The 60,948-nt window shown below is 64.2% G+C and overlaps 4 protein-coding genes across 4 annotated transcripts; 3 read left to right on the plus strand and 1 right to left on the minus strand.

The window, feature by feature from the left end:
* Positions 1–3,814: 3,814 nt before the first annotated feature.
* Positions 3,815–24,119, plus strand: ADGRB2 (adhesion G protein-coupled receptor B2; the record flags this gene model as incomplete). The annotated part of the gene is made up of 31 exons (XM_080357654.1): positions 3,815–4,601; positions 8,311–8,394; positions 9,635–9,799; positions 10,976–11,140; positions 12,454–12,618; positions 13,347–13,511; positions 13,589–13,690; positions 13,809–13,915; positions 14,316–14,510; positions 14,604–14,672; positions 14,773–14,881; positions 14,956–15,102; positions 15,969–16,044; positions 16,119–16,221; positions 16,481–16,524; positions 17,470–17,596; positions 18,096–18,199; positions 18,442–18,544; positions 18,804–18,954; positions 19,209–19,278; positions 19,406–19,472; positions 19,591–19,676; positions 20,177–20,275; positions 21,178–21,349; positions 21,423–21,518; positions 21,702–21,741; positions 21,863–22,518; positions 23,122–23,157; positions 23,487–23,591; positions 23,722–23,775; positions 23,925–24,119. The coding sequence occupies exons 1-31, from the start codon at positions 3,824–3,826 to the stop codon at positions 24,117–24,119; spliced, it is 4,635 nt and encodes a 1,544-aa protein (XP_080213780.1). The 5' UTR covers positions 3,815–3,823.
* Positions 24,120–28,591: 4,472 nt separating this feature from the next.
* COL16A1 (collagen type XVI alpha 1 chain) lies at positions 28,592–48,072 on the plus strand (the record flags this gene model as incomplete). The annotated part of the gene is made up of 70 exons (XM_080357670.1): positions 28,592–28,667; positions 30,710–30,772; positions 30,904–31,021; positions 32,226–32,349; positions 32,438–32,713; positions 32,792–32,872; positions 33,217–33,348; positions 33,702–33,755; positions 34,340–34,372; positions 34,783–34,809; positions 34,990–35,052; positions 35,194–35,235; positions 35,316–35,360; positions 35,586–35,621; positions 35,769–35,831; positions 35,957–36,001; positions 36,071–36,166; positions 36,286–36,324; positions 36,583–36,627; positions 36,858–36,893; positions 37,053–37,169; positions 37,274–37,309; positions 37,429–37,464; positions 37,552–37,647; positions 37,751–37,795; positions 37,938–37,973; positions 38,053–38,106; positions 38,280–38,396; positions 38,472–38,507; positions 38,616–38,723; positions 38,821–38,943; positions 39,021–39,074; positions 39,145–39,186; positions 39,300–39,335; positions 39,560–39,613; positions 39,684–39,752; positions 39,861–39,914; positions 40,046–40,072; positions 40,152–40,217; positions 40,299–40,352; positions 40,451–40,504; positions 40,588–40,641; positions 41,014–41,058; positions 41,154–41,270; positions 41,589–41,624; positions 41,842–41,922; positions 42,093–42,137; positions 42,461–42,505; positions 43,672–43,725; positions 43,803–43,856; positions 44,193–44,246; positions 44,363–44,407; positions 44,520–44,573; positions 44,666–44,701; positions 45,049–45,111; positions 45,221–45,292; positions 45,486–45,539; positions 45,631–45,675; positions 45,885–45,929; positions 46,043–46,096; positions 46,179–46,232; positions 46,344–46,394; positions 46,499–46,588; positions 46,698–46,733; positions 46,857–46,901; positions 47,008–47,196; positions 47,270–47,336; positions 47,420–47,596; positions 47,711–47,788; positions 47,870–48,072. 70 exons carry the CDS (start codon positions 28,592–28,594, stop codon positions 48,070–48,072), a joined length of 4,851 nt encoding a protein of 1,616 aa, XP_080213796.1.
* A 574-nt stretch (positions 48,073–48,646) lies between these two features.
* PEF1 (penta-EF-hand domain containing 1) lies at positions 48,647–52,017 on the plus strand. Its single transcript, XM_080357690.1, has 5 exons — positions 48,647–48,688; positions 48,828–49,014; positions 49,829–49,984; positions 50,492–50,635; positions 51,197–52,017. The coding sequence occupies exons 1-5, from the start codon at positions 48,668–48,670 to the stop codon at positions 51,424–51,426; spliced, it is 738 nt and encodes a 245-aa protein (XP_080213816.1). The 5' UTR covers positions 48,647–48,667; the 3' UTR covers positions 51,427–52,017.
* A 1,468-nt stretch (positions 52,018–53,485) lies between these two features.
* TINAGL1 (tubulointerstitial nephritis antigen like 1) lies at positions 53,486–60,402 on the minus strand (the record flags this gene model as incomplete). Its single annotated transcript, XM_080357714.1, has 11 exons — positions 53,486–53,626; positions 53,781–53,826; positions 54,273–54,396; positions 54,839–54,884; positions 55,189–55,372; positions 55,654–55,804; positions 55,923–56,046; positions 57,183–57,297; positions 57,392–57,484; positions 59,258–59,321; positions 60,102–60,402. 11 exons carry the CDS (start codon positions 60,400–60,402, stop codon positions 53,486–53,488), a joined length of 1,389 nt encoding a protein of 462 aa, XP_080213840.1.
* Positions 60,403–60,948: the final 546 nt, after the last annotated feature.

Below are 60,948 nucleotides of genomic sequence, written 5' to 3' on the forward strand. Positions count from 1 at the left end.
GCGGCAGGAGCAGCCGCGGCTGCTGCAGCCCCTGCGGGTGCCCTGCTGTGGGGGGGGCTCGCCTCCAGGGACCCCCGTGGCCGTGGAGGGGGGAGGCAGCACACGCTGTTCCCTGGCAGAGCGTAATCCCTAATCCCGGTGGAGATTTCACTGCGCTGTCTCTCGGCCGTGCTTTTGGAGTGGAGTTTTACCAACAGCAGTTAAGTAAAATAAATAAAAAGGCCTGTGCTTGCCAGTGCGAGCGCGGCTCAGCCGCTGATTGGCAAAGCGGCACCATTAATTACCGCTCGGCGCTGCTGCCAGCCTGCCAGCTTCGGGAAAGGTGGTGGCAGCGCGCCGGGGACACCAGAGGGAGAGGGGGAGATGTGGGAGCGATGAGGGGGGAGAACGTGGTCCCGGGAGCCGGGGGGGTTGTGCCGCCATGGGTGAAGCGGCACTGATACCCGTCTTCCCAGCGAGTGTCCATGCGTGCACGGGAGCCCACGCGTGTGCACACACATGTGCATGCACACGCCTTTGCAGGAAGCCGTGTTTTCGGGAGCTGTGATCTCAGCGGTGATGCTCACAGCGTTAATCAGCTGGCAGGGAGGCTGCGTGGGTGCTGGGCTCGGTGCTGGGGGTCCCTGGCACGGGGAGGACGGGCGCAGGGCGGCGAGGGCTGAGCATGGAGGTGGCGGAGGCGGCTTTGAAGTTCCCGGATGCCTTTGAAGCGCTAGTGAAGACCCTGGAAATTGGAGGGTTCTGGACTCTCTCGGCAGGAAGAGCTCGTTACGGCACTTTGTTCGTCGGCATCGCCGCCGGGCAGGCAGGGATGTGGCCCCGTGGGATGGGAGCTGTGCCGTGGCCGTGCCGTGCTGTGCCACCGCCAGCCTGCTCCTCCCCGGATGCCGTTGCAGGGAACGAGGCCGTTCCTGCTGTGCTTCAACACCCAGGACTGCCCGGCCTTTCCTTACCCCGTGCCCTTGTCCCGAGCCATCCTCCCCTTAGGAATTCTCATGCATCGTATATTTTCTACAGCCTATTAAAAGAACAGTGTCGGGTTAAAAACCGTGTCTCTTAAAACCCAAATCTCCTTTACTTTGCTATTAATCGTTTCTCAGATTATTAATGCCAGCGGGGTTTAGTGTTGCCCGTTTATCACTTTTGGGGCTGGTTTGTTGTTTCTGGCTTTGCCTGGCTGGAGATGGGCAGCCGTGGCAGAGCAAAAGCGCGATGGTCAGGAACCGCCCCCCGTTGTGCTGGGAGGATGGAGCTGGACCAGATCCGCGCCAAAATCTCCATTCACGCGAAGCATCTTCAGGGAAACAACCTGTTTGTGCGGTGTGAGTGGGGCTGGCATGGAGTGGTGCCTCCTCCTGCTGTGCCGCGGCCGCCAGCGATGGGATGCCGAGCCCCGGCTGCGTCCTGCCGGTTACCAGCACCCAGCGGGATGCGATGGCAGCGATGGAGACGGGCTGCAGATGGGGAGCCTGGGATGTCGCTTCCGCTCAGTCACTTCCCAGCTCTGTGATGGCTCTTTAAAAGCTTTAATTAAAAACCCACCCCCTTCATCGCGCCCGAGCGGGGAACAAAGGCTGGAGGGTGGCCGAGGTGGGTGAGCTTGCCAGCCTGTGCCAACCGTGCACTGGGTGCCGTCCCCGGGGAGCAGCGGCCGCTCCAGCGAGGTGGTTGGATACGATGGGTCCCTGGGGGCAGCCAGCATCCCTCCATCGGCAGGCGGTGCCGGGATGCAGCTGCCGGGTGGTTTCTCCCGCATGGACCATTTTGGAGGGGCGACGGGCAGCGGGGCTGTGTCCGGGCACCCTGGCGAGGCTGGGCTCACCGGTGCACACCGGCGGCGATGCTGCAGGGTGCCACATCCTTGCTGTGGTGCCAGGTAAGGGGTGATGGTGGCCCCTCCTTGATCCGGGTGACTCGGTGCCCCAGATGTTAAATATCTTCTCAGGCCCAGCGTGCAGCTCAGTGAAATATTTTCACTGCAGCAGCAGCAGCAAGCGCTGCGGGGAGCGGGGCTGGTGCTGAACGAGCTGAATCAGATTTGATCTGCTCTTAACGAGCCCTGGCCTTCGGGAGCAGCCGTGGCGCGGTGCTGGGCTCTCGGGCAGCTGCAGCCGCAGCCCCGGCAGGTTTTCGGAGTGGAGGGAAGCACCCCGTGGTCTGGAGCACATGGGTCTTTCATGGCACGGTGTTATAAACGTGTGGAGCCTGGGCAAGCATTGGCAGTGGCTGTGCCCGTCCCCACTGAGCCTTTCAGCGGCCGGTTTGCCCCGGTGGCCGTGGCGCGGGCAGGCTGGGCACCAGCAGGAGCCGGGCAGGAGATGATGAGCGGCTGGCGGTGCCCGAGCATCCCTCCTCGCTGCTCTCAGGCAGCAAGCACCATCTTGTGTCCCTGCCAGGCTGCGGGAGCCCCGGGAGCTCGCTGCAGAGCAGCAGCATGTCCCTGCCTGACCTCCTCTTCCTCCTCCTCCTCCTCCTCCTCCCATCCCCGGCTCTCCTGGAGCAGTGGAGGGATGTGATTCTTTGCTGAGTGCTTGAGGAGCACCATTGGGGGACACCTGCTCCGGCTGCCCCTCGGCTCCCCGCCGCCGCTGCCATGGGTGAGGGGGTCTCCTGCCGAATCCCCCGGGATCTCCTGAGGGTGGAAGTGGCCACAGCCAAGCGGGGTTTTCTTTTGCCCCACATTTCCCTGCTTACATCGGGGTGTCCTCCCCGCATCCAGCCCCAAGCTGGCTGCTCCAGCCCCGTTCTCCCCGCGCTGCCGGGGCGGCAGGAGCCAGCGCCAGCCTGTTGCATGAGAGCTGGGTTATTTTTAGCTCCCTAATGTGCCCGTCGTGGCTTCAGCGCAGGCTTGGCCGAGGCTCAGGCTCCCTCCTCGATGAGCAGGGGGATGCCCCGGTACCACTGCCTGATTTGGGAGCTGGAGATGTTATTTGGGGATGGAGAGGAGCATCCTGGTGTTGCACTGAGCATTCGGCATCCCCATACGTGACTGGAATGGAGGGGAGCAGGGACCTTGGCGATTTTTGGAAATCAGTCTCTGGATGGCATCCATCCCCTGCGGCCACCTCTGAGCATCCCCCGCTGTCCCCAGGGCTGCCTCGGGCGCAGGGTCCCCGGCAGAGCGGTGCCGCCACACGCGCGGTGGCCTTTGCCACTGTACAGCCGTGCTCCGGTCCTGCTTAATAAGGCCACCGCGTGCATTATTTTATTAATGAGTTATTAAAAAGCTATCCACGGCGATGCTGCTGCGCACCCGGCGTGACGTCCAAGAAATATGTACTTTAACGCTTGCTCGCCCTGTGCCAGGCTCTCGTGGCAGGTCGGGGGACACACCACACTGTTGGGGTGCCCATGTGCCCCCAGCACATCACCCCGGGCTCCTCTGCTGAGCTGCCAGCCTGTCCCCACGGTGCTTGGGGTCACCAGCAATAGCTACAAGGATTTTTATAGCCCAGTCTGGACAGAAGCTGTTTGGTGGCTCCTTGCCCAGGCTGTGCTTGGCTGGCTCTGAGGGCAGGGGGGTCTCTGTGTTGGGGTCCATTGGATGTTGGGGGAGCCAGGTCTCTGCTCTGGGGGTTTTGGGGTGAATCCCCGGTCCGTGCTGCGTGGTCCCAGTCCTGGGGCCTGCCTTGGCACAGCCTGGGGGACAGCGCAGGGGTCACTGCTGGCTGTCCCCTGCCTGCAAGGTGGTGGCTGTGGCCGTGGACCAGCTGGGATGCTGCAGAGCACTCGCCCCCTCACCCCATACCGGCTCTGTGCCTCCCAGTAAGCATCTGTCTGTCTGTCTGTCCGTCTGTCTCTCCCGCAGGGCAAATGCCATAGGATGACCGCTGCTGGTCCCCTCTTACTGGCTGTGATATCGTCTGTCCTGTGGTTCACGTGGGGCTTCGACCCGGCTCCCAGCGCCTGCTCTGCTCTGGCCTCCGGCGTCCTCTACGGCTCCTTCTCTCTCAAGGACCTTTTCCCCACCATCTCCTCCGGCTGCTCCTGGACCCTGGAGAACCCCGACCCCACCAAGTATTCGCTCTACCTCCGCTTCAACCGGGAGGAGCAGGTCTGCACCCACTTCTCGCCCATGGTGCTGCCGCTCGACCATTACCTGGCCAACTACACCTGCGACCCCCGCGGCGAGGCCACCAGCCCCCCGCCTGCCCACCAGCGCCCCGAGGAGGAGGAGGAGGAAGCCGAGCTGGAGCTGTGCGAAGGCGCGGGGCCCTTCACCTTCCTCCATTTCGACAAGAACTTTGTGCAGCTGTGCCTGGCGGCCGAGCCCGAGGCGGCCCCCCGCCTCCTGGCCCCGCAAGCCCTGGAATTCCGCTTTGTGGAGGTGCTGCTCATCAACAACAACAACTCCAGCCAGTTCACCTGCAGCGTGCTCTGCCGCTGGCTGGAGGAGTGTCTGCAGGCGCCCGGCACCCGCCACTGCGGCTTCACCCACGCCGGCTGCAGCTGCCAGGCGGGGACCCCCCCGGCACCGCGGCGCAACGGCACCCGGCACAGCGCCCGCACGCCCGCCCCACCGCCTGCTGCCAGCGACTGCTGCCCCCCGGACCTGCATTCTGCGAATGCCAACGATATTGACCTGCCCGAGGTCCCACACGGTGAGTGGGGTGCAGGGAGAGCCGTGGGGACGAGCCTCTTGCTCCATGTGTGTTTCCCAGAGCATGGAGGGTGTGCGATGGGTGAATCCTGCCCGTGCATGCTCCCTGGGGAAGTAGGGTGCAAATTGGGTGATGCACATGGAGCATGGAGGCTGTGCAATGGATAAATCCTGTTTGTGCACACTCCCCAGGGCTGGAGGGTGCAAATTGGGCACTGCACAGAGCAAGGAAGCTGTGCAATGGATAAACCCTACCCATGCATGCGCCATGGGGCAGGAGAGTGCAAATTGGGCACTGTGCATAAAGCAAGGAAGTCATGCAAAGGGCAAACCTGCCTGTGCACAGTCCCCAGGGCAGGAGGTTGCAAACTGGGTGCTGTGCACGCAGCAGAGAAGCCATGCAATAGATAAATCCTCCCTGTACGTGCTCCATGCAAATTGGGTGTTGTGCGTGGAGCCGGGAAGCCATGCTATGGATAAATCCTACCTGTACCTGCTCCATGCATATTGGATGCTGTGCATGGAGCAGGGAAGCCATGCTATGGATAAATCCTACCTGTACATGCTTCCTGCAAGAGGAGTGTCCGAACTGAGTGCTGCGCCCAGCGCAGGGACGCCATGCGAAGTGCAAATCCTGAGCACGCTCACAGCTCCTGGTGCACCTCGCCTGAGCAATGGCCAAGCTCAGCTGAGCCGCAGCTCGCTCTGCCCTGGCCGGTTAGCGCGGCTCCCCGCCGGCCCCGGCTTTTTGCCGCGGCTGCTCTGGCACAGCCTGCGTGGCCCCGGGGCTGCTGCTCGCCCCACTGCGAGCCCGAAGCGGGAGCCCTGTCACTCTGCATTGCTGGAGACGTGGAAAACAATTTGCAGGTAAAATGACCCTTTCCCGTGGCAAATTACCCTTGACTGCTGCGGCTCGGGCGCTTGTTATTCCAGGGAGGATGTCACGGCACGGTGGCATGGCGCGGCCGGGCTATTAACCAGACGGAATGAAGCCATTTGCTCGTTACGGGATTGCAGGAGCCTCAAGTGAAGATAAAGCAGCCATGTTCACCCATACCTTGGGCACGGGGGTCAGGCTGTCCGAGCGTTCCCGTCACCCGCAGGGCATCTCTGCTGAGCCAAGCGAGGGGATGCAGGGCTTTTGGGTGCACATCTGGCCAGATGTTCACCCTGCGCCAGCCCTGCGAGATGCGTGGGGAGGAACAATCCCCAACTTAGCTGTTTAGGGTCTTTATCCAGCAGATTAGGTGGTGGTGATGGGCTGTGGGTATATATATAATTTCATTGGGCTTTAGCATTTATTTCTGGAGCTAAATGTCATTACGGGCAGATCCCCCGACTAAATCCCTGGTCCGTTACAGCTGCAGGGTTATAAATCGCCTCATCCCGAGGGGAGCTGCTTGAGCTGATTTTACTTTATTTCTTCTTTTTTTCCTTTTAAATGCAACTCCTCATGGGAGATTAAGAGCTCAGTGCCTGGTTCAGGTGCCATCCCTGAGCTTGACCTGGCTGGTTCTCTGCTCGGGGCACCCAGGGATGATGGAGGGTGGAGGAGGGCTGGAGGATGCCCCATCCCTTTGGTTCCCTGGGCTTTGGTGGGGGTTAGCGATGCCCATGGCTGGTTTGGTTGGGTTTAGTGATGCCGAGCATGGCTCAAAGAGGGGATGCTGGAGCGGGGAGTCCCCGCAGACCCGGCAAGTTTGGGCACGGAGCCACCTGCAGAGCGGCTGCACGAACTCCCGCTCCTTCCCCAAATTACATTTGACATTCAATTAAAACCTGGAGGCACCCGGAGGTACAATGTTATTGTGTTATTGCGGCACCGCTGCCTCGGCTGCCCCGTGCGCCGCTCGCTGCCAGCCCCTGCGCCACGTCCCCCCTGGGGGTCCCCAGCATCACCGGGCTGCACCGCAGGCCGGAGCACAGAGCACCCTTGATGGCAGCGAGGGGGGGTCCCAGGCACCCACCTGGCCTCCCCCTGGGTGAGAATGGCCGCCTTTCAGGGTGACGGTGACAGGCAGGGCCGGGGGGCTGAATGGCGCCTGTGAGCCCAGCCTTGGCGGGCGCCCAGCGCTGATCTCACCAGCTCCGCTCCGCTGAACGCCGCAGCCGCGCAGCGACGCGGGGGCTGGCACCCGCCCAGCCGCTCCCCGGGATCCCCACGGCCAGCGCCGTGTCCCCGGGGTGTCCGCGCTGTCCCCTCCGTGGCACAGCTCTCCCTTGGGGCCGGGGGGGATATGGTTGGAACTGGGGGATGCAGCCCTGGTGAAATGTGGTGCTGTGCCCACGCAGATGGAGTGGGGATGGGGTTGAAAATTTGTGGGGTGACATTGGGCACGTTGCAGCTATGCAATAGGGGGGGATCTTTGGGGGGCACAGAACCCACAGTGCCACAGCCAAGCAGTTCCAGCTCTAGGCTGCCCCGAACCCATCACCCTTCAGAAACCAACCCCTGGGGAGGTGACCCCATGGCTGCTGGCTTGTGGGGACACGACTGGCCTTGAGGGACATCCTGGGCTCCCCAAAAGAACCCCCCTGCCCTTGCAGCCCAGCAGCCATGCCATGGGGTGGGGAGGTGGGGGACGCCTGGGGCAGGACTGGGCGCAGGTACCAGGATGGAGGATGCAGGGGATGGAGGATGCAGGGGATGGAGGATCCACGGGATGGAGGATGCAGGGGATGGAGGATCCACGGGATGGCCGCAGCCGCCCTGTGCTGACAGCCGGGGATTTAGTGCTCTCAGAAGGAAATTGAATTTGGTGTCTCTGTCGAACACCGCCAGGGAGAGCGCCCTCGTATATCCTCAGGATTTATGGTTTTCCCCGGGCACTCACCATGACGGGTATAATTCTGCCATGCTGCTCGTGCAGGCAGGCGGCCCCGTAGGGAGCTCGGCCCCATGGCTGGACAGACCCCCCAGGGCAGCCCCTAGCCCCCCTGGGTCCCCCTGCACGCCCCGTGCCACAGAGCGGGATGTGTTGGGACAGGAGCCAAGGGTGGCCAGAGGTGACAGTGAGGACCCTGAGCAGGGGACAGGGCCAGCCAGGGGTTACGCTGGATTGAAAGGAAAAGTCCATCAATTTGGGTCTGGTTTAAGGCACTAAGAGCCCTGTCTGGGCCTCATACATCACCTGCAGGTGTTGCTGCCATACTGTCCATGGGAACTCACCAGCATCCTGCAACACGGGTTTGGGGACAAGGGACTCAGCTGCAGGATGTGGGGTGGCCTGGGGGGCGCGGGGGAGGCCGGGGAAGGCGTCACCCCCTGCGCCCACAGCCGCGCGTCCCGCCGAGCCCTCCGCATGCCAGTTAATTTCACGCCAAGTGCTCTTGATGGATCTCTTGTTATTTTTGGTGAGCCGAGCTATAAATTTGTGCCACCTCACTGCAGCAAGCTGTTAAGTGGGGACGCAGAGCACCTCTGCCCAGCACCATGGGGACACGGGCACCCCGACCGCCCTGGGGACATGGCACCCCTGGCCACGCTCCAACCACAGCCCCTCTGACAGAGGGCGATGTGTTTGGGGGGAGCTGTGACACATTTTGGGGGGCTGTGAGTGTGCTCAGCCATCTCAAGCCCTCAAAGATGCCGCACGGTGCTCAATGTGGAGTTGGGTATCAGTGTCCCCCCTGCAATGTCCCTTGACCCACAGTGGCCCATCCCCATCTCTGTCCCTGCCCACTCTCACCAGAGCCCTTTTTACTTCCAGGCAATGAGATTGAGGAGAACCTGAAGGTGAAAACCCAGTGGCCACGGTCAGCAGACGAGCCAGGTGTCTACATGGCCCAGACAGGTACTGGCACTGCCCCAGCGTGGGGACAGACACAGGACACCGGTGACGTGGGGCTTGGGGTGATGGAGATGGAGCAACTCCCTTTTGCTTCCTGCTCACGGACCAACTTAATTTGCTCCATTTATATATTTTTTTTCCTTTACACCTTCCTCCGAGGGTTGTAAAGCAAAAAAAAAAAATCCATTAACTGTTTAGTTCAAATGTATTTATTTGGCAAATCCATCTGGCTAATTTGAGTGCACTGCTTCCCCCTCCCCAGCCCCCCTTGATTTATGGTTGGAGGGCTCGGAGGCGAGTGGGAGATGGATGGGCTCTGTGTGCCTGGCATGCAGATCTGCTCCGTGCTGGGATGCTCGCGGGGGTCCCGTCCCCCTGGGAGCTGCTGGGCAGAGCCTGGGGTGACCCTACTGGTGGCCCTGGGGTCCCCATGTGACGCAGGGCATTGTCACCTCCACGGGAGCCCTGCTCTGCAGCCTGCGTCTTGCCTGTCTCCGGGACAAATCGTCCCCTTCGGAGCCCTCCTCCATATATTCCTTTTTAATTTAAACTGATGGCCTTTGCTTCTGGCCTGTCCAATAGCTTCAGCGACATCATCAAGCTTAATAAGAGCTGGGTTGTTGTAAATGTCAATGCTGTGCCTGGGCGGGGAGAGGGAACCGCGCCGGGCTGCCCGCGCTGCCTGTGCTGCCCAGTGGGTGCTGCCCCCGTGCCGGGTGCGATCCTGTGCCCCAGCCCTCTCTGGGATAGTTTTTGTGTGGTTTAAGAAGGTGGTTAAATATCTCCTTCTCTGGGGATATTCAAAACCCACCTGGATGCGATCCCGTGTGATCTGCTCTGGGTGACTCTGCGTTATAGAATCACAGAATCATTTTGGTTGGAAAAGCCTCTCAAGGTTGTCGAGTCCAACTGTTCCCCCACCCCTGACACTGACCCCTGTCCCTGAGAACCTCGTGTCCATCTGTCCAACCCTCCAGGGATGGTGACTCCAGCACTGCCCTGGGCAGCCTGTTCCAATGCCCCACAGCCCTTTGGGGAAGAAATTGTTCCCCAGATCCAACCTCAACCTCCTCTAAACCCCAGATCATGTCCCCATCACACTTGTGCTCCAGCCCCTTCCCCAGCTCTGGGGTTGGACTGGATGACTCCAAAGGTCCCTTCCAACCCCAGCCATGCTGTGATCTATGACCTTCCCCGTCCCCCTGGCGCGGTCACCATCTCTCAGGCTCCGTGTCACCCGCAGGGGACCCGGCGGCAGAGGAATGGTCCCAGTGGAGCGTGTGCTCGCTGACATGCGGACAGGGCTCCCAGGTGCGGACGCGCTCCTGCGTCTCCTCGCCCTATGGAACGCTGTGCAGCGGGCTGCTCCGCGAGACGCGCACCTGCAACAACACGGCCACCTGCCCAGGTACGGGGGACATGGGGACACCAGGGAGGTCGGAGCCAGCTGGGGTGCCCAGCGCTGATGAGGCTCAAAGGACTGGGTGGGTGGGTGGCTGTGGCATGTCTTTGTTGGGGCTTTCTGGGGGTGTGGGAGCTCTTGCAGGTGGGGGGATGCTGTACAAGGTCGGGGCTCTGTGTGGCAGTGCTGGCGTGGAAGCATCGTGTGCTGGGCTGCTCTGAGCCCCGTCCCCGCATCATCTCACCTTCCCAGTTGTACCAGCTCCTGGGAAATCACAGGGGGTGCAGCAAGTTGGGGGGTGTCTGGAATGGGTGCCCCAGTGCCCCATGTCGCTGGTGCTGCTGCTGGGGGTTTTGTCTTGGAAGCAGCTGGGCTGGTGACCCCTCTCCATGCCCCCTTGGGGCTTCCCCAGGGTGTCCCTGAGGTTTTGTGCTGGGGGAATGCGGTGCTGGCGTCTGTACTGGGGGATGTGAGGCCGGGCGGCTGTCAGGACAGTGTTATGGTGGGTCCCCACTCACATGGGACAGGATGGGGCTGAGCTGCTCAGGGCTTTGAAGCAGATTGTGGGCAGGAGCAGACAGGTGGGATGCCAGGGGTCTCCCTGGGCCCGTTGGTCCGTGGTGTGTCCGTCTGTCTCGTGTGGGACACTGGGGATCGGAGGGGCCTCAGGGTGCTGCAGTGGCAGCCAAGCCTGAGATGTTTCCGAGGCTTTGCACCCCCAAAACACACAGGTGCCTGCTTCCCTCCGTACCGGGAGCACAGCCTGGTGCTGCGGGGAGGTGGCAGCTCGCGGAGGAGCATCCTTTGGGATGCTCATGCACCGTATGGTACTCACTCCCTTCCTCGCGAGCTGAGCTCCATGGATGTGATGTGTAAACGGGGTGGCCGTGCCCGGTGTGTCCATGTGTGCTGGAGTGCGCTGGGCTGTGTGTTGGTGTGGGGGGACATGCGCCGCCGGTGCTGGGATCCCAAAGTTGGCGCCGGAGCAGAGCAGGGAGCGGCAGCGGCACCGCTGCCTGCTCAGAGCCCTCGGGGTTTGGGCTTGGGCGTGATGGTGGGACACAGAGAGGAGATGGGGACTGTCCCACACCTCTGTCCTGGGGCACGAGGGGTCTGCGGTGGGCAGGACCCCTGGGTGCAGGGAGGAGGAGGAGGAGGCGAGGGCGCTGTGCTGTGTTGCAGTTCGTGGTGCCTGGGAGGAGTGGTCCCCATGGAGCCTGTGCTCAGTGACCTGCGGGCGAGGGGCCAGGACCAGGACGCGGCACTGCGCGGCCCCGCGGCGCGGAGGGAAAGCCTGCGAGGGCCCCGAGCTGCAGGCCAAGCCCTGCAGTATTGCGACCTGCCTGGGTCAGTACCCCCGCTCCCCCTGCTCCTCCGTCACCCCCCGGAAGCCCAGGAGATGCCATCAGGGCCAGTGGTACTGTGAGGGATGGGTGGCATCACTGCGGGGACCCGGGACAGCTCGTGGGTGCTTGACATGGGTGCAATCTCCTGTCCCTGATGGAGAGCCGGCTCTGTCGGTGATGCTGGGAGAGCTCGAGCCCCACCATGGGCAGGGTGACCAGCCTGGGGACCGCAGAGGAGCTGGCTCCTTCCTTCTCCATCTGCTGACACAGACTGTCCCCGCAGCACGCACAGCGCTGGCACTGGGACATCATGGGGCACCGGGGAGGTGGCAAAGGGGGTAGGTCGCAAGGTCTGTCTGTGCGCAGGTGGCAGCGCCATCTCTGTCCCTCACTCCTGCTATGGTGGCAGCCGTGGGGTGTGTGCAGGGATGGCCAGGGATGGTGCCACATCAGGGCTGGCATCCCTGTGTGTGTCGTGGTGAGGCCGGGAGCAGGAGGGAGCTGAGGGTGAGCAGGGAGCAGCAGCTCTGGCAGGGATGTGTCACCCACGGCTCGTGGCTTTTCCTGTGGCTGCCCCACGGAGCTGCTGCTGGAGTGATGGGAGCTCAGAGTAAATCCTTCCCCAGCCACCCTGGTCCCCACAGGTGGGCTCACAGGTCTGGCAGTGAGCGATGGAATAATTTTGGTTGGAAAAGCCCCTCAAGATCATGGAGTCCAACTGTTACCCCACCTGGCGCTGCCCCATGTCCCTGAGAACCTCATGTCCGTCTGTCCAACCCTCCAGGGATGGTGACTCCAGCACTGCCCTGGGCAGCCTGTTCCAATGCCCCACAGCCCTTTGGGGAAGAAATTGTTCCCAAGATCCAATCTAAACCTCCTCTAAACCCCCCCAGGTCCCTCAGCCGCTCTCATCACACTTGTGCTCCAGCCCCTTCCCCAGCTCCGTTCCCTTCTCTGAACCCGCTCCAGCACCTCAAGGTCTTGTTTGGTGTGGAGCAATGCTGGGGCTGTTTGGTTTGTTGTGTCGTGGTGCCAGGGGCTCATATGGCCCCATGAGCATGACCATGTGTCAAGCTGGGTGTTGTAGTGCTATGGGGCTGTAGGAGCATCTGCTCAGGATGTGGGGACCAGTCCTGGTGACAGCCCCCCCGTCCGGGGCACGATTCGGTGCTGGCTGTTGCTGTTGGCACAGGAGGAGCCGCCACGTCCGTCGGTTGGACCCGTTGCGCAGGGGGTCGGGGAGAACCGGGGCTGCGCGGCCAAGGGGCCGCCGGCCGGGGAGGCTGACGCTGCTCCTCTCGCTTGTCCCCGCAGTGGAAGGGCAGTGGCTGGAGTGGGGCGCCTGGAGCCGCTGCTCCGTCACCTGCGCCAACGGCACGCAGCAGCGGACGCGCAAGTGCAGCGTCGCGGCCCACGGCTGGGCCGAGTGCCGGGGGGCCCACGCCGACGCCCGGGAGTGCTCCAACCCCAGCTGTCCCAGTAAGGCCCTGCGCGCTGGGGGGGAGCTGGGGGGAGGCCACGGGTGCTGCTGGCATGGTGCACAACCGTGCATCCACCTTGTGTCACCGCCGGTGACACCGGGATGCTGGCAGTCCCCTCTGCTGTGTGTAAGGAGCAGGAGGCAAAGGGTGATGCTGGGGATCAGCAGCCCCCCCATAGTGGTTGCTCCCTCCAGGCACATCCCAGCGGGAGGAGCTGGGGATTCACCCTGTGCCCTCACTCCTGTGTCACGCTTTGGGGACCCGTCGGTGCCTGGTGGCAGCAGGTCCTGGTGTGCTTTGGGTGCACAACACATGCGAGCTCTTGCAGGGCTGGGGGCAGCTCTGGGGATGGGGGGACACTGGTGGGGGCAGTCAGGCCAAAGGATGGACCCCGTCCTCATCCTGTCCTTCGACCCCATCCTTGTCTTGTCCTTCGACCCCTTGGTTTCGGTGGTGGGTGCGGAGGGAGGCGGTGGCTGCGCCGTGATGGGGCAGGGAGCAGCTCTGCCGTGTGCCGAGATGCCCTTGGGCTGGACGGGGCTGCTGGGCTCGTCTGAATGAGATTTAAATCCTTGATCCATGGATTTCCTATGCTGCAGGGCTTTCAACTCGTGGCATGGGGGGTGGGGGACCAACCGCCGCTGAGGCCCATCAGCCCATCCTCATTCCCCTGGGTGCCACTCGCTATGCTGATCCAAGTGTCCCACTGTGTCCCCATCCCTGCAGCTGACAGCAAATGGGGTCCCTGGAACCACTGGAGCCTCTGCTCCAAGACGTGTGACACCGGCTGGCAGCGCCGGTTCCGCATGTGCGAGGGCACGGGCGTGCAGGGCTACCCCTGCGAGGGCAGCGGCGAGGAGGTGAAGACCTGCAACGAGAAGAAGTGTCCAGGTAGGGGACACCCCTGTCACCCCAGTGCCCATCACCCCGTGTCCCGCCTGCACCTGAACCCCCGTCTTGTCCTCCAGCCTACCACGAGATGTGCAAGGATGAGTACGTGATGCTGATGAGCTGGAAGAAAACAGCTGCCGGGGAGATCATCTACAACAAGTGTCCCCCCAACGCTACAGGTAAGCACCCCCGAAACCCCACACCCTGGAGCAGGGTGGTATCAGAGTCCCCAGCAGTGCCACCTGTCCTTGGAGACACGGTTCCCGTGCTGGTGACAAACCCGGTTCTCCCGCGCAGGGTCTGCCAGCCGCCGGTGCCTGCTGAGCCCCCATGGCGTTGCCTACTGGGGGGTGCCCAGCTTCGCCCGCTGCATCTCCCACGAGTACCGATACTTGCATCTCTCAGTAGGTGCACGCTCTGGCGCGGCCCCCTGCCCTCCCCTCCCTGTCACTGGGCGTCTGTTCTGTCCCCAGTCTCTGCCATCCCCTCCCGGGCAGGGAAACCCAGCAGCTGCCTTGCTTTATTGCATGGGGAATCTGAGGCAGGGCTCACTGAGCAGGGCTGGGAAAGGGGGGGGCCCTGTTCTGGAGTGGGAGGGGGACCCCAGTGTGAGCAGTGTCCTTGGGAAATGACTTTTGGGGTGGGAACGAACCCCCTGTGTCCTGCTGCTGCCCGAATTAGCGCAATTAGCTCTGCAGTTTTCCCACTGCCCTGGCTCTGCGCATGGCAAGGGAGCTGGGGACAAGGAGCATGGCTGGGGAGGGTGCTGGTGGCCAAGTGACACTGTTGTCCCCCCCATACAAGCTGCGGGAGCACCTGGCCAAGGGGCAGCGGGTGCTGGCGGGCGAGGGGATGTCGCAGGTGGTGCGGAGTCTGCTGGAGCTCATGGCCCGCAAGACCTACTACAGCGGGGACCTGCTCTTCTCCGTGGAGATCCTGCGCAACGTCACCGACACCTTCAAGAGGGCCACCTACACCCCGTCCTCCGAGGACGTGCAGGTAGCGGGGCAGGGGACGGCGAGGGACGCGCCCTGGGGGAGGTGGCAGCGGTCGGTCCCCAGACGCCAGCCTTGCTGAGCCCCGTCCCCGCAGCGCTTCTTCCAGGTGGTGAGCTACATGGTGGACGCCGAGAACCGCGACAAGTGGGAGGACGCCCAGCAGGTGAGTGGCACAGGTCACACGGGGGTGGCCGGGGCAGCCGGGATGTCCCTACCGTGGGGACATTGTCCCAGCAGCTGCGGAGCTGGTTCCTTGCCCACAGGTCTCGCCTGGGTCTGTGCACCTGATGAAGGTAGTGGAGGACTTCATCCATCTGGTGGGGAATGCGCTGAAGGCTTTCCAGAGCTCCCTCATCGTCACCGACAACCTGGGTGAGCGGTGGGATGGGCACGGGGCCGCAGCGGGGCTGGGGAGCCGGGCGGTGACACCTGCTCTGCCCGGGCAGTGATCAGCATCCAGAGGGAGCCCGTCTCCGCCGTCTCCAGTGACATCAACTTCCCCATGAAGGGGCGGCGGGGCATGAAGGATTGGGCCCGCAGCTCCGAGGACAAACTCTTCATCCCGCGGGAGGTGCTCAGCCTCACGTCTGCTGGTGAGAGCGAGCGTGTGCACGGGAACGTGCAGGTGTGTGCATGGATGTGTGCACGGGTGTGCAGGCGTGGGAGTGAGCGCGCAGCTGGGGCTGCGCAGGGGTGTTCATGGGTGTGAGAGTGCACAGGTGAGTGCATATCTGGTGCTATGCACATGTGTGAGTGCACATCTGGGAGTGCATGTGTGTGTATGTGTGTGAGTGCTCATCTGATGGTGTTCACACATGTAATCATGCTCATCTGAGAGTGTGCATGTGTGTGCACATGAGCATGCACATGTGAGTGCACATGTGGTGCTGTGCACATCTGTGTGCACATGTGGGTGAGCATGCATGTGCAAGTGCACATCTGGCACTGTGTACATGTGTGACTGCACATCTGGGATTGCGCACATGTGTGGGTGCATATCTGAAAGAGTGCATGTGTGTGCACATGTGTGAGCATGCACATGTGTAATTCCACATCTGGTCTTGTGCACATACATGACTGCACATCTGGGAGCGTGCATGTATGTGCACACATGAGCATGCACATGTGAGTGTACATATGGTGCTGTGTGCACATGGGGCATGCACACGTGGTGCAGCACACATTTACATGTCTGAACATGCATGTCCAGGAGTGTGTGTGTGTATGAGCACACACGTGTGAGCTTGTGTGTCTGTGGCTATGCACATGTGGGAATGCACATCTGGGAGTGTGCGTATCTGGGAAAGCACGTGTAAGTGTTCACATGTGTGCGTGTGCAGGCCAGCTCCTGCCAGCTCGTGTGTCTGCGTGTGTCCGTGTGTCTGTGCCATGCGCACATTCCCCCCTGCGTGTCGGGAGCAGCCGTGTGTGCTCTCACATGTGCGTGTGCTCTCTGCAGAAACAGAGGAGTCATCCCACTTTGTCATCGGGGCCGTGCTGTACCGCACGCTGGGGCTGATCCTGCCCCCACCCAGGTGAGTGGGGCTGCCCCTGCTGTCCCCCTGGGCTGTGTCCCCATCCCGGTGACAGCCCGTGCCCCTCCCTTCAGGCCCCCCCTGGCTGTCACCTCCAAGGTGCTGATGGTGACAGTGCGCCCGCCAACCAAACCCACGGAGCCCCTGGTCCTGGTGGAGCTGTCCCACATCATCAACGTGAGTGTCCCCTTCCTGTCCCATCACCATGTCACTGTGTCACCTCTCGGTCCCATGTGGACCAGCCCCTTCACTCCCGGGCACTGAGAGCAGGGCAGGGGCCAGCAGCTCCCAGCTGGTGGCCACAAATACTCGGCTCTGTGCCCACGCTGGGGATGTGCCAGCGCTGGGGGAGCTGGGCAGGTCCCCAGCATATCCCCATGAGCCACTTACCCCCTGGGGTGGGGGGTGAAGCACTAACCCGTCCCTCTGTCCGCAGGGCACGTCCCACCCGCAGTGCGTCACCTGGGACTACTCGAGGACGTGAGTGGGGCGCAGGGGACAGGGACACCCCTGGGGCAATGCTGGGCAATGGGGCTGTCCCAGCACCCCGTCAGTCCCTGGGGAGGTGACAGGGCGGGACGGGGAGCGGGGACAGTCCCTTCCCATGGCTCAGCCCCTCCGGCTGCGGGTGAATCGTGCTGCCGCGGGATCGATGTGGCGCCGGGGACGGATGCTGCCAACCTGCCAGATGCGATTATTTAGTGCAGAGCCCAGTGCTGTGGCAGTGCGGGAAAGTAGGGCATGGCGGGGGGGATGGGGAGGCACTGCTGGGCCCCCCAGCCCGATGCCTGTGGGTGCTCTGGGTCCCAGGGTCACTGGTTCCAGTCCAGCTCCGTGTTGATGGGGAGGCGCGTGGCTGTGATGAGTGTGGCAGGTCTCAGCCTGGCCCAGGGGAGCCGTGTCCCCATCTGTCCCACAGACCCAGTTCCCGGTTTCCTCACTTTGCTGGGAGCGGTGGCCATTGTCACCGTGGGGCACCCCCCTCCCTGCTCCCTCTTGGAGGGGTGCCAATGGTAGGAGGGGTCCCCATGGCAGTGGGGAGGCATCACCTGCTCTGGGGCAGCACATCTGTGCTGCATGAGCCATGGCTCGTACTGGGGGGGGCCCTGGGCTGCTCCTGCCTGCTCCATCCCCCCCACCCCTCCTCTCCCAAACCTGGTCCCCTCCCGCTGTGGTTTGCCCCCCTAAACCTGAGTGGGATGATTAAAAATCAAGCCTCCTTGTTTCACTGCTCCCCAGGGGGATCAGCACCGAGCAGGGACGGCTTCACCCCCCCGTGACAGCCAGGGCGATTAACCTGTCCCCTGGCAGTGTCCCCCCATCCGCCTCCCCGCAGGCAGGGGCCAGCGAAGGGTTAAATGGGGAGAGGCGCGAGGGGCTGCGTGTGCGTTTGATCATTTCCAATTGCTCTGTCCCATTAATCAGGGACGCTGGCTTGGGAAACTGGGACACGGAGAGCTGCCAAACCCTGGAGACCCTCCCCGCGCAAACCAAATGCCAGTGCCGCCAGCTCGCCACCTTCGCCGTCCTCGCCCAGCTGCCCAGGGACCTGGTAGGGGACAGGGACAGGGACAGGGACGTACCCGCAGGGGACACGGGCCATGGATGGGGGGCGAGCCCCAGGCTGCCGAGATGGGGGTCCCGGGGAAGGATGAGGATGCCTGCAGGCACCTCAGCAAGGTGGGGGGGGCACTGGGGGGTGAGGGGGTGTCTCCCAGCACCCAAGGGAACCCCCTGCACCCCCTGGCACCCCAGGGTTGGGTTTGGGTGGGCAGGGGGCTGTGGGGGTCGATAGGGCTCAATGTGGGGCATTGCTGTGTGCAAGGAGGGGAGGGGGCGGCCCTAGGCATGCCCCCCATTGTTATTCCGCCTGCGTCCCCTGTTGGCATGGAGATGGGCACGGGTCCCCGGGAAGGCGCCTTGGCTGAGCCACCAACCCCCTCCAGTGCCAAGGGGTCCCCAACCGGGGGGTAGAGGGGCCCAGCAGGGGGCTGGCAGGGAGCAGCCATGGGGGGGCCGGGGCTCAACCGCTTCCCCCTGCTCCCCACCAGGCCATGGACCCCTCGGGCACCCCCTCAGTGCCGCTGATGATCGGCTGCGCTGTCTCCTGCATGGCCCTGCTGACCCTGCTGGTGATCTACGCTGCCTTCTGGAGGTGACATGGGGACCTGGGGGGCACCTGGGGTGTGAGATCACATGGGGAGGGGGCAGCAAAGGCTCAGCATCAATGGGATTAAATGCAACATATTGGGAGGGGAATAAGCCTGGTGGGAGAGATGTCTGGACTGTCCCGCACTGCCCGTGGCCAGCCGCGAGTTGGGGACCTGGGGCAGGGACATGGGGCAGGGACATGGGGCAGGCTGCCGCCCTGGCCCCACGCAGCTCCTGCCCACGCAGGTTCATCAAGTCGGAGCGCTCCATCATCCTGCTCAACTTCTGCGTCTCCATCCTGGCCTCCAACATCCTTATCCTCGTGGGCCAGTCCCAGATGCTCAGCAAGGTGGGTGCCACCACCCTGTCCCCCCTCGCAAGGTCCCCAGGCGGGGTCCGAGCCCTCTATTGCCGGCCGGTCACCTCAACCCTGCTGGCTCCCAGCAGCAGATTGGATTTGGATTAATTCAATCTCAGGATTAAATCCTTTGCGCCGGTGGCTTTGACACAAACCTCGCTTGGACGTGAGAGTTTAACCACTGTGGTGCCAGGTCCATGGCCCTGGTGGTGCCGTGAAGCGTCCCCCTGACGTGCCCGTGTCCCCGCAGGGCGTGTGCACCATGACGGCCGCCTTCCTCCACTTCTTCTTCCTCTCGTCCTTCTGCTGGGTGCTGACGGAGGCCTGGCAGTCCTACCTGGCGGTGATCGGCCGGATCCGGACACGCCTGGTCAGGAAGCGTTTCCTCTGCTTGGGATGGGGTAAGAGCCCGAGATGGGGTTGGGGGGAGGCACCGTGCGCCCCTCCCTGCGACCCCCTGGGGTTATCAGAAGGGGAGACTGAGGCACGATGGAGGAAAGCAGACCCAGGTGGTTTCATCTGACCAGCCGGGCCATGGGGAGCTGCCACAAGGGTCCCATTCCTGTCCCCATCCATGGGGCTGGCACAGGGGTGATGCTGGGAGGGGACAGCGATGTCACCCCCCTGCAGCTCTAGCCTTGTCTCACCTCTCCAGGGTTGCCAGCACTTGTGGTCGCCGTCTCCGTCGGCTTCACACGGACCAAAGGCTACGGGACAGCGAGCTAGTACGTGGGGACAGGGGGACACAGGGCTGGGCACAGGGACCACTCCAGGCTGGCAGTGCCGGGAGCAGGGGATGGGGACAGGGGTGTCCCCTCTCCATCAGCCCCTGAGACACCGTGGTCCCCGCAGCTGCTGGCTCTCGCTGGAGGGGGGTTTGCTCTACGCCTTCGTGGGACCCGCTGCTGTCATCGTGCTGGTGAGCTGTCCCCAAAGCCTTGGACCCCAAAACCCACCCCGGCGCGTGGCAGCTCCCACCGGCCCTGGCTTGGGGGTTTCCGTGCCCAACCCTGACTGCGGCACCCCTCTCGCCCAAGGTGAACATGCTGGTCGGCATCATTGTGTTCAACAAGCTCATGTCCCGTGACGGCATTTCAGATAAGTCCAAAAAGCAGCGAGCTGGGTAAGTGCCCTGCGCCCTGCGGGCCGTCTTTGAGCACCCTGCCGTGGCGGGGGCTCAGCCGGGAGTGGGCTGAGGCTGGGGCAAACTTCATCTCACCGGTGGGCAGCCCAGGGCAACCACAGCTCTTTGGCAGAGGCTGCTGAAGGGGCAGTAGCTGGGGGGGAGCCTGGGGAAGGGGGAGCTGCACGCTGCAGACTCCCGCTAAGAGGGCTGAGCCCTGTCCCCCCATCCCGCTGCCGCTTGGCCACCCCGCTCGTCATTAACAACTACTGCTGCCCTCGACTAACCCAGCTCTCTCTCTCTCTTTCTCTCTTCCATCTCCCATTTGCTTTTTGCCTGTGTCCATCCATCCATCCATCCATCCATCCATCCATCCATCCATCCATCCATCCATCCCTCTGACCCCTGCTCCATCTCCGCCATCCCACTCTCCCATGGCCTCGCTCCCCCCGCGTGGCCCGGTCCTGGCCGCGGGGCACCGGGGGGTGGTGGGCATGTAGCTCCAAGCCCCCCCCCTGCGGCAACCTGCTGCTGAAATGCACCAAGTGCGGCGTGGTGTCCAGCGCGGCCATGACCTCCGCCACCGCCAGCAGTGCCATGTTAGTGCCCGCCACGCGCCCGCTGCGCCCCCGAGCACAGCCTGGCACCCCGGGGAGCAGGGGGTGGACGCTGGGTGGCACCCTGGGGTGGGGGGCCGGGCTGCGAGTTGGGGTCCCGTGGGCAGGGCGAAGGCTGTGTGCTCAGGGTGGCCCCGGGCGCGGGGTGCGAGTGTCCCAGTGCAGCCATCACGTCTGCATGGCATGGCTTCCAGCAGGTCACCTCATCGCCGGGGCGCGGGGGGGCTCAGCTCCTCTTCCCTGGGGCATGGGGGGCTCCGCGCCATAGGGCACAGGCCAGGCCTGGCCTCAGGGGTGTCCCCAAGGACCCTCTTCCCTGCACATGAGCCCCCACGGGTGCTGGCTGGGACATATCCAGAGGGGTGTGACTGCTGTCACCCTGCACAGCCTGGGTTCCTGCTCACAGGGGTTTAGTTACAATAGGAACAGCCCCAAAATTCACTGCAAAACAAGGAAAAAAATCCCCTTTCTGCTCTTCTTGTGGCTGTGGGAGGGTGATGGTGACCCCGTGTCCCCCCAGCACCCTCACTGCCTGTGTGGGAACAGGGACACGTGTGGCTGGGCTGGCTCTGCAGTGCCAATGGCTCAGCCTGGATGGGGGGAAAGGAGCCCGTGGGCCCCTCACCCTAATGCAGGCAGTGCCCTGAGCACCCAGCCAGTGCCCTGAGCACCCAGCCAGTGCTGACCTGGGGACACTGAGGAAGATGGGACAGCAGGGGCCACGGGGCGCTGGGGCTCGGGTCTCTGTGCACGCGCGGTCAGCCCCGGCCATGCGTGCGGGTTGGGGGGCGATGCTCGGGGGCTGCGGCAGGCTGGGGGGCAATGCCTGGGGGGCTGTGTTGGGGCACAGCAGGCTCACCCCGGCCCCTCTCTCCCCGCCCCAGGGCATCGCTGTGGAGCTCCTGCGTGGTCCTGCCTCTGCTGGCGCTGACCTGGATGTCGGCCGTGCTCGCCATGACCGACCGGCGCTCCATCCTCTTCCAGGTCCTCTTCGCCGTCTTCAACTCCGTCCAGGGCTTCGTCATCATCACCGTGCACGGGTTCCTGCGCCGAGAGGTGGGGTGACCCCAGAGGGGTGCCATGGGGGTGGTCCTTGGCCGCGGGGCCGTGACCGGCTCTGTCCCCGCAGGTCCAGGACGTGGTGAAGTGTCAGATGGGGGGGTGCAGGAGCGAGGAGAATGAAAACTCGCCCGACTCCTGCAAGAACGGGCAGGTGCAGATCCTGGTGAGTGCGGCAGAGCCGGCACCGGGGGGTCTGGGGGTGGCTGCTCCCCTCATTTGGGGCAGGGTCCCCCTTCCAAACCCCTCTGTTCCCCGTGCTGGCCAAGATGCATTCATTTCCCTGTCTCTCTCCCTCTCTTTCTCTCCTCTCTCTCTCTCTCTTTCCCCTCTTTCTGTATTTTTATAGACAGATTTTGAAAAGGACGTTGACCTGGCGTGTCAGACAGGTGAGATCTGGGGACAGGGATGTCCCAGTGCCATGCCTGGGAGGGGACAGGCAGCATGTGCTGGGTCTGTCCTCCCACAGGACCCCCAGGACCAGCTCTGACCCTCCCTCCCTGCCCACAGTGCTGTTCAAGGAGGTGAACACCTGCAACCCCGCCACCATCACCGGCACCTTGTCCCGCATCTCCTTGGACGGAGATGAGGACCCCAAACTCAACACCACCTCGGAGGGCGGTCTGGGCTTCTCCAGCCTGCCAGGGAACATCCCACCCCCCAGCATCCTGGTCCAGGTCCCCAAGATGACGCCCAACGTGGTGGCGGGTCTGAGTGAGCTGGGTGAGCCACCAGTGCAGCACCTGGAGACGCCGGGTCCCGTCTACTTGTGCACAGAGAGCAGCCTGCGGCCCCTGGAGTACGGCTGGCTGCGGGGCCCCCCCGAGCCCCCCCGGGAGAGCGACTACATGGTGCTGCCTCGCCGGACCGGCAGCCTCAAGCCCTTTCCGCGGGAGGAGAGCACCCACGTTCCCAGCACTGAGGAGGGGGTGCCCAGCGGGACGGGGCGCCCGGCGGCTGAGGGGGACGCGTACCCCAGCTTCGTTGCGGTGGACCACGTCAATGTGAACTTGAACCAGCCCTACGGGACGGTGAAGGCTCCCTACGTTCTGCAGTTCAAGCAGCACCCCACCGTGCGGCAGATCCTGGCCTCGGAGCTGTCGGAGCGCAGCCGCACCATGCCCCGCACCGTCCCCGGCTCCGCCATGAAAGTGGGGTCCCTGGAGGTGAGCGAGGGTCTGTGCCTGGGGACATGCAAAGGGGAGGGAGATCATAGAATCACAGGATGGTTTGGGTTGAAGAGACCTTCAAATCTCCCCCAGTGCCCCCCTGCCATGAGCAGGAGCATCTTCACCAGCTCAGGTTGCTCAGACCCCGTCCAGCCTGGCCTGGGATGTCTCCAGGGATGGTTCATCCACCACCTCTCTGGCCAACCTGGGCCAGGCTCTCACCACCCTCAGGGCCAACAATTTCTTCCTCATGTCCAGCCTGAATCTCCCCTTTTAGTTTAAAACCATCACCCCTTATCTCAGATGTGTGGGAGGGAGTTGTGGAAGTGTGCAAGAGCGTGCACAAGCGTGTGTGCACGTGCAGGGTTGCATGAGCTGCCCCTGTGCTCGCTGTTCCCACCTTTCCTTGGGGCTACCTTCACCTCTGTCCCCAAGCTTGGCCAGGACCCCCATGTCCCAAACCAGGCTCTGCCCCCCACAAGTTGCATGGCACGGGGCTGGCATGAGCTTCCCTCCTGCCCTGCTCTCCCCGTGTCCCGGACCTGCAAAGACCTTTCCCTTTTCTTCTCCATCTCCTCCCCCTGCTCCGGGTCCTGCCAGAGGAAGAGGTTGCGATATTCTGATCTGGACTTCGAGGTAAGTCCCGCCATGGCAGCGGGTGTCATGCCATGGCAGTGAGTGTCACCGGTGCCCACCGTGGGGTTGGGTGCCATCTGGGGACTCAACCACCTTGTCCCCGGTTCCCTCTGGCTCTGCCAACAGCTGAGCTGGGAGGAGTTTTATAACAACCAGGCAATAAAGAGCGTTGGCTCTTGATTAAGGCGAGAGTGTTGTGGTGGGCGCTGCCGCTTGCTGGGGTGTCAGGAGGAGGCAGGGGGACAGGGATGGGGGGGACAGGGATGTGGGGGTGTTTGGAGGGGTGCGGGGCTGTGCTGGTGACCACAGGCTCTGCCCTCACCCTGCAGAAGGTGATGCACACGCGGAAGCGTCACTCCGAGCTCTACCACGAGCTCAACCAGAAGTTTCACACGTTGGACCGGTACCGAGCCCCGGCTGCTGGCTCCTCCAAGGTGAGGTTCTGGGGGTCCCATCCTGCCCCGATCTGCTGGTCCACACCCCGCCACCTCCCCTAGGACATCCTGGGGAGATGGAGCATCGCCAGAAGGGTGCAGGGGCTGAGCGCTGGGGCTTTTTCCACAGCGAGAAAAGCGGTGGAGCGTCTCGTCGGGGAGCGGGGAGAAGAGCACGGCCACCGTAAGTGCTTCAGCATTCCTGGGGACTGATCCATCCCATCCCGGGTGGGGCCGGAGGGTTCCAGACCCCTCTAGAACTGGGGGTGGCTGCTGGTGGGACAGAGCCATGTGTCACCACACACCATAGCCACTTGTCCCCTCTCCCCGCAGGACGCAGCCAGCCCCGAGGAGCCGCGGCCGCAGGCGCCGGCCGCGCCGCCCAAGCCGTGGAGCACGTTCAAGGCGATGACACTGGGGTCCCTGCCCAGCGCCCAGCGGGACCGGCTGGAGCTGCACCGTGCCGACTGGGAAGGCCCCTGCGCCGGGCTGGACACGGCCGATGGCGACTTCCAGACGGAGGTGTGACCCCCCCGCCCGCCACCGCCGTCGCCCCGGGCAGGACGAGCCACCACGCTGGGTTTGCTCCGTCCCCCTCGGTGGCCCAGGGGGGTCCCTGTCCGGCCGGAGCTGTCCCCACGGGAGGGACCGCAGCCGCCTCCCGCCCGTCCTCGCGCGGTTTCTCCTCCCTGCCACCCTCCGGACACGGGTGCGGAGGGGACACGTGTAACCCCCCCACGCTCACCCACCGATCACGCCTGCACCCCCTGGGGCAGGACCGGCCGTCCAGGCTGTCGGATTTTCGTTCTTTTCTACCGGGATGTTTTCTTCACGCCGTGCACCGTGTGCACGCGAGCGGCCGCCCCCCCGCGACCGGGCTGCCCTCGCCCCCCCCAGGGCCCCATGGCCGCCCCCTCCCAGCCCTCCCCACCATCCCCACCCCACGGGGCAGGTGCTGTTGTTGTTGGAAATAAAAGTTCACTCTCTGTGGTGCCGTGGGGCCGCGGCCGCCGCTTCGTGCTTGGTGTCAGGGCTCTGGCCAGGGAGGGGGGTGGTTGTCACCCAGTGGGGACCCCCAGCCTGTCTGGTCCCCTCAGACCCCAACCCGGCAGGATCCTGCTGACCAGGGCTGAGCCCGCACCCACGCGCTGCCTCGCAAATGAGCGTCTTATCGCGGGAGCCAAGAGCGGTAAATTACATGGTAATTAATCTATGAGCAAATTAGTAACTTTGGAGGCAATTACCATGCAATCTGCAAGGGCATGGTGGCGCGGGGTGCCTCGCGCTGCCGGAGCATCCCTGGCATCGGCACAGCCGGGATGCGGGTGTGCTGCCCAGGGCACCGATGTGGCTGCTTCCGGAGGGCAGGGGCCAGTACCGTCCCCTCCCCGGGGATGCTCACCCGCTGCCTCATCCCGGCTGCTAATTATGCTAATGACAGTTTGCCATGTACTGGGGTCCCTCTGCCCCACGCTTTGGGGGACACGGGGCCAGCTCCTCACCCTTCCCAGCCAAATACAGCCGTGAGAGGCAGCGTCAGGATTTCCTGGGGCATCTGTTGGCAATTAGCAGCTTTTATTACTCATGGAGACGCCATATGCGGTGAGGGAATGGAGCCCGGGCGGGAGGCACAGGCTTGTCCCGACAAGGGGGGATGGGGGGCCAGCCCCCCCAATCCTGTGGGTCCAGGCAGTGCCTGGGGTTGCGGGGGGGTCTGAGCAGACTGGAGAGCTCTGGAGCCATTTTCCATCTGCAGCTTCCATCTGAGCCAAGCCAGCCCCCTCTCCCACGCCAAAAATATTCGGTTTGGGGGGCGGAAATGATGGAGAAACAGCTCTGAGGCTGCGCGGCCCAAGGAGGTGCAGGGCATGGCGGGCTTCGCTTCTCCCTTCGCACAGAATTTCCTCCAAAAGAGGCAAAAACTGCTGGTTTAATGCCACGGAAACAAACGGGCCCTGTCAAGCTGGAAAGAATCCCCGCGGGCTCTTTCCTTCCCAGCAAACGCTGGAATTGGGTTGGGGGGGGGGTGTGCCCAAATTGGTGCAGAAATAAATGCTGAACTGCCGAAATCCTCGCCACAGGAATTCCCTCCTGTGTGCTGTGTGGGTCAGCAACCTACGAGCCAGCGGGGTCTGGCCGGCGTCACCCCAACCCTCACCCCCAAGCAGTGGGGCCTCTGGGGGGGCCGTGCCGGCAGCACTGGGGAGCCCCGCGGTAACGCAACTGCTGCCGCATGACGCTGGGGCTTGGAAGAGGGTTGTCTCCAGCCCAAAAATTGCCGGGCTCTGCTCCGGCTCGTGTTTCTTGGCAGCCGATGCGGCTGTTTCTTGGAAGAGCAGCTTGTCTCCGCTTTTTCCGTGCTGGGTCGGTGGGCAGGGGCCGCAGGATCCTGTTTTCCATCCCCCAGCTCGGCGGCGCTCCAGGGGCTGCCGGCACGGGCTGGAGATGAACTGCTCACCCTTAGCAGTGTTGGGGGGCAGGATCTGGAGACACCGACCCTGTGCCCTGGCACAGCAAGGGGAAGCAGGAACCCAGGTTTCCACTCCATGACCATCCTGGGGACAGTGGGGTCCCTTTGTGCCACTGGACTGGGGACAACCTACCCAGGGGAGCTCCCTGGCAAATGAGGGAAACTGAGGCACGGGAAGAGCAGCAGGAGGCATAGGTGCAACACCCCAAAGCAACTCACAGTTGAATTTGTGGGCCTTGGGAGCTGTTGGCTGTGCTGGTGTAAGCAAGAGATCTGGCTTGAGAGGGACGAGGCTGCCCATCCTCCCTGCTCTGCTGTGGGGTGGGTTGTGGGGCTGTGCTGGTGCTGGGGGCAAGGGCAGGTGTCCCTTGCCCCAGGTCCCCAAACCCATGAGATGCACAAACCCCACTCAGGCTCATGCCCAAGGTTTGTTGCTGCTGGGAGGCCACAAACGAGCAACAGCTCGGTGTGAATAATCGCCCAACAGGAATTATAAAAGTTTTGTTATATTTTGTACCCACTTGCTTTAATTACCCTTAATTACCATAGTAGGCAACTCGCAGGAGAATCGAGCGCTCTGTCACCGCATGTCGGGGGCTGTCTGCCGAATAAATGGCAGAGTCGAGCTGCTCTTCAAAAGCAGCATCGCTTGGTTTGCCCGCAACAGCTTATTTGCTGTGGGCTGAATAAACATCAGTTGTTAATTAGAGCGCGTTTATTGAGATGCATGCGTCCCTAGCACACATTTGTAAAGCTTCAGTGTAAATAGATTCATCACAATTTGGGAAGAAAGCGGTTGAGCAGGGACCCGATGGTGACTTGCAGCACTGGGCATCCCTCGGAAAAGGGACACAGGGATGGGGACACAGGGACACCCGTGGCTGTTTGGCCTCTCCCAGACTCAAACGTGCGCTGTGGGCCGGTGCTGTGTGGGTGGAGGAGCATCCCTGGAGGGACACGCTGGTCCCCACAGCAACAGCCATTCTGGCTGGCAATGCCACCACCGGTGCCAGCACCTGGGTCCCCTCTGGTCCCTGGGCGGAGGAAGAGCAGGTCCTGTGCGGCAGCTCAGGAATGGGCTTCATCCCCAGCTCTAGGATCGGGGTGCCCCTCTGGTCCCTCGCAGGGGGTCCCCTCCTCCGGGCGGGGTACAGCCCCCGGGAAGTGGGACCGCGGAGTGGGGAGGGCGCTGCCGGAGGAGGCATCGGGGGGAGGAAGACGAGGAGGAGGGCGGGGAGACGAAGGCGGGCACCGGCTCGGGCCCCCCCGAGTTGATGAGGCAGAGGGCGGGCAGCTGCCGGGGGGCGGCTCGGGCCCCCCCGGAGGGAGGCGGGGAAGGCGGCGGAGGGCCCGGTGTCCCGCGGCTGCTCCCACCGCGCCGGAGCGGCCGGACCCGCGGCGCCGCCCGCTCGCTCCGTCCGTCCCTCCCTCCCGCCAGCCCCGGGCAGCCCCAGCCCCGCCGAGCCCCGCGGAGGTGAGACCCGGCCCCGTCCTGCCGGTCCTGGGCACCGGGAGCGGGGCAGAGCCCGGCCCCGCCGTCGGGCGGGCGCGGAACGGGGGATTCCCCGTGATTAGTCGTAATTAATCACCGCCCAGGGGCGGGCAGGCTGGGGAAGGCGTCCCGGAGCCGCGGGGACCCGCCGGTACGGAGGGTGCGGGGGTAGGAAAGGCGGGGTGCAGGCGGGGGGAACGGGGTGCAGGGGGAGTGCAAGGAAGGTGCAGGGGGAGCAGAAGGGGTGCAGGGGTGGGTGCAGGGGGAGCCGGCAAGCAACAGAGGGGATCCGGGAGCTGCAGGGGTTGTGCAGAAGGTTCGGAGCACAGGAGCTGGGGTGCAGGCAGGACAGAGCTGGGGGTGCGGCAGAGCTGGGTGCGAGCAGGACAGAGGCAAGGCCACTGGTCACAAAGGTCCCAACCGCTGTGCATGGGGACGAGGGCGCAGGGATGCATGTCCCGCTCTTGCAGCGGCAAGCGGAGCCGAACGTGTCCGGTCTGTCCCAGCGCTCCGGCTGCCTGCAGCCCTGCCTTGCGTCGTGGCAGGAAGCAGGAGGAGAGACGCCAGGTCGGGGTGACCTCAGGGCCTTGGGCCACCCCAGGGTCTGCACAGGACCGAGAGATAAAACAGGGAAGAGAGAGACCTTCCTGGGGTGGGGGTTCTGCGCAGGAGGCACCCAGTTCCGCTCTGGGGCAGCCCAGCCTCCGCGTTTGCACGTTTGCAGTAAATCTGGTTGCTGGGGTCGGACTGAACCTGTGAATGCCGGGATGCTGGGGCTTGCCCTGTGTGTTTGGGCTGGGTGCAGAGGAGATGGGGGGATCCAGCAGTGGATGGAGGCCACGCTGACCCCCAAAAGCTACCTGAGCTGTGGCCAAGTGGGTCAGCATCACCTCTGTGAATGAGGCTTACCTGGGGGTTCCCAGCACAGGTGAGCTTGTGGGATGCGGGCCAGTGCTCACCATGTGTCTGTCCCGCTGCTGCCCCATCTCTCTCCCTTGCAGGCAGCCGCCTCGGCCCCGACCTGCTGCCGTGGGCGCCATGAGGGGTCTCTGGGCCCTCGCACTCGCAGGGCTTGTCAGTGCCTGCGAGGGGAAGGAGCTGCCGTCGGCAGGAGGTAAGGGACACTGGGACCGAGGGCTTGGGGTCCGCACTGCTTGGGGTCCCTCCTTGCCCGTCCATGGGGAGAGGAAAGCAAGGCTGGGTTAGACCCGGAGATCTCAGGGCAGAGGTGGTCAGGGGACATGGCAAGCTGTGCCAGGTCCCCACGTGCCGGGACCGCACACGGGTGCACACTGGCGGCCAGAGCGGTGGCTGCGGACATCGTCTGCCTGCTGAGCGCCGGCCGCCCAGGCTGTGGGGCTCCGCTCAGCATCCCGTGCAGGCAGGGGGCCAGGGAGGGCTGAGCAAGCCCTGCTGTGGGGAGCCAGCCCAGGGACACCCCACCATCGCCCCCGCCGTGGCCGAGAGCCAGGAACGCCCCATGGCCCAGGCTGTGGTTATGGAGGGATGGGGCTTGGCCGCACTCTGGCCGCAGGGTGCTTGCTGCCAGCTGGCAACGATGGCGGCACCATCCGGCAGCACCGTCCGGCAGCGTGTGCGGGAGCCGGGAGCGAGCAGGGACTGCTCTGTAGGTGAGCCAGGGCTGCTCAGGACAGTGGCGAGGATGCAGAGAGCTTCTGAGGGGGTTTTGGCCTCCAGCTGCGAGGTGCAAGGAGGTTTGGCCATGGTGCATGCCAGTGGTAGAGGGCTCAGGGCTGTCACCACACAGCTGGGGACAGTGGGATGATGACTGATCCCGTGGGGTCCCAGACAAGGTGCCCCTGGCTGTGGGGCTGCTGTGCATGGGTCCCAGCGTGGGGCTGGCCGTGGCTCGGGGTGAGCTGGAGGCGGACGGTGGGGAGGAGCCGCTGGCAGCAAAGCCACGGTTGCATCAGTCTTTGCGGGGGTGGAGCGGTGGCTCAGATGGGGGGCCCAGGGGCTGCTGGCTTTGCCTGTGCAAGGGACCCCCCCAACCAGTACCATTCCTACTGTCCCACATGGCACAGGCTCCTGGCTCCGGGCCCTCCATTAGGGAAACGAGGGTTGGGGAGACACGATTTTCCCTTCAGGGCAGCACAGGGGCCGGGGGAGGCTCCAAAGCAGATGGCGCCCGGGGTGATTTATGCCTCGCTGTCCGGCCTCTGCCCCGCTGCGGATGATCTCACCGCTCTGTCCTCAGCTGCCACACGTGCCTGCGGGACCAGGGCCAGTACAACAGCCCCTGCTGCTGTGCCAGGGGTCCTGGGAGCGAGGGACACGTCCCTGCGCGGCTGCTGGCCGTGTGCGAGCGAGTGGTCAGCCTGGGGGAGAAACTCCATGGTGGCGCCTGGCTCTGGGCAGTGGGGCTATGGGGGTCAGAGCTGCCCCCCAGGAGTGGCTAAGAGCTGGAGAAGAGGCAAATGAATCATCAGCTCCAGGGCTGGTGTACACAGAGACAAAACAAATTCCTTCTTCAATACCCCCTTGTTTCCTCCTTTATCTCGCGCCTCCCAACATCTGGTAGCATCCAGCGGAGGTGGATTGATGCTGCTGAAGCAGTAATATATCAGCGGGGTTGCAAACAGCACCAGCATCCTCGTGATCACGACTGACACGGCATTTCCTGTGGCTCAGCCTCTCCCTGTCCCCTGGCCCGGCCCTCACCCTGTCACCTGGGGCCACCAGGTCTGAGGATGTCACCGGGATGGGACAGGAAGGCTGGCGGGCAGCTCTGGGTGCCAACTCCCCGCTTTGGGTGTCTGCGGCACCCGTCCAAGCTTCTTGATGCCAATTCCAGCCGCGAGGCTGTTTTGAGGCAGAACACGCAGCAACTGGGAAAAACATTTCACCTGGTGAACTCGCTGTGGGACGCAGCTCTGAGCTCACCGCCCGTCCCTTCCAAATCTGGTGCTTTGCTCCTGGGGGGCTCTTTGCAAGGAGCTGGTCCTGCTGTGCGACCTGTATTTGCTGAATTTATGATCCCCTGTGGCTTCCAGTGGCTTTAGGGGGCCAGGGTGAGCTCCCAGCAGTACCCCAAGACCCGCTGGGGTTTGGGGGGCTCCACACGGTCCAACCCTTCTTGTACAGTGTCCCTGTGTCCTTGGGAACACTGCAGTGATGTGCTGATGTGCCTTGCAGGGGAGCCGTGCCCGCAGCTCTGGGACGAGGATCTGGTTGGGGACAAGTATGAGAATGTAACAGGTAAGGAAAGCTCCTCTTGCTCTGCACAGCCCCGACTCCCTGGGGATGGGCTCTGCACCCTGCCTGGGGAGCATCAGCCCTCGGCCCCCATGCCAGGGCTGGCTCTCACCCCTCTCCGTTTTATCCTGCAGGTTTTAACCTGATTAAAAGGTTCGACCTGCTGAAGATCTCCTCCATCAAGAAAGTCCAGAACCCACGGGGGCCGGTGGTGCTGAGGCTGGGCACTGTGCCCCTGGTGCAGCCCACGCAGTGAGTGTGGGGTCTTGCAGGGTGGCCCTTGGTGACCAGAGCATCATCCCCACATTTTAAGGATGGGACCTGGGTGATGCTCCTTAGGCTTTGCCCTTAACTGGAGAGGCCAGGCAGCTCCGTGGCACCTGGGGGGATGCAGAGATGCTGGTGGTGCAGCCCTCAGGCTCCCCAAGCTACTTTTCTCCTAGAAAGTAAATCCCGGGCTGCGGCGGCTCGGCTGGGTCCTGGCCAGCCCTTATGCAACCACGGCTCTGCGGCTGCTCTGCGCTTGGCAGGCACTCACCGGGGTCTAGACAAGCTCGAGACGCTGCTCAGCTCTGAGCTGGGTTTGCTGGGGCTGTGGGGGGCTGCTGGGGACGCACATGGAGATTGTCCCTCGTCCCCACCATCCCCAGCATGTCCTGCCCGGCCGTGCCCGAGGCCGTGCCAGGGCTGGCAGGGATGCTGCAGCGTGGCGAGGTGGGAGCAGCTCCACATCCTCGGGAGCTGTTCCTGGAGGAAACCGCTGCGGTTTGCACACCCGTCTCCTCCTGCCCGCCTGTCCCCACATCGCCCCGGGGCTGGCACACAGCGACGCCGGGCACGGGGCTCTCCCACGGGTGAAGGAGACCCAGCCTTGGCTCCTGAGCAGGGCAGTCGAGTCCTTAGATGGCTTCGAGGTGGTGGATGCTCCAGGCTGGTGTTGCTGTTGGCCGGGTGCCTGTGGCAGCTCAGAGCCAGCCTGGGGACAGAGTGGCCCTGGTAGCCAGGTTATGAGCTCCAGGTGGGCACCTATGGGTGTCCCTCCACCCCAGGAGCCTCCTGGGTGCCCAGTGAGGACAGACTCGTGTCCCACGGGGAGCAGAGGGGACTGTGGGGTCCGGCCCACTCCCCATGCCCTGGTCCAGCTCCAGGCCGGTGGCTTGGAAAATTGCTGGTGTGGCGGAGCAGGGCAGAGCTCAAAGCAAATATTTCCAGTGGATGAGTGGCTGCGGGCGAGCTGGGCCATCTGCCTCGTGTTCTGCTCCTGTTGCACAAGCTGGACATGCCCCGATGGCATCCGCGGTGCCACCGATGGTGACAAACCGCTGCAGGACCCATGGGAGCTGTTAGGGTGATGCTGCTCATGGGTGCCGTCCAGGAGGGGGTGTTGGGGACGGTGCTGCCACTGTTTTTGGAGCGCGGTGCAGGGTCTGGCCACCCCTGATGCCCATCCCTGCAGGCAGGTGTTCCCCCACGGGCTGCCCCCCGCCTTCACCCTCATCTTCACCTTGCTGCTGAAGAAGAACAGCACCGGGGAGCACTGGTACCTCTTCCAGGTCACCGACCAGCAGGGCTACCCCCAGGTACGGCCCCAGGATGGTGGGACACACCAGTGGTGAGCAGACAGCCAGAACCTGTCCCCAAGCGTGGTATTGTCCCCTCTTTACCCAGCTCTCCCTGACCCTGCACGGTCCTGAGAAGAGCCTGGAGTTTCAGGCCAGGTCTCCGGGAGCCGCGTTCGTCAGCGCCGTGTTCGCGGGGACAGCAGTGGCATCCCTGTTCGACGGGCGGTGGCACAAGGTGGCGGTGGCCGTGCAGAGCCACGCTGTCTCCGTCCACCTGGACTGCGCCTCCATCTCCTCCAAGCCGCTGCCGCCCCGGCGGGCGCTGGCCCCCGAGGGCAATGCCTTCCTGGGGCTGGATGCCACGCGCGGCACCCCAGTGCGGGTGAGTCCCCGGGGGTGCGGGTGGTCTCTGCGGTGGAGCGGGATCCGTCCATGACCTGCTGCTCCTGCCCCATGGCAGTTTGACATCCAGCAAGCCCAGATCTACTGCGACGCCGAGCTGGCCAGGCAGGAGGGATGCTGTGAGATCTCGGCCAGCGGGGTGAGTCCCCCCACCCCGAATCCCCACCCTGGTCCCTGGTGGGGAAAGCCTGGCCCAGGTTGGCCAGAGAGTTGGTGGATGAACCATCCCTGGAGACATCCCAGGCCAGGCTGGACGGGGTCTGAGCACCCTGAGCTGGTGAAGATGTCCCTGTCATGGCAGGGGGGGAACTGGGGGAGCTGGGAAGGTCCCTTCACCCCAAACTATTCTATGATTCTATCACCTGTTACCTGTCTCTGTGGCCAATGCAGGATGAATCCATCTCCCAGATCACACTGGCAGGGCTGGCGCTCCCAGCTCTCACCCCAGCAGCCCCCCCATGACCTCCTTTTCTCTCCCATCAGTGCCTCACAGAAGCACCCAAGACCCGTCGGCAAGCGGAGCTGATGCAGAGCAGCAACCTCATCGAGATCTCACCGCAGCCCGAGGGCCGGGTCTACACCCGCTGCTTCTGCTTAGAGGAGCCGCTGGGCGCGGTGAGTCCCCATGTCCCCCCATGTCCCCGTCCCGCTGTGAGATGCCCCAGCCCCGGGGTGGGCAGCGCTCAGCGGGGCCGGCAGCCACAACGATTCAGCCCCTGGAAAAGCCCTGGCTCATATTTTCCACTGTGTGAGGGGAGGGAGGGAGCTGGAAGAAGCCAGACACCGTGGAGTGATGGGGGGGCTCCTCCAGCCCCATCGCCGCTCTGCACCCGCTGAGCCGCCAGCTTGGGGCTCAGACTAAGGCAGGTCGCACCCCTGGGTGCCACAGACAGGATAACCCAGGGGTGCAAGGGGAGGTGTCACCCAGGGGCACACAGGCTCCCATGGTTGCTCTGCTCTGTCTACAGGAGTCGGCGAGGACCTCGGGGAGGACCAGCCCAAAGGGAGATCCTGGGGAGAAGGTGCGGGGAGGTGGGAAGGGGTGTCCCAGCCCGGCTGCACCCGTCCTGGCATGCCTGGCTCTGCTCCCCTTCCTCCCGCTGGTGCTGGTGCTGTGCCAGGACCCACCTGCGCCCTGGGCTGGGTCTGTCCCTGCTCCATTCGGGAACCTTCTGCTGCCGCCAGAGCTGCAGGGACGCCTGCAGAAGCGGCCGCTCTGCTCCCCCGAGCAGGAATTGAGGCCCCACTGACTGCTGGAGTAATCCCAGCTGTGGCCAAGGGCCTCTTTGTTCCCTCCGAGCGTCTCCGGAGCGCTGCTGGAGCTGGGAAGCGTCTTCAGCGTACCCTGTGCCCCATCCCCGTGTCACCCCATCCCCGTGTCACCCCATCCCCTGGGGGCTGCTGTGACCCTGTGGTGGGATCCTGCTGGGGATCTCTGGGGTGCAGACTGGGTCCTAGCTGCTGGGTGAGCCCCACAGGTTTGGGGTGCCCAGGGGACAGGGGCAGTGGCCATAAGGCTGTGGGTGCCACAGGGTTTTGGATGCTGTAGGGTTTTGGGTGCCATGGGTACGGAGCCGGTACAAGCTGCCCTCCCTGTCTCTTGCAGTGCCCGCCCTGCTCACCGCAGACCTCGGCAAACGTGAGTGTGTCACCAGGCAGTGCTGGCAGGGGGACATGGGGACCCTGACCCATCTGCTGGGGCTGGGCTGTGAGCTGGGGCTGGCAAAAGCCACCACAGTGCTGGCCTGGGGGTGTCACCTGCTGCTCTGCCATCACCAACAGCCCCCCACGACCCATGGCTCCTCCTGACCTGGGGCCCAGCAACATCTGGCTGTGGGGAGGGTCTCTGATCCTTTCCAGATGTGGGCCTGTTCCTATGACAACCTCTGGCTGGAGGTGTGGGGCTGATGGCGAGTTTTTGGGACCCCATGTGCCACACAGGTCTCCTGGGGTGGCACTTGGGGACAGAGCGCTGGGAGGATGGGTACCGCGGTGGGGATAGGTTTGGTGCAGTGTGCCCTGCAGGACACCTCTCTCCTCTCTCTCTAGGTGACACTCGGTCCCCTGGGTCCAAAGGTAGGTTTGTCACCGCAGGACACACAGAGCCCAGCTCCCGCGGGGATGTGACCATGCAGATGCTCGGCTGTGCCCGAGGCATCTCTGCCCGAGAGCCCTGGGTCCTGCGGTGGGCACATGTGAGGACACGGGGACACTCATGCCCCGTTTTGTCACCCACACACGTCCCCTCTCTTGCAGGGCGGGAAGGGCGAGCGTGGCCCCCCTGGCATCACCGGCAGCAAAGGGGAGAAAGGCGAGCGCGTGAGTGTCCCCAGTTGTCCCACGCAGGGACCCTCTAAACTGGGGGTGCTCCCTGTGGGGGTCCTGCTGCCCCCCATGGCCCCCGTCACTGGCCATGCCGGGTGCAAGCAGAGCCCCTGAGCTGCCTCCCGCCTCCCGCAGGGCGCTGACTGTGTGCGCACCCACCCCGGCAGCCCCGTGCAGGTGAGACCCCCACCCTCCATGTATCCCCTGTGCCAGCTCTGCCACCCCCCTTCACCCCACTCCTTCCTCTTCCTCCCCAGTGTGCCGAGGGCCCGCAGGGTGAGAAGGGGCAGCGTGGCGAGGCGGTGAGTGACGCTGGGCGGATGGGGCTGTGGGTCGGGGACCCAGGAGTGCTCCCCCAAACATTGTATGTGTACCCCAAGCTGGGGTGTGGGGGTCCAGCTCAAGGGAAGCAGTTCGGTGAGGTGAAAGGGGTGGTGGTACGAGACGGAGGAGGTGAGCGCTGCGCCCATGAGCACCTGCATGGGGTCGCCCATGGGCACCCACATTTCCATGCTGTTCCCCCACAGGGGCTCCCCGGGGCAGCCGGTGCTGATGGGCAGAAGGTGAGTCCAGCCCGTGGGTCTCAGAATCACCAAGGGGATGTCTGGGCTGATGGGATAAACCTGGCTTGTGAGGTGCTGGCAAGAGGTGCCAGCACCTTCTGGTGCCAACCCAAGAGATGGTACAGGTGATGTCTGTCTGTCCGGCAGGGCCAGAAAGGTGACAAGGGTGATGGAGGACTGCAGGGCAAGCCGGGGCGCCCGGGGCGAGATGTGAGTAGTGCCGGGTGGTACCTGGGCATCCCCGGGGACGCTCCCTGGGGAGGGGAGTCCCATCACTAGACCAGCACCCCCCATACTGTGCACAATGCTGTCACAGCACTGTCCCCTCCCTGCAGGGCCGGCCCGGAGAGATCTGCGTGGTGGGACCCAAGGGACAGAAGGTAGGTGGGGGCTTAGGGGATGGGGGTACCCAGCAGCAGCCCTGGCACTGACACCTCCGTTCCTTCCAGGGTGACCCTGGCCTCGTGGGACCCGAGGGGCTGGCTGGTGAGCCAGGGCCCCCAGGGAAACCGGGCTCTCCAGGGATCGGCTTTCCTGGCAAGCCGGTAAGGACCCCTGTGCTGTGGGGCTGCGGGTGGGTGTCACCGTGGGAGGGGGCGAGGTGCCCCCAGGGCTCTGCTGTGGGGCTGGCTGGGGTGCTTGGCTAACACCGTCTTCTCTCCAGGGTGACCCTGGTGGCCCCCCGGGTCCGAAGGGAGAAAAGGTGAGTTGGGGCTGAAAAAGGGGTCTCAAACACCCCCACACCATCCTGCCTGAGGGCAGTTCAGTGTGGGGAGGCTGTGCCAGGATCCCCAACTGGAGCCAAGTCAGTGTTGGCTCACGGTGCTGTCGGCTGGACGAGCCCCAGCTGGGTGGCCCAGGGTATGGGTTGGGGGGCAGGAATGCCCCTGGGGTGCTGGGGGTCCTGCAGGCTGTGGCTTTCTGCCATGCAGGACTCAGACTTTCCCATCTCTGGCTCCAGGGCAGCTCCGGAGCTCCTGGACCCGGCGGATTGCCTGGGACACCCGTGAGTACCGGGAGCCAAAGCCTGGGGTCAGGGACGGGTTTCTTGGCTCGGGGTCGGGGCTGCTTGGCTGGAGCGGTGGTGGGATCAGAGCCCAGGCACAGAGAGGGGGCTGGGAGAGCTGGTGGCCTCGGCTGGGGCTGGGACTGTCCCACGCCATGGCTGGTGTCAGGGGTTGGGGATGCTGAGTGGCATTGCCTGAAGCAGCCCCCTCCCCTGCCTTCCTCCCGCAGGGACCCCCCGGCATCCTGGGGCCAAAAGGAGACAAGGTGGGTTCAGCGTCAGGGTGGTCTGGTGGGGGCACAGGCATGCAGCGCCTACAGTCACGTCTCCACTGTGGTGCCCGTGCCCTGGGCTTGGGGCATCTTGGGGGCCACCTCAAGGACCCCCCCAGCCCGCGGCTGCGTCTCACTGTCCCCACCGGGCAGGGTGAGCCGTGCGAGGTGTGTCCCACCATGGCCGAGGGGACGCTCAGTGTCACGGGGCCACCTGGCAAACCAGGACCCAGGGGAGCGCCCGGAGCACCCGGCAAGGATGGGGTCTCGGTGAGTCTGAACTGGGGGTGTGGGGGTGGGCACATGGGGTGGGGGGTAGAGCAGGAGCTTGGCTCAGCATCCCTAATGCTCCCTCTTCATTTCGCCCTCACCAGGACAGACCTGGCCCTGCGGGACCCAAAGGGAACAGGGTAGGTGACATGGGGCTGAGCTGGGGGCTGGCTCATCCCCAGTCGGAGTTGGGGGGACACCGAATGACATCCAGCCTGCCCTAGCAGCACCCAGCCCTGCTCCTCTTTCTCCTCCCCAGGGAGATGCTGGCATCCAAGGGATGAAAGGGGAGAAGGTGAGTGTCTGTCCCTCTGTCCCACCTGCTTGCTGGGTGTGCAGCCCCAGGCCCCCCCTGAGCCCTGTCCCCTCCCTGCCCTTGCAGGGGGACTCCTGCCTGTCCTGCGATGCCCGTGTCCTCTCTGCGCTGCTGCGGGGTTCCACCGAGGGGCTCCAGGGTGAACCAGCACCAGGGCTACCAGTGAGTGCAGGGGGCTGAGACCCCCCCATTCCATATTGGAGGGGTTCCCTGGCTCCCCAGGGCTGTGCAGGTGCTGGTGTGTGACTGCACGGGGTGTTCGCAGGGTGAAGCAGGGTTCCCCGGGCTGCCTGGCATCAAGGGCCAGAAGGTGAGTGACCCCAGCGTCCATTCCCCCCTTTCTACGCCCTCTGAGGGAACAGCAGCCGCTGCATCCCACCATGGGGTTGGGGCAGCTTTGGCTTCCCTTGGGGCCTGACCATGTCCCTGACCTTGACCCTGACATCTTGCAGGGGGATGGCGGCCAGGAGGGACCCATGGGCAGACCGGTGAGTGTGGGGACCCAGGGGTGCAGGATCTGGATGCCGGGGGCTGTATTCTCATCTCTGCCATGTCTCCTTGGTGCAGGGGCTCCCAGGGGACAAGGGCGATCCAGGCGTGCGGGGGCTCAAGGGGGAGAAGGTGAGCCCTGTGACGGGGACCCCCCTGGGACCCCACTCCCTGCTCTGTCCCTGTAACATCCCCAGCTGAGACCTGTGCAACTCATTGCATTGAGACGGGGAGAGCAGTGGGGGCTGCGAGCCCCCACCTGCAGCGCCCTGGTCACCAAAGCCACCGGGATGTCCCCTCCACAGGGTGATTCGTGTGGGCTGTGTCCTCCCATGCCACAGGCTCTCGAAGGGGCAGCGAGGGTGCTGGCGGTGCCCGGAGCGCCGGGGGAGCGGGGCCAGAGCGGCCCCCCCGGCAGAGCGGTGAGTGCCCCCCTGCGCTCACAGGTGCCCATTTTAGGGGACACTCAGGCCTGACCCCTTTTTCCATTTCCCCAGGGCAGACCCGGTGACACTGGCCAGAAGGGACAGAAGGTGAGAGGGGCTGTGGAGGGGGTTCCAGCGGGGCTGTGACCCACCTGGGCGGGGGGAGTGCTGTGTGTCCCCCTGCCTCGTGCCAGCCTTGTCCCCTCTCTTTGCCAGGGGGACGCTGGCAGCCCTGGGGACCCGGGCACCCCGGGCATGGCCGGTGTCCCGGGGCTGGCGGGTGAGCCTGGCATCAGGGGTCCAGCCGGCCCTAAGGGCGAGAAGGTGAGACCCCCCACAAAATGTATGGGGACCTGCATCCCGTCACCATGGTGGCACCCATCCCCTCCATCCCTCTCCCATCTCCATCTCCCCTCTGTAGGGAGACGCCTGTGAGCCCGGTCCCTCTCCGCACGGGGACTTGTCAGATGTTATCGGCATCCCAGGAAAACCGGGGGCCAAAGGGGACCAGGGCCCCCCGGGCATGGGCCAGCCAGGCAGACCTGTGAGTGTCCCCCCTGCGGTGCTGTGGATGTCCCCATTGCGGCATCACACTCTCAGGGCTGACCCGGTGTGTTTTAGGGGAAGCCGGGGCTGCCGGGGGTACCGGGCCCTGCCGGACCCAAGGGGCTGCAGGTGAGTGGGGCTGCGGGGAGGTGGGCTGGGGGGCGTGTCGGGGCTGCTCACTGTCCCTTTGTGTCCCCAGGGTGAGCCAGGACTGCAGGGGATTGGCCAGCCGGGACCACAGGTGGGTGTGCAGGCTGTCTGTGCCATGCTGTGCCATGCTGTGCCATGCTGTGCCGTACCCTGTGCCGTACCCTGTGCCGTACCCCTGCAGCTCCCGCACTCTGTTTTTCCCAGGGAGAACCCGGGAGCACAGGACCACCCGGAACACCTGTAAGTGGCATTTCACATTGCCCAGCCCTGGGAGAGGGGGCACCCACCAGCCCCTCAATTCCTGCAAGTGGGGGGGTCACACCCCTGCAGCATCAGCCCCACCCCCATGCGGGTGGTGGCAGTGGGGTCATGGCCAGACCACCCTGGGGACAGTGCTGTCACCACAGACCGCTGGGTGGGCAGGGGGGCTGCTGGGGGGCGCTAACGCTCTCTCCTGCCCCTAGGGCCCCCCTGGACCCCAGGGACCCCCGGGGATGGCGACAGAGAAAGGTGCAAAGGTAAGCGAGTGTCCCCCAGCCCTCCCTCCCCACTCCTTTGCCCCCTACTCCTGCTGTCCTTCCTCTGCAGGGATCTCCAGGACCCAAAGGTGCCATGGGACCCCCTGGGCCACCAGGGACCAGCGTCACAGGGCCACCGGTACGTCGTGCCCCCCAGGACAAGTATCACTGTCCTCCCTGGCTCTTGACAGTGGCTAAAATGTTCTGAGCCCAAAGCTGAGCTTCCTCACCCTCCTCTTCTTCGCAGGGTCCCGAAGGGCAGCGGGGGCTCCCCGGGGTGCCCGGGTCCAGCGGGCAGCCGGTATGTGGGGGGATGGTGGGGTGGCTGAACTGCTGTGTCCCTGTGGTGCGGGTGGGGACACAGGGTGGGGGACACAGGGTGGGGAACAAGTGCCACCTGCTAATGCATCTCTCTGGCTTTTCTCATCATAGGGGGAGAAGGGCGCCCGTGGCGAGAAGGTGAGTGGGGTCAGGGTGGAGCTGCACCCCCCATGCCACCCTGTACCCCACTCCCTGCCATCACCCCCTCTCTTCACAGGGAGACCCTGGGGAGTGCATCTGCTCCCCCAGCCCCCGCCAGGACCCCAGCTATACCGGGATGCCGGTAAGCACTGCGGGCACCCCCGTGGCCCCCCAGCTCTGCTTCGCCCCCCGCTGAACGCTCTCCCACTTCTCTCGGCACCAGGGAGCCCCAGGACTGTGGAGCGGGATGTCCTGGCACCCGCAGCCGGGTCCGCAGGTGGGTGCTGTTCCCGCTGCGCTGTGCCCCCCGCCAGCCCCCCGCCCCACACCGCCTCACCCCCCACCTCTCTCCATTTGTGTTTTGGGGTGTTGCAGGGTCCCCCCGGAGACCCCGGCCCCCCTGGCCCTCCAGGAGCCCCCGGCCGCCAGGTGAGTTATGGGGCGAATGGGGATCAATCCTGCCCAGCTTTTAGGAAAGGGCTCAAATATTTAAGCGCTCTGTTTGGCTTTAGGGGATGCCAGGACACAACGGTTTACCGGGACTGCCCGGAACGGTGGGAGACCTGGTAGGTAGTGGCTGTGCCCATGGCACCTCTCCCCGTGTGTCCCCATCCTGCTCCACCCCGCGTGGGGACTGGAGCGAGTTCAGAGAAGAGCTGGGGAAGGGGCTGGAACACAAGTGTGATGGGGAGCAGCTGAGGGGCCTGGGGGGCTTAGAGGAGGTTTAGATTGGATATTGGGAACAAGTTCTTCCCCAAAGGGCTGTGGGGCATTGGAACAGGCTGCCCAGGGCAGTGCTGGAGTCACCATCCCTGGAGGGTTGGACAGACGGACATGAGGTTCTCAGGACATGGGGCAGTGCCAGGGGTAGGGGAATGGTTGGACTCAACGGTCTTGAGGGGCTTTTCCATCCAAACTGATTCCATGATCTCTCCCAGGGGCCACTGGCCGTCATGGCTGAGAGGAACATCGAGGTGCTGAAGGTGAGAGCATGGGACAGGGTGCCTTCCCACCATGGGTTGTGCCCAGGGGAGCCCCAAGCACTTTGGGGTCCCCCTGACTCCCTGTGTCCTCCCAGACCCTCTGCGGGGACTGTCCCCAGCTGCAGGCAGCCTTCGCAGCACCCAGCGGCGTCAAGGGAGAGGAGGGGGACGGCGCCATGCCAGGTGTCCCTGGCAGCGAGAACTGCGCCCGTGTGAGTATTTGCCCATCTCTGGGTGGGACTCCTGTCACCCAAAGACCCCTGGTCCTGGTGGGGATCTTGGGGTGAAGATGTCCCTGAGCATCGGCTTGTGTCACCATTGTGCAAAGCTGCAGGCACTTGCAGGGCTGGGCACGCTCTGGGCACGCTGGCTCCCATGCACAGCTCCCTCCTGTCCCGATGTGTCCCCAGGCAGGGTGACAGGCTTGTCTCAGGCTAGAGCAGAGGTGCTGAGCACCTGAGGGGTGCAGGATTTGGGGCTCTGTGCCCCACTGCTGGGAACCCCCAGGTGACTCCTGGGTTTTCTTCCAGTGCTTTGCGCAGTTCCCGAGGGCGGAGGAGGCTCGGGTGAGTGAACCGTGCTGCCCCGCTCCCACCTCCTGGTCCCCGGGGTGCTGCAGGGATGGTCCCCACTGGGGCAGGACCCACCACTGTCCCCCTGTTGCGGGAGCAGCCGGGGCTTTGGGGAGCAGAGGTGGCTTTGGGAGGCGCTTGGCGGGGCTTGGCAGAGCTCAGCTGTGTGCAGAGCCACCCCCAGCTCCTGACGTGTCCCCGCTCCCCGCAGGGTGACAGTCCTGACCCAGACTGTGTGGGTGACCCTGGGCTGCCGGGCACCCCGGGCATCCCCGGCGAGAGAGGCGAGCAGGTGGGTGCGCTCCCCATCTCCGGCACTGCCCTGCTCCTCTGGTCCCCCTGCCATCCCAGCCCTGCCCAGTGGCCACAGGGGACATGGCTGGCCCCTTGGTGCCACCTCGGTGCTGGCCGGTCCCCTGTTCCCACACTGCGGTCACGTCTGACCCAGCCGTCTCTCCCCAGGGCCCACCGGGATTGCGGGGACCCCCAGGGCCACCCGGACCCATCGTAAGTACCCGGGGCGGGGGGCTGTGTGGGCATCACATTATGGTCCTGGGAGGCTTGGAGCCCCATGCTGCAAGTCCCCAAGGGGCCCAGCGCCCTGCCCCGAGGCCGCGGTGACAGGCAGGTGGCCGGGCTGTAGCGAGGCGGAGGTGCAGCACGGCACGGCTGTGTCCCGGCGAGGCTGAGATGGAGGTGAAGGTGCTGCCAGCCCGGACATGGAGCAGGAGCCTGGCTGGATATGGAGCCACCGCCCTGCGCACCCCGAGGGCTCAGCCCCAGCTCCCAGTGCCGTTTCCAGGCTGTGACCTCCCTGTTTCTCCCCTCAGGGCCCCCCAGGCTTTCCTGGAACGCCTGGCGCACCCGGATTGCCCGTAAGGACCCAGCACGGCTCCGCTCTGTGCCCTCTGTTGCTGCCGCTTGGTTTGGCTGTGTCCCTTGTCCTTGTGCCCCTTGGGAGCAGCCGCAGCCCCCCCTCCCCTTCCACCTCATCTCCATCCTCCCATTTCCACCTCTTCCATCCCCACACAAGGTCTTGGCAGATGTGGGGTCTGCAGGCCCAGGAATGATCTTCCTCTTGGTGTGCAGGTGACCTGGCACCCCCGCTGAGTGCCCACAGTTTGTCACAGCTCCCGTGGGGTGGGCTGGGGGCACCGGGTGGTACCCGACTGCTGCCCCTTCCCTGCTGCCCCTGGGGACTCCCCTTGGGGAGCAAGGAGGACCCTCTGTGCAGCCGGTGCTGCCTGGGCTCATCCTCCTCTTCCTCTGGTCCTTGGCTCCCCTGGGGCCAACCAGCCTCCAGCATCATCTTCATCTCATCTCCATCCTCATCTTCATCTTCATCCTCCTGTTCCCTCATAGCACAAGGTGAGGTGAGGCTGCGCCGGCAGCTCCCGGAGGATCCTGCCCTTCCGTGCCAACCGTGTCCTGCTCTTGTCCCCCCGTCCACTAATGTCACCACAGTCTGTGTGGGTCTCTGTGGGTCTCTGTGGGTCGTTGCTCTGCGGTGTGCCAGCGTGTCCTGTCCAGTCTCGGCACCATGTCACCCCACTAACCCACCCCAGCGGCCCCGTGACATGGAGCCATGGGGCTCCTGTGTGTCACCCGTGTCTGGCCCACCCTGGGAGGGCAGGGGGTGGCACCAGGCTGGAGCTGTGGTCTGAAGCGTGTCCTGGGCAGTGCCTGGGGCTGCCAGGAGCTGGGCACCTCGTGCAGCACCCCCAGGGCTGAGATTTCAGTGGCCCGGTGGCACCAGAGCTGCCTTTGGGTCATGACGTGTGGCAGCAGTGACCTGTGTCTGGGTGTGAGCGTCACTTGGGTGCCGAGCCTGGTGCCTGTGGGTGCAGGGAGCCCGGCTGGGGGACGAGCGGGTCCCCCCGGTGCCTGGAGGTGCTGGGCAGGCTGGGGCTGTGGGCTGGTGGAGGTCACAGACCTGTGCCTGGTCCTTGTCCCCTGCGCTCTGCCCGGCGGTGCTGCCAGGTGGGCGCAGCCCCGGGGGCCACAGGAGACCCCCTGTAGCTCCTCTCTTCTCCCTCCAAAGGGTCTCCAGGGTGATCGTGGCCCTGCCGGGCTTGCCGGAGCCAAAGGGGAGCCGGTGAGTGGTGTGAGAGGAGGGGACGGGGGGGACACTGGTGCGCTGGGTTGGCTCAGCGTTCTCCTCCTCCGGCACAGGGACCTCCAGGACAGCCCGGCTACCCCGGCGCGACGGGTCCCCCCGGCCTTCCCGTGAGTACCGTGGGGAGCCAAGCAGCATCTGCCAGCCCCTGGCCACCTCTTGTGTCCCCACATCTCTCCCTGCAGCTTGTTGGGGCCCCCCCACTGTTGGGGATGGGCAGCTGGGGGACCCCAGTGGGCACTGAGCACCATGTCCCTGCAGGGCTCACCCCTGTCGCACCTGTCCCCAGTCCCACACGTTCCCGGTGCCCTCTCCACTGCTCATCGGTTCACTCCATCCGTGTCCTCTCCATCTGTGCCCCATCTGTCCCCCCCACTCCCATACATGCCCCATGTCCCAGCCCATCCCCTGTCCTGCGCAGGGTCTTAATCTCCTTCCTTCCCCAGGGCATCAAGGGCGAGCGAGGCTACGTGGGCCCCCCCGGGGAAAAGGGGGAACTGGTGAGTCCCTCGGGGCCCTGCACCAGGGGCAGAGGGGCTGGGGGGTCTCCCAGGTGCCGCCTTCCCCACGGTCCTGCCAGCTGCATCCATCTGACCCTGTTTTCCCCTCTTCCCAGGGACCCCCTGGCTTGGACGGTCTCCCCGGTCCCGTGGGGCCAGCGGTAGGTGCCCACCCCGCTCGGCTCCTGGGGGGCTGTGGGGAATGCAGGGGGGTAAGCTGTGGTGGCTGTGGGTGCAGCGAGGTGCCCCCCACCCACCTCACCCCCTCTGCAGGGACCGAGGGGTGAGCGTGGACTCCCGGGCAGCGCTGGTGAGAAGGGGGACCAGGTGAGTGTCCCCGAGGGGACTGGGATCCCTGGGACCCCTAAGGGGGCAGGATGTGGCTGTTGGGGTCCAGCTCAGCTCTTGTCTCTCCACAGGGTTTCCAGGGCCAGCCTGGCTTCCCGGGGCCACCGGTGAGTCACTGTGGGGTGACCCTGCGATCCAGCTGGGGATGAGGATGAAATGGGAAAGGGACGGGGTTGAGGATGGGAATGGGATGGAGATGAGGATGGGATGAGAGTGGAATGGGAATGGCATAGGAATGAGGATGAATGTGTGATGGGGATGAGGGTGAGGACGGAACAGGGATGGGAATGAGATAGGGATGGGATGGGGATAAGGATGAGGATGGGAGTTTCTTGCAGAAAGTGTGTTTTCCATGGGGCAGGGTGTGGAGAGCAGCCCCACAGCAAACGTGTTAAAATGAATCTGGAGGCAGTGAGCAGTGCTGCCCCACACTTAACACCTCGCTTCTCTTTAGGGGCCCCCTGGCTTCCCAGGGAAGGTTGGTCCAGCTGGGCCACCAGGACCCATGGCTGAGAAGGTTAGTGCCACCGGGACAAGGCTGCTTTTGTCCCCCGCTCTGTAGGATGGCCGAGGGGTGCCTGGGCACAGCCCTGGCTGCTCCCCTGACCCTTCCATGGCTCTTTCAGGGCAGCGAGGGCATGCGCGGGCCCACGGGGATGCCAGGGCCCCCTGGACCCCCCGGACCTCCTGGCATCCAAGTAAGACCCCCCCCATGCCAACCCTGGGCACAGGACCACCTGTGTCACAGTGCTGCTGGGGAGTGTTGCTGGCTGGAGCCACTCCCCGGACACATGTTCCCATGACCTGGGGGGCCCAGAGCAGGTCCCTCAGGGACCCCCCCAGAGCCCCTCAGTGCAAACCACCCTTGGCACCCCCTCCTTGCCTCCGCAGGGCCCCGCTGGCTTGGAAGGACTGGATGGCAAGGATGGCAAGCCAGGGCTGCGGGTGAGGCTGCGGGGCTCTCCTGGGTGCTGGTGGGGGCCAGCAACTCTGCAACCCCCCAGGACACCCCCAAGCCCTATCTCTTTTTCCCCAGGGTGACCCTGGTCCCCCTGGGCCACCAGGGATGATGGGTCCTCCGGTGAGTGACAGCCTTCCTTGTCACCCCTCCCTGATGCTCGGTGCCTGGCGTGTCCCTGCAGCCAGGACCAGATGTCCCCTGACCTGGGATTGTCCCCCCCCAGCCCAATGCTGAAAGTTGGGGTCCCCAGCAGAGACCGGGGTTGGGGTCACCTGCCTCAGTCTGCTGGCAGGGACTGGGACCCCCACCCAGCTCTTTTCTCTCCCCAGGGCTTCAAGGGGAAGACAGGGCACCCGGGTCTCCCGGGACCGAAGGTGAGCGATGGTGGCACTGGGGGACACTTGTGTGGTGACATCCCCAGGCACCTCGGTCCTGGGCCAGGGTCTGCATGCACTGCACTGCCCAGCATGTCCCTTCCTCCTTCTAGGGTGACTGCGGCAAACCCGGCCCCCCAGGGATCGCGGGCCGGCCGGGAGCGGAGGTGAGCGAGGGGCTGCGTGGGCATGGGAGCCCTGAGCCGGGTGAGCCCCACGCGCCCCCCCTCATTGTGCTGCCTTTCCCAGGGTGACCCTGGACCCATGGGACCCCAAGGCCGGCAGGGACCCCCAGGGCTCATCGTAAGTTGGTACAGCGGGACAATGCCCATGGCAGGACCTCCCTGCAGCACAGGGAGCGGGGTCATCACCCACAGCCCCCCCAGCTGACACCCCTCTTTCTTTGCCCCCCAGGGCCCACCCGGTAGCCCGGGGCAGCCGGGTCCTGCTGGCCTCGCTGGAGTGGTGAGTACTGCCCAGCTGCAGGATGTGGGGGCCAGAGGTTGCCCCAGTTTTGGGGGCCATTGTCCCCAACCTGTGCCTGTCCCCTTCCTCTTGCCTCTCTGCAGGGGCTGAAGGGCGAGCGGGGCTCAGTGGGGGAGCGAGGGCTGCCGGGGATGCCAGGACAGCCGGGACCCCCAGGCCACCCGGGACCACCGGTGAGTGCAGTGGGGGTGGCACAGACCCCCCACACCCCAGTGCAGTGGGGACCTCAAGGACAGCACTGTGATGGTCACCGCCTCACCCTGCCCCACTTTGATTTCGCAGGGGGAGCAGGGACAAGATGGACCCGTTGGTAAAGAGGTACAAGCATGGGCTCTGTGGGACCCGGGGCTGGATCATGGCATCATCTGGCCTGACCACAGCATCCCCAGGGTGCCTGTGTAGGGGACATCCCTGCCACCCTGCTCCTCTGTGTCTCCCCAGGGTCCCCCAGGAAAACCGGGTACTGCAGGACCCGCTGGCCAGAAGGTGAGGGGAGAGCCCGGTTGTGCCACCGCAGCCATCCCAGTGTCCCCCAGCCCTGCTCGGGGCTGGAGATGCTGGGGTTCAGCCCTGACCCTCCACCTCTCCACAGGGTGAAGCTGGATCGCCTGGAGAGAGGGGCTACCCCGGGGAGAAGGGCAGAGCCGGCATGCCGGGTGGGCCAGGGAAAAGTGGCTCCATGGGCCTCGTGGGGCCACGGGGGCCCATGGGAGAGAGGGGCCCCCCTGGCTCACCAGGACCTGCAGGCAGCCCCGGGCTGCCAGGACCCCCGGGGATGATGGTAAGGAGGGACGGCCGGGGTCCTCATGCCCCCATGACCCCAAGTGGTGATGTCCCCTCCTGTGTCCACCCAGGGAGACGTGGTGAATTACGATGAGATCAAGAGGTTCATCCGGCAGGAGCTGAGCAAGATGTTTGATGGTAATGGGGCGGGGGGGTGAGGACTGGTGGCACCCTGCCATTGCCATATACCTGCCAGTGCTGAGCGTGTCATGTCCCCGCAGAGCGGATGGCGTATTACACCTCCCGCATGCACTTCCCGGTGGAGATGGTGGCATCCCCAGGCAGACCTGGTCCCCCAGGGAAGGATGGGCTGCCTGGCCGGCCGGGACCCCCTGGCTCCCCGGGGATGCCGGGACAGATCGGCAGAGAGGGGCGGCAGGGAGTGCCGGGCATGCGGGGTAGGTGCTGCTCCCCAGGGTGTTCCCAGTGTCCCTAAGGCATTTCTGACGTCCCCAAGGCATTCCCAGGGGAATCACTGGGGTCTCACCTCTCTACATCCCCTTCTCCTCCAGGTGAGCCAGGTGCCAAAGGAGAGAAAGGAGAGAAAGGCGTGGGGATGATGGGGGACAGCGGCCCCCCAGGACCCCCAGGTGAGCCCCCTCTCTCCGCTTGTCCATCAGCCCCATGCTGGGGCTCGCTGCCACCTGTGTTTTTCTCTCCATCTTTTCCAGGTCCCCAAGGACCACCAGGCTATGGCAAGATGGGACCCCCAGGCCCCGTGGGACAACAGGGCATCCCCGGTGTCCCCGGCCCCCCTGGTGCCACGGGGCAGCCGGGCAAGACTGGGCACTGCAGCCCGGCAGACTGCATGGGCGCCATGCCCCTGGAGCAGCCCCTCTTCCAGCCCAAAAACGTCAAGGGCCCCTTCGGCTGAAGGGTCCCCCGCACCCCCCGCCTTTGCTGTTAATATTGTTCCCCCGCTGTGCCGGGGTCGTGCGTGTCCCGCGGGAGTGGGTGTTGTACAGCTCCGTCGCGATCGGGAGGGCGGGTGGATCCTGCCCGGACAAATACACCCGTGCTGGTGCCCCCGTGCCTCCTGGTTCTTCGCTCGGCTGCGAACGCGATCTCCGCCTCGTCCCCAGTCCTGTCCCCGAGGGTCCTGGAGCCCCGACCCAGCGCACGGGGCTGAGGCCACCGCGGCTGGGGGAACAGTGTCCCTGAGGCCCCTCCTGGGGAGATGCCAGCCCCACGCCCTGGCTGATCCCTCCCCTGCTCCCGGGCTCATCCCGGACCAACTCCCGGGTAGATCCCGACCTGCTCCCGAGAGGATCCTGCGGCGTTCGGTGGGCCCCACCCCTCTTAGGGTCGTTGCCGCTTTAATTCCCCTGTGGGCGTGCCCTTCCCACGAGTCCCCGCCCCTTCCCTCCGCCACGCCCAGCTCATCCGTCACGCTCAGGGGCGGGTCCTCCGCGGGACCAATGGGCGCGCACGCCGCCGGTGACGCGGCGGGCGGGGTCGGTAGTGGGGCCATGGCGGCGTATCCGGGGCAGGTGAGGCCGGGGCGGCGGGGCCGGGCTGGGGGCAGCGCCGGGGGCCGGGCCGGGGTGAGGGGCACGGCGGGGCGGAGGGCAGCGGGGGGCGGGACGGGGCCCGGTACCGGCCGCACACCGGGCTCTGCCCCCTCCCCAGGGCTTCCCCGGCGCAGGACAAGCCCCCGGTGCGCCCCTGCCAGGGTCCTACCCCGGGGCTCCGTACGGCGGGGGCCCGCCCGGGGCTCCCTACGGCCACCCCCCGCCCGGGGGTCCCTACGGAGGTGGCACCGCTCCCGGAGGTCCTTACGGCGGCCCCGGGCCCTACGGAGGGGCGGCCCCTGGAGGTGAGTGGGGACCCTGCGGCGGGTACCCGGTCCCCGGGGTGGCCCCGGGACAGCAGGGAGGGCGGGCGGGAGACAGCGGGTGTTCCCCAGCGCGGTCCCGGCCGGGAGGGGGTGGCTCGGTGCCCCTCGCCCAGCTCACGTTAGCTCACCGTGTGGATGAGACCGCGAAGTCCCGGGTTATTATTTGGAAATCCCAAGGAGGGAAGTACTGAAGAGTCCTGAGCGGCAGCAGTCAAGCTTTGCAGCCTAACCCTAATGACCCTAACCCTAATGACCCTAACCCTAATGACCCTAACCCCTAGCCCTAATGACCCTAACCCCTAGCCTTAATGACCCTAACCCTAATGACCCTAACCCTAATGACCCTAAGCCTAATAACCCTAATGACCCTAACCCTAATGACCCTAACCCTAATAACCCTAATGACCCTAACCCCTAACCCTAATGACCCTAACCCTAATAACCCTAATGACCCTAACCCCTAACCCTAATGACCCTAACCCTAATGACCCTAACCCCTAACCCTAATGACCCTAACGACCCTAACCCTAACGCCTTCAGGCGCTGCTGGGTGTGGGGCAGCACTCCAGGGTCGCTCCCCAGCCCCCGCTCTGACTCACGGCTCTTTCTCCACTGATTGTCCAGCCCACAAACCTGTTTGCCCAGGATCACACGGCTGTAAAAAGCTGCTGAGAGCAGAAGCGCTGAGCAGTCCCTGGGTGTTGGCTGTGTCTCCGCGCACCATCGTGGGGACAGACCAGCCAGGGCCTTGCTGAGGGGACACCAGAGCCGCTGATGGCCTCTCCCCGTGCAGGTCATGCCCCCCCGGGCGTGGACCCCGAGGCCTTCTCCTGGTTCCAAGCGGTCGATGCTGATCACAGCGGGTACATCTCCGTGAAGGAGCTGAAGCAGGCGCTGGTCAACTCCAACTGGTCGACGTTCAACGATGAGACCTGCCTGCTGATGATAAGTGAGTCTGGGCTCTCTGTGCCTCCCCCTGCTTTTTATTCTGATCTCTGTGTTCCCTTGGTGCCTGAGCGTTGCTTTTCCGAGCCACTGGCCCGTAAGTGCTCTCTGGAGCGAGAGCTGGGCAAACTGAGAAGCTCCAAGCACCTTTTTGGTGGAGAATGAGTCGGGGCCCAAACACTGATTGGAAAAGGGAACCCAGCTCTTCCTGAGGCTGAGCAAGCCCCAGCTCCCAGAGGACAGGGAGCAAAGGGAGGGAGAGCTCCAGCAACAAGCCAGAGTCACTCCATTCCCCTGCTTGCCCCAGCACAGAGTTTTGGTGCTGTTTCCTACCAGCCTCTTAGGATTGAGTGGGCCCAGTTGATTGGAGTCCTGGTGAGGGAGGTATTTCAGGGCTGGAATGGGGTGCCAGGGAGCTGCAGTGCAGATTCTGAGCTCTGAGAGTTCCTGCCGTGTGTCCTTGGTCTGCTCCTCACTGCCCTGCTCCTGATCTCTGTTCTTTCTTCCCCAGACATGTTCGATAAGACCAGGTCAGGACGCATAGACGTGTACGGCTTCTCAGCCTTGATGCGCTTCATCCAGCAGTGGAAGAACCTCTTCCAGCAGTACGACAGGGACCAGTCGGGCTCCATCAGCTTCAGCGAGCTCCAGCAAGGTGGGCGAGGGACAGAGACACCAACTTGGCCCTTACCGAGCTCCCTGGGGACTGCGGTCTGGCTCTGCTTGCTGTTTATTTCCAGCCCAGCCCGGTGACTCCTCCTGGCACCATCCCTGCAGCAGGGCTGGGTGTTCCTGAGCTCCTGGGTGCCTCCCACGCAGCCGTGGCCACAGTTCATGCCTGTTGCTGTGCTGGGGCACTCTGGGCTTGCAAAACTGGCTGTGGCAGAGCTGGCACTAAACTGTTCCATGGGGCAGGAGATGAGGGGGCAAAGCAGGGTCACGGCACAAACTTCCTTCCTTAAGGAAACCCCAAATTCCTCCTCTAAATGGTATGTGGCTAAAGCATGTTTCCTGGGGAGGAGCTCTTGGGTGTGTGTGTCTGATGGAGGGGAAAAATGTCTGGAATTCGTGCCTTGATTTGATTTCTCTTGTCAGAGAGTCCTGTGAACACGATGGGGCAGTGGGAGAGAGGGGGGTGTGCCAGCACACGGGAGGGAGGTCACAGCTGCTCTTCCTCCCATCGGGAGGGTTTAATCCGAGCATTTCTTGCTCCCAGCTTTCTCCCAGATGGGCTATAACCTGAGCCCCCAGTTCAGCCAGCTGCTGCTCTCCCGCTACGCCCAGCGCTCCTCCAACCCCAGCATCCAGCTCGACCGCTTCATCCAGATCTGCATGCAGCTCCAGAGCACGACCGATGCCTTCCGCGAGAAGGACACGGGGCTGGTGGGCAACGTGCGCCTGAGCTACGAGGACTTCCTCACCATGGTCGTGACCCGCATGATGTGAGGGCTGCGAGCCAACCGGGAGCAGCCACCACTCTGGGCCCCGCGCTGGGGTTGGCTGAGCCGCCTCCTGAAGAGCGAGATGTTCCCCGGGATGGTTTTACAGCCTGAAGAGCCCCCAGACCCAAGGGGAGCCCTATTGGCTTCCATTCCTTGTTCCCACTTGATGGCAGTAGGTGCCTCTCTGCCAAACGGGAGCCTGGTTTTGGGACAGTCAAACTAGTAGCCTGTGCCATGCATCCCAGGGAGTGCTTAGATCCTCCCTTGCCAGACACACAATCATATTTAAACCCTAGCTGTACTGTCTCTCTGCTTGGCGGGTTGACTGCAGTGGGATGTCCCTGTCTTGGCACATTTTTGGGGACTTTCTGGTGACCAAGAGCTGAGCTTTCCTGGAAACATTCTGGCTTTCCTGGGGGTTGGAGCCTCGATTCTCTGTGCGGCTGGAACAGGGCACGTTGCTGCAGTGACACACAGGATCATCCCCCCCCGCCTTGTTGCCAATGTCTGTATTGATTAGTTCCTGCTAAAGCCAAATTCAGACGGTTTAGAGCTTATTTTTACAGCTTTTGAATAAAAGGCAATGTGCACTGGTCGCGGGCTGGTTTGTGTGTGGAGAGCAGGCTGTGGGAATGCTGCCATGCCCAGTGTCACCCTATGGGGTGCAGGGTGGGGACATGTACTGCCCAGCTCTGCGTGCTGCTCCCAGGGCTCAACACACTTTTCTGAAGTTACTTCTTACACGTTTCATGTCAACTTACAGAAAATAAGGCACCGGGGGCACCTGCTGAGGTACAAGTGTGTATATGTGTACATACCCATATAGATATATATATATATATTTATGTGTGTGTATATATACCCATGTGTATGTGTGTACATTCCCCTACATATATATACACACACACACACACGTGTATATATATATATATGTATACACATAGATATAGATAGATAGATAGATAGGTACATACCCATGTGTATTTGCACACCCATGTGCCCGCAGCGGCAGGTGTTCACTATCACCACCAGGTGGCGCTTGCCCCGCATGGTAGGTGTCCCCAGAGTGCTGGCGGGGGGGAGGTGGCGCATCTGGCTGTGGTGCCACATCTGGCTGCAGTGGCAGATGCAGTGGCACATCTGGCTGGGGTGGCACTCCTCGCTGTGGTGGCACCTGTGGTGGCACTCCTGGCCCCAGTGGCCGCGCATGCCTGTGGTGGGGCCAGCGCTGGCCCTTGGCCGCAGTCCCAGGATGGGGGGGGCAGGAAGGCGCACAATGAGCGGGGCCTTATCTCACCCCCCCCCGCCCTTCCTAAACCATGTTCCCTCACCATGGGACAAGGCAGCTGCGGGGAAGCAGGGGACACCACCACCCCCCCCTCAACACACAGAGCAGGAGCAGCCCCTCCTGCCAACGAGGCTTCAAGGAGTTTATTTACAAATAATAAAAAGCAAAATAAATACAAAAAGTCTTAAAAGTACAGCCCTGGGGGTGGGGGGGGTAAGAGGGAACCCCGACTGTGCTGCTGTGTGGGACCCAACTGTGAGCCCATGGGGACAGGGACACCCTGGGAGGGTGGCAGTGGCCATAGCACCATAGGGAGTGGCGGGGGGGACTTTGGGGACCCCAGCCCACTCCCCAACCGAGAGGGGGGATGGATAAACCCGCCCCTGGGCCCCCACAGGGTTACTGTAAGCCCCCAGCTCCAGGGCTGCTCATGGTGGGGGGGGTTAGGGGGTACAGGATCCCCACAGGTCCCACTGCCATGCTCCCCCTGCCACCATGACAGCCCCAGGCTGCCAGCGCAGCCCAGTCGAGCCTGGGGCAGGGGGATTAGCGGGTAAATCCCATAGGACGCACCCCCCGTGCATGCACCGCTGCACCCAGCCGCTGTGTCAGCACAGTGGGGACACGCGGCCCCCTGCCCTGGGCCAGTCCCATCCCCCTGCCCAGCAGCACGGGGGTCCCACCCCATGGGTACCCCCAGGAGGAGACGGAGGAGCTGCGGTGCTGGGCAGCGTGGGGACAAGGACACCTGTGGGGCTGTGTGGGTGTGGGGTGCTCACTTGTGGGGCATGTCCTCCATGCTGACGCGGCCCCACACCCCCACCACGAAGGTCTCCACCTCGCACTCGTTGACACCGCGGGCGATGCGGAAATAGCCGCCCTCGCCCCACGCCGTGCCCCAGGAGTTGGCCGCCGTCTGCGGAGGGAGAACAGGACATGGTTCAGTGCTGGGGGGCCCAGCTGATTCCCCCCGTCCCTGAGCAGAATCCCATGCGGGTGTGTGAAAGCAGCACTTGCACCCCCTCCAGTGCCCAAGCCCCACCATGCTCGTGACACCCACCAACACTCACCCAGTATTTTTGGGTCTGGCCATCAGGCAGCTGCTCTTCTCCCCACCTGCAATGGAAGGGCAAGAGAGTTGGGGGGGGAAATCTAGGGCATCCCCTTGGGCTGCGCCCCATACTGTGAGCATCACCCTCCCCAGCACCATGACAGCAGGTGCTGTGCAGACCCCACTTGTTTCCTGGCCCTGAAGAACGTATTTACATCCACTCCCGAAATATGGGTAGGTATATTTAGCCACAGGAGGAGAAAGGAAGCCACCGGCACAGGGCAGGCAGCCCCATTCCCCTCCTGGCTGAGCACTGCACACTCATGTCACTTGTGGCTACAGCCCCAGGGCAAGCACTGGCCCCCAGCACGGCCCCCATCGCCCTGCACCCTCCTTCCCTCCCGCTTCCTCTCCCCGCCTTGGAGGAAGGGGACGCCTTTCCTCCCACGAAGGAAACGCTTCTCCTGCCCGGAGCTGGGCTTTCCACACCCCCTGAGCCCCCCCCACCTACCCAGTGATTTTCACCGAGTGGGTCCCGTGTTTCTGGTGCTTCGGCCCCTTCCCCTCGGCCACCGGCGTGTGCTGATAGATCCCGCTCTTGTACATGAAGAAATCCTCGTGCACCTCCAGGATGGCTGTGGGCATGGGGATAGGGTTTGGGGACACCAGACATGGGACATCGAGCTCCCAGGGCTCTGTGTCCCCCACAGCGGGGGGTACAAGCACCAGGGACACGGGGGAAGGCAGCAGCCAGACCCTCCCCCTGTGCAACGTGACAAGACTCAGAACAGGATTATAAAAAAAACATAAAGTAAACCAAAACCAACTGCCGAGACGGAGATTAAGCCTCAGGAGTTAATGAGCAACAAGTGCCCGCTGGTGTGGGCAGCGTGACAGGCACCCCGGGGCCGGTGAGAATGCGGCACTGAGCGAGTACGCGGCTCAACATCAAGCAGAACAGCTCGGGGGGTCCTGGCTCCCCCAGCAGCCCCCAGCCACAGGCAGGGCGGCTTCCCCCACCCACTGCAGCACCCAGCTTCGGGGTGCAAAGCTGGGGTGTCCACACCAGCTCCCTACCTTGCACAGGGCCATTCTCCATCAGCTCCTTCATGATCTCTTTTTCCTGCAAGAACAAAGCTGGGTGGTACCGGGACCCCCAGCACTGCCCTCCCCACCCCCTGGGATGCAGACAGAGGCTGTTTTGGCACCCGTGGGTGGGTGTCTTGGAGATGCTCCCACCTGGCGTGGCAGGGCAGAGCAGCCCCCGGGGAGCCCTGCAGCAGGTTTTTCCCAGCTTCATTCCCAAACTTGGCTTTCCCCAGCAAACCACCCCAAGCCAAGACCCATCCTGCTCCCCGCACCAAACGGCTCCCGCGTCGCCCACGCTGGCGGCTCTGCCCGTCCCGTCGCGGCCCGCGGGCACTCACGCTGGAGGAGAGGCGGTAGGCGGGGGTGGACTGGTAGATCTCGTTGGCGTGGGTCTGGGTGTTGGGGCACCGTGCCGTCGCCTGCCGCTTGCCGCGGCCCGTGGAGCGGCTGTGCATCATGCAGGGCTGTGCCGCCGGCTGGCTCTGCTGGCTGGTGAAGGGGTAGCACTCGTCTGTCACCACCCTGGGCAGAGGGACAAGGATGTGAGAAGGGGAAAGGCCACCTGGCTCCATACCCAAACACCCCACTTCCCAAAAACTCCCTCTCCAAACTGCACTCTCCATCCTACCTGGGCTGGCAGCCCTTGGTTACCGCTCACCCAAGGGACAGGATGCGCATGGGGCATCCCTGGGCTCTCCCCGGGTAACCAGAGCCTTGAACCCCTTATCCCACCCCAGCATAGGAACATCCTCTTCCATCCCATCCCATCCCATCCCATCCCATCCCATCCCATCCCCACTCACCCTCTCCTGCGGAGGTACCACCACGCGCCGTCCAGCCGGCCCCCGCTACAGCCCCGTTGATTGCGGGTGTCACAGGACAGGAGGTTTTGGGGTGACAGGGCGGGCGTCATGTGCCCCATGGAGTGGATGGAGATGCGGTCTGAGGCGACGGCTGGGAGGGAGCGGGGGGTCAGGGAGGGGTGGCTGCTCCCCCGGGTCCTGCCCTGCTCGCCAGCCCCACGACGGAAGGTTTAGTCCCTGTTCCCACCGGCCACCCCGTCCCATCTCACCCGCTGTGGAGAAGGCCCAGGAGCCGGCACAGTTGCCCTGGTCCAGGGGCTCGTGGATCATCCCCGGCCACTTCGCGGCTGCATCAAAGTGACGGGGCAGCACCTCATTGGAGTCCATGTTCATCTGTGGGCAGAGCCGAGGCATGAGGGGTGCTCGCTGCACAGGGACCTTGTCCTTGTCCCCACCTGCAGCAGCAACCAGGGCACCCATGGAGCCAGGGTCCCCAGGCAGTGTTAGCATGTCCAGCCCACTGCAGAAGTGATCACAGCATCGTTTTGGTTGGAAAAGACCCTCAAGATCATGGAGTGCAACCATCACCCCACCCCTGGCACTACCCCATGTCCCTCAGAATCTCTGCGTCTGTTCAACCCCTCCAGGGATGGTGACTCCATCACTGCCCTGGGGCAGCCTGATGCAGCTAAACCCTTGGGGACAGGAACACCTGCAGCCTTGGCCAAGCACAACTAGCATTCAGGTGCTCTCTTGTCTTGGAGGAGCCAGATCCCTCAACTTTCCATAAATTTGGGCTCCCCAGCAGCTCCTTACACAACAACGGCACCAAGTGCCAGGTCTCAGAACCCAGCAAGGACAGTGCCACAAGGACACGGCCCCAGGTGCCTCCAGCCCCTCATTGTGGCCTCTGGCCGGCTGTCACCCAGCTGCTGACTCACTCCCAACCTTTCCGCTTCGGGGGGTCACAGTGCCCCCGCCCCAGCCATGCACAGCTCAGCCTTCCTGGGGAGGATGTGGCCACGACACCCTGTGCAGGAAGCACCTCTAAAATTAAACCTCGCTGGAAGTCAAGGCCACAGCGCTGGGTGTGCACATTGCTCGCTCCCATCCAGCACCCATGGGACCCCAGCTGCTGCCCACCCCGTATGGGGGGCCGGTTTTGGGTGCAGGTGCGGGTACCCCACTTGCAAAGTGCTGGCGCAGCCGGCTTTGCCGACTCAGCAGCTGCGGGGCCGGCTTTCCGATGGGAAACCAGCGCGGAGGAGCAGGGGGAAAAAACAACACTGGCAGCTCGGGGATTGTCAGGGGGAATTTGCTGAGCTGCTGTCTCCAAACACAAGGGCTGCCTGCGGCACCCACCCGGCACGGCCCCTTCCCTGGGGGCAGAGCCCCTTCCTGGGGACGGGGACACCGCGGGGACATTGCTAGCTGAGGGGATGGTGAAGCGCTGGGTGAAGCCATGGGACAGGCAGGCTCAACCTTCAGTGTGCCTCAGTTTCCCCTTGCATCTGAGGTGGCCAACTCACATGCATCTCGTTCATGTTCATGACGGTGGGAGAGGGTCGGAAGGTGCCCAGGCGGTACCGGATCCCGTCCTCCAGCGTCATGCCCCAAAACTGGCTGTAGTTGGCGGCTCTCCATCTGTGTGGGAAGCAGGGCTGTGGGTCAGGGGTGCCCCAAAAAGCACCAAGGGGTGAAGCATCCCTTCCCCACCCTCCCAGAGTCCAGTCCTTACCCGTAATTGCCCCTGTTGACGGCATCGATCAGCTCCCCGTCCATCAGGCACGCATGGTCCTCGCACTGCCACTGCCCACCAGGGCCGCAGGTGCTGCAGGGGGACAGCACCGGGGGGACAGTCAGCTGGAGAGGGACAGCGTCCCCTGCCCCCGCAGCCAGGGACCTGCTGCCATTGTGGGCAGCCAGTGAGGGGCTGCACCGGGGGTGGGGGTGGGGTGGGGGGGTCACACTGCAGCTCAGCACTTCTGGACAGGGTGACACTGGGACAGGAACCAGTGGGCAGCCCCCTGTGTGGCCCTGGGGACTGTGTCCCCCCCGCCCCAGTCCCCGCAGGAGCCCGGAGGGCAGACAGAGCATGGGACAAAAAAAAAATCAGCTGAAAAGCAGCCAGGCCTGCAGACAGAGTGGGGCTTGGACGCCAGCCCGGGGAGGGGATTCGGGGCTGGCTGTCCCCCCCTGGGGCGAGTCGCTTTGGCCAGGTTAGCCCAGAGTCCCGTAGCACCCACAGCAAGGGCAGAGGGTGTCTGGGAGATGTTGGGGTGCTGGGTCCAGGTCCCCCCGGGAGCTCTGGGCTGTGCTCCCCCTGCACGGCGAGCAATGCTTGGCATGCTTGTTCCTGCCTGCCGGCCCAGCTCCCGGCACACTCTTCCCTTTTAAGGAGCCGTATGAAGCCGGAGCCGTGTCCTGCCAGCCCGTGTCCCACCAGCCCGCATCCCAATCCCACTGATGGCACCTGCATCCCCGGCACTCACCCCATCCCCATCCCCAAGCACTCCCAGGGCTGCAGCGATGACCCCACATCTGGCTGTGACCTCCTCGGGGACTCCCACAGGAGCACCTTGGGGTTCAGCCACATAGCCCCTGTGCTTCACCCCAGGCATCACATTTGCCCCCTGCCAGCCCCCCCAGGAGCCATGCAGGACAAGGTCTGGGGTGAAGCGCTGCAGGAATTGCTGCTCTGCAGGCGCCAAGTGCGGGGGAAAAAGGATTTGGCAGAAGAGCCTCGGCCCCCAAGGGCCAGCGCTGCTGGGGAAGGGATGATTTCCCAGCAGCAGGGACCAGTCGTCCAAGTGGGGGACAGTCACCAGCCCCACGTGCCACGATCTCAGAGAAATGCTGGGCAGCATTGGGGTTTCAGTGAGAGGTCAGGCTGGCTTTTCACCTCCAGCACACATCTGCACACACATGCACACACACGTGCTCATGCCCTTGCGCACACCCCAGCCAAGAGCCTTTGATTCCCCTTATCTGCTGCATCGCTGTGAGGCAGCCAGCCCCGCCGCGTTCGCTCCTTGTCTACGGGCAGATCTGCGCCCGCAGGTTCCCCTATTCCCCACCTCCGGGATGCCATTAATACCACCGCAGCCCTCCCCAGATAAACCGCGCGCTGCTCGCTAATGCAAACAGCGAGCTCTTGGCGCACAGCGCAGACGGGCTGTTTGCACCCCAGAAAGCAGCGGGGCCAGACTCTGGCCACCTGGCATGGAGCCGCCGCGGCTGCCAAGGTGCAGACGCGTCCCGTCAGGCTTGGGCAAGCTAGGCTTGGACCAGCACAGCCAGAAATCCCTGGCAGTGCTGGGTCCGTGCCGCCAGCGCAGCCGCGCGCTCACCCGACGGGGCGAGCAGATCCCACAAAGGCATGTGCTGAAACTTGGGAGCGGCTCAAGGCCCTGGGCTCTCTGCGCCGAATATGCTAGAGCAAAAGCATTTGGCACTGGCCCCCACCACCCAGCTCGGGCCCCCGCACTCCCGCTGAGCCAGCAGCCCTGTTGCTCACAGCTCCCCAGCGCCCTTTCTTGGGGCAGGTGGAATGCCGGTGCCACGCCGGCGGTGCCACATGGCGCGGGGAGCGTGGAGCACTCACCACAGGTTGCAGTTCTCCCGGTACGTGGCTCCGGTGGGGTAAGTGTGGCCGGCACGGGTACAGCCTGGATGGGAGAATGGGGAGAGTCCGGTGAGCACCTGGCTGCATCAGGGGTCCCACCAGCACCCCCATGGCTCCAGGGAGAAATACCAAGGGGAAAGAAAATAAGTGCAGTCCTTAAAGTCAGGCAGGTGCCTGGCTGCAGCTCAGCATCTCCAGACCTCTGTGCCCACCCAGTCAGGGCACAATGGGGACCAGTTTGTGCCCCCAGCGCGGGGTGGGAGCTGGGCTGGCTCAGTGCCGGGAGGGTTAATTGTGGGGCTGTGCGTGGGGCTGCCGAGCAGAGCTGGTCTCGTATGCAGAGCCTGGCGGGATGGGGATAAAGGGGCCAGTTGTGCCCGGGAGCTGGCTCTGCTCTGCAGGAACTTCTTAGAAAGCCTTGTGCTGTGCAGGGGGGCTGCCCGTGCCCCCTGCTCGCCCCCGGCCGCCCCAGCTGCCAGGCGGGTTAAGTCAGGACTTGCATCCGCCTGCCCCAGACATGACCGGGGAAACCGGGTTGGGAACCATCCACCCCTGCTCTGCCCCACATGTCCTCACCGCTGGAACTGCCCATCTGCACTCCTGCCCATGGCGGGGAGGTGCAGGAATAGCCCCATTTCTAGGAGCTCGGCCCCAGAATGGCCACTTTGCATGTGTTTCCCCAGCTCTGAGGGGTCCAGAGCAGCTCTGCAGTGAGGGCAGGGCCATGGGGCGCCACGTCCAGCTGTATCCATTACCCCGAGGGCATCACAGAACACATGGGCACCCACAGACCCCTGCCTGGCTGGGCTGGGGGCTGCCTCACCTGGGGCTTTGGGGAAGGGGGCCGGGATGCCCAGGCAGTACTCCCAGAAGTCAGGGCAGCAATCGGAGATGGTGCGGTTGCAGAAGAGGTCGCAGTAGCAGAGGGTGTCCTGGTAGGGCACGGTGCAGCCGTCGTCGCGGCCGTGGCAGCAGACGTCCCCTCGCTGGCAGTAGGACCCGCCGGCATCGTAGACCCCGTGCTCGTACAAGCCGGGGGCCAGTTCCCGGCGGGTGCGCACCCGGGAAGCCAGGGCCACCTGGGCCAGCAGGCAGAGGCAGAGCAGGGCCCGCAGCTGGCGCATGGTGCCGGCAGTGTTCCCAGACCTGCAGCTGCTGCAGGGGGGAAACAGTGAGTGGATGGGGGGCAACTGGGGGTCTTGTGGGCACCCTTCACCCCATCCCACTGGGTTGCCCACCCCAGCCAGCAACCAGTGTGCTGTCCGCTGAGCCCCAGGCCACCTCATCTTCACCCTGTCCTCCCCCAGATGGCTCAAACTCTTCAGATTTCTTAACTCCCCTCGTAACCACCCTAGCTCCAAGAACCGCAGCCCCATAACGCCGGCTCCCACCTGGGTGCTCACAGTCCGGGTGGCCGAGGAGCCTGGTACCCACCCGTACCGCAACGCCCCCACTCCAGGAGTAAATTCTCAGCGGGACGGGGCCTCCCGGGGGAACTGCCCGGATCCCACCCCGGCCCCGCTTCCCAGCGCCGTGGAGGCGCAAACAGCGCGATGAGCTCCCGGGTCTCAGCCCGGGGGGCAGGGGGGACCCCGGGAGTGAGGTGAGTGGGGGGAACCAACGGGGTACGAGCCGCTCCCGCTACCCCGTTCCGTTCCGTTCGCGCTGCC

The sequence above is a fragment of the Nesoenas mayeri genome, assembly GCF_963082525.1.
Source record: "Nesoenas mayeri genome assembly, chromosome: 21".
Classification (NCBI taxonomy): domain Eukaryota; kingdom Metazoa; phylum Chordata; class Aves; order Columbiformes; family Columbidae; genus Nesoenas; species Nesoenas mayeri.

What these genes read in the sequence shown, in the direction of transcription:
- PEF1 (XM_080357690.1), top strand. Translation starts at nt 48,668, where the DNA reads ATGGCGGCGTATCCGGGGCAG. An exon ending in CGGAGGGGCGGCCCCTGGAG is followed by an intron (nt 49,015 to 49,828) that starts GTGAGTGGGGAC and finishes CTCCCCGTGCAG; the next exon opens with GTCATGCCCCCCCGGGCGTG. An exon ending in CTTCAGCGAGCTCCAGCAAG is followed by an intron (nt 50,636 to 51,196) that starts GTGGGCGAGGGA and finishes TCTTGCTCCCAG; the next exon opens with CTTTCTCCCAGATGGGCTAT.